Source organism: Lissotriton vulgaris, chromosome 6, assembly GCF_964263255.1.
Source record: "Lissotriton vulgaris chromosome 6, aLisVul1.2, whole genome shotgun sequence".
Classification (NCBI taxonomy): Eukaryota; Metazoa; Chordata; class Amphibia; order Caudata; family Salamandridae; genus Lissotriton; species Lissotriton vulgaris.
Genome location: NC_141694.1, coordinates 1,366,704,067 through 1,366,776,155, shown reverse-complemented (window position 1 = coordinate 1,366,776,155; position 72,089 = coordinate 1,366,704,067).

Below are 72,089 nucleotides of genomic sequence, written 5' to 3'. Positions count from 1 at the left end.
ACGTTTTTGGTGGTAGCGGGGAAGTCGGAGTTTCAGATAGTTTGGACATGTGCCTTTTAGCGCTCTGAAAGCCAGGGTTAGCACTTTGAACTTAATTCTGCTTGCCACTGGCAGCCAGTGCAGCTCGTGCAGATGCGGAGAGATATGCTGCCTAAAAGGGACCCGTTTTATTAATCTCGCAGCCGCATTCTGCACGATTTGTAAGCGTTGCACCGCATATTTAGGTAGACCAAGATAGAGGCCATTAGAGTAATCGAGTCGAGAAGTGATTGTTGCGTGAACAACCGTTTTCCGGCACTCGACTGGTAGCAAAGGCAGAAATTTCCGCAAATTTTTGAGTTTATGCAGGCAGCCCGTGGTGAGCTGTTGTATATGCGGCAAGAAAGACAACTTCTCATCCCATTTTACTCCTAGATTTTTTGCATGGGGGCTGGGAGATGGGGCAGGGCCCATTTCCGTTGGCCACCACAGATCCGGAGGGGGATGTTTGGGGTTACCAAAGAATAGCACCTCCGTTTTGCTCGCGTTCATTTTAAGTTTGTTTGTGTTCATCCACTTGGCCACGTCTTGCAGACAGCCCCTGATTTTGCTAAATGCTGCCTCGGACGTGTCTGTGTATGGGAAGACTAATTGCGTGTCGTCCGCGTAGGATATTGCCTTGACCCCCCATTTGGCAATCAAGGTAAAGAGTGGGGCCAAGTATACATTAAACAGCAGGGGGCTGAGTGCCGACCCTTGTGGGACCCCACACCAGAGATTTTTTGGTCCAGAAGAGAAGGGGCCCAAGGCCACTTTCTGGGAGCGATTAGTGAGGTAGGAGAGTAGCCAGTTGAGAGCTTTGTCTCCAATACCTATGTCCTTAAGTCGGGTCAGCAATCTGCTGTGATCTACAGTATCGAAAGCAGCTGATAGATCCAGGAGCACCAGCATAGCTGATGCCCCTGAATCTAAGGACCACCTGATAGACTTATCATATATATATATATATATATATATATATATATATATATATATATATATATATATATATATATATATTACCTACTGGCGGTCGCCAGTAGGTATATATAGTTAGGATTTTTTCTCTATGGGATTTTTGAAAATTCTATGTCTAATAACTTTGGCGTTTGTGGACGGAATTGGCTGAAATTTTCAGGAAAATGGAACATTTTGTTTCTGAGCAGCCCCTGACAATTTGGGGGGGTTTCATCAAGGGGGGGCCGAGAAAAAAGGGGGGTCCCAAAACGCGTTTTTCCCATGTTAATTTCCATAGGGCGGTTGGCCTCACTTTTAGCTCGAACGGCTGAATGGATTTGCACGAAACTTGGCAAAATTGTAGGGACTGTTAGCCCGATGTGCCTTTGCTAGGTCTCAATATATGTGCTCCAGTGGATTTTGAGTAATTTAGGTTCAAAAAAAGATATATATCTGGGCGGAGCCTAACCACACATCTGATCTGATTGGCTGTCAGCACTTCATCCAAGAAGTGTTGGCAGCCATCTTGGGACCAATATACATGATAGCACCTCATTAAAAAGCATTGTAGTTAATAGAGGGTTTTAGGACTTTAGTTACATTATAAATCATTTGTTGATGGTACCATACTCGTTTTAGGAATTGTGGTGGGTTCTAAGGTGATTTTACCATGTGAAAAAACCTTTTGCTGTGATATCATGAATATTGTTTGAAAGAAAACTAATATCTCATGATTTTCCCACAGTGGTTTGGAAGGGGATCTATAAGCTAAACTGAAAGCATATTTTCTGTAAATTCACATTATCTTTCTCAGTCATGTGAAAATGAAGTCTGACATTCTCAGTAAAACATGTACATCCAACAAGGACAGAGACTGTCAGTTGATTCCTTTGTGTTCTACTGCAGCCTCCTAGAGTGTTCTAAAGAAGAACTAGAGCGCTAACAGTCCTACTTATTACAAAGGTATGGCACACCTGAAGCCATCTTGATTGGAATAAAGTGGTAACTCTTAAAACATTTAATTTAAAAAGAAACAACATGAGGGGGTATATTTTGCCATAGAAATTATGATTAGTGCTGCAGAATGAAAAATTAGGGCACATTTTGAGTGACTTCTCAAATCCTTTTCTATTTCATTAAAACATTCTGACATGCAGTCTCCCAAAATGGCCACCAGAGACAAAAGAGCCCAAATGTAGCCCAAATATCACCCAGATGTAGCCCAAGTATAGCCCAATGACAGAATGTCCCAGAGTGTTCTAAAGAACAACTAGAGCGCTAACAGTCCTACTTATTACAAAGGTATAGCACACCTGGAGCCATCGTGATGGGAATAAAGTGGTAAATTTTAAAACATTTAATTTAAAAAGGAACAAAATTAGGGGGTATATTATGCAATAGAAGGTATTATTAGTGCTGCAGAAAGAAAAATTAGGGCACATTTTGAGTGACTTTTCAAATCCTCTTCTATTTCATTAAAAAATTCTGACATGCAGTCTCCCAAAATGGCCACCAGAGACAAAAGAGCCCAAATGTAGCCCAAATATCACCCAGATGTAGCCCAAGTATAGCCCAATGACAGAATGTCCCAGAGTTTTCTAAAGAACAACTAGAGCGCTAACAGTCCTACTTATTACAAAGGTATGGCACACCTGAAGCCATCTTGATTGAAATAAAGTGGTAACTCTTAAAACATTTAATTTAAAAAGGAACAAAATGAGGGGGTATATTTTGCCATATGAATTATGATTAGTGCTGCAGAAAGAAAAATGAGGGCACATTTTGAGTGACTTCTCAAACCCTCTTCAATTTCATTAAAAAATTCTGAATTCAGTCTCCCACGATGGCCACCGAGAACAAAAGAGCCTAAATGTAGCCCAAATATCACCCAGATGTACCCCAAGTATAGCCCAATGACAGAATGTCCCAGAGTGTTCTAAAGAACAACTAGAGCGCTAACAGTCTTACTTATGACAAAAGTATGGCACACCAGAAGCCATCTTGATTGGAATGAAGTGGTAAGTCTTAAAACACTCAATTTAAAAAGGAACAACATGAGGGGGTTCATTTTGCCATAGAAAGTATGATTAGTGCTTCAGAAAGAAAAAGTAGGGATCATTTTGAGTGACTTCTCAAATCCTCTTCTATTTCATTAAAAAAATTCTGACATGCAGACTGAAACATGCACTTTGAATACCAGCAGCAGACGTCTCTGGTAAGCAGTAGCTTTACTACAGTGATCTAATGTGCAACTAGAGTGCTAACATTCAGAATTTATGGCAAATGTGTGACACATCTGAATGCCTTCTTGATGGAACCAAAGTAAACAAGCATTGAAAATGCAATAGATCTCGCCCTCGTTTAAGTTAAAACCATTCTGTTTGTAATAAGGTGGCTTTTTAGCTTTGCTTTTATTAGTGTTTTTTCAACTTTCATGTAAATAACATGCATCTGTATGCATATAAGTATATGTATGCATGCATTTATGTTTGTATTTATATAGATATACAGATGATATATGTTTATATATGTATGTATATATATATATATTCACTGAAAAAACCATAGGCTATAGACCATATATAGTTAGGAATTAGCATTTACAAAACCTTGAAAATTCACTGAAAAAACCATAGGTTATAGACCATATATAGTTAGGAATTAGCATTTACAAAACCTAGAAAATTCACTGAAAAAACCATAGGTTATAGACCATATATAGTTAGGAATTCGCATTTACAAAACCTTATTTTACTCACACAAAACCATTGAAATTCCATATATAGTTAGTTGCACTAACTATATATCGCGCACCCGCAATCCACTGCTGATGATGTCACATATTACATCATTCATGACATGGTCAGTGACATCACTGATGACATCACTGATGACATCTCAAATGACATCACTGATGGCATCACTGATGACAACATCCAGTGACTGTATGTTTCTGTAAAGTTAAAATACGTCTTACATATTGAAGAATGAGTGGATGTATAAGTGTCTGGATGAGGGATTTAGTAGGTGCATGACTGACTGTATGAGTGAGTGATTAAATGTGTCTCACTGAGTGCATGGGTTAGTGACTAAACTGTCTTAATTTGTGCATCATTATGTCTGTTGTTCTGTAAACTGTTGCATGTGTTGATAAGTAGCTATATGAGTAACTATATGGGTTATTGATTGGTTGCCCAAGTATTTGTATGGGAGACTGAGTGTGTGTGTGTGTGGCTGGGAGGTGTATGACTCTGTGCATAGATGTGTGAGCAGTTGATTCACTAGATGTATGGTTTCAAAAGTGCATGTGGAAACAGCTGTATGGGCGGTTTACTGTGTGCATGAGTGTATTGGTGAGTGAATGGATATCTCAGTGCTACATGTCAAAGTAAGTACATATGTAAAACACAGTACATGTGAGAGTTGACATATATAAATAACTGTGCATAAGAGCCAGTGAATGTGTGAGTGGCTGTATGGATCATTGTGAACTTGTATCAGGGATTGTATAAGAGAGTAAATATGTTTTAGTATATGTTTGAATAAGTAAAGTTTGTATAACTGTACAGTTGAGGAAATGGAGGTGTGATTGATTCTTTGCATGACTGACTAGGTGTGTGAGTAACTCCATGGATGAGTGGCAGTCTGTGAGTGTCTGTTTACACTGATTGTATCCAAGGTTATATTAGAGTCTGAAGAGGTTCATCGTATTATCACATGAATGATATCATCAGTGATGTGATCAGTAATGTCAAATGAGATGTCATCAGTGATGTCATCAGTGATGTCATTTGAGATGTCATCAGTGATGTAATTTGAGATGTCATCAGTGATGTCATCAGTGATGTCACTGACCATGTCATGAATGATGTAATATGTGACATCATCAGCAGTGGATTGCGGGTGCGCGATATATAGTTAGTGCAACTAACTATATATGGAATTTCAATGGTTTTGTGTGAGTAAAATAAGGTTTTGTAAATGCGAATTCCTAACTATATATGGTCTATAACCTATGGTTTTTTCAGTGAATATATATATATATATATATATATATATATATATATATATATATATATATATATATATATATATATATATATATATATACATATACATATACATATACATATACATACATACATATATATATATATATATATATATATATATATATATATATATATATATATATATATATATATATATATATATATATATATATATATATATATAGATCTTGATCATCAGCTTCCTTAACCACTTCATTGTGTGTGGGAGGAATCGGAGAAATATCAGAGGTGGAGGTAGGAGAAATTATTGGGGTTACCGGGGAGGTCCCTGCTCTAGGCTCGCCAATCGCTTCTGTGTTAGCTGTGCTCATGTATCTAGACGTCTCTTGGTTTGTAGATAGTGCACTTGGACTAGAGTCTATTAAAGGATCCGTGGAGTTATTTGCGTTATTTAAGTTGTCCCCCTGAATGCTATGCACATGCACCTCGTCGGGGCTGGCTCCAGAGAGTCTTAACGCCATGTTCTTAACTCCTCCTTTTGCCTCTATCCATCTTCTCAGAGGGCTGTCGTCTATTAGGCAACTTTTTTTATTTCCTGACAATTCTTTACTAGTTGTCATTAGTAACAGGTTTTTTTGCTTAGTTTTGACCTTCTTCTTAATTTTCCTTGATACAGATTTTTTTACTTGTTAGAGCTTTAGATGTTTCATCAAACCCCTCTACTTCTGTTAATTCCTCATATTCTACATTAGAATCTTCATCTGATTTGGCTACAGATTCCTGAGACAGGCCGCCTCCGCATTTCTTCTCCTTTGCTTTATTCTTGTCAATCTGTGAGTGAGCATTCATATTAGTGTTCAGATCCTCAAGGTCTGCCCTTTGGTTTTGTACCGTATGGTGTTGCTCCTCTGTTGTTTCTGTTATCAAAGTGACCGTTTTGTTTCCGCTTTCACTCGGTTTAGCCAGATTTAGTTCATTTTTATCTGAACCTAAAATTACCCTAGCACTGGGTAACTTATCCGAGCCTTTCCTTCCGAGCCTCATCTCAACTCCCAGCACTGTATCTTGAGCCACTTTCCCGATACTATTTTCTACCAAAGTTTCCGCAGAGTTATTAACTGGTAGAGTAGTTATTGTGTTCACCTGGATCTCTTCATCTTTATCATTCATTCTCCTTTTTGTTTTAACCGCTAATGATAACTCTGTTCTTGGTTTAAGCTCAGCACTGCCACCTCCCTTCATAGCTGAAGCACATTTCGCATCATGGCACTGGTCAGCCTCGCTTGTAGTGAGAGTTTTTACAATGTTAAGTTTGGATATTCCACAGTTATTAGTTAAGCTCGTAGTCTGTGCCTGTGGGATCTCGTTATTATCACCTGGAGACCCTGCTGCCACTATCCCTGTAACCGCAGCTGCAGCCGCCATCGTACCTGTGTGAGCTTGTTTCCCCGTCTGAACGGTCTTCCGACTCCGTGCAGATCTTGTCTGCCGCGTGGACATCAGCTCTTGCGCTGCCTCCGTCTCCTCCGTCTCCTCCGGTCTCCGCAGCGTTCTCCGTGCTATTAGGCGTTTCGTCAGGTGAGCACTCAGCTGCAGCGGAGATGGAGACGCCCAGCTAACTGCAGCCGCCGGCGCACGAGTAAGGCTCACCACGTAGCTCCAGGAGTGAAGCAGACTCCTGCTACAGTGTCGAAGCAGAACCCGCAGCATTGGATCCGTTTGTGTCCGGTAGTCAAGCGCTCCTCACAAGAAAAAAGAACAGGGCAGCTGTGCAAACAGAGAAAGAAACAGCTCAGCAATCCAAGTCTGCCAGCTGTAAGTCTTTATTTTCCCCCTCTCGCGTGAATGCAACCCTTCGTAGCGCTTCTCCAAACTTTTACTTTGCTAACTTTCCCATTTTAGCAATTAGAAGCAACGAGTGGTATTTCCATTGGCTTGTAGCGTTCTTAGGCAGAGCAGAGCAACTCACGCAGCAACCTTCACTCGGCGGAGTCAGCCCGCCATCTTGACTCCTCCCGGTGTTTCCGAACCTGCTCTTCCTCTGACTCCTCCCGGTGTTTCCAAACCTGCTCTTCCTCCAACTGGTCCTATATCCTTACCCGTTCATAAAACCCCTCAAATGGTCTCACTAGACACTTCAAACTCCTCAGTCCCAATGAATATATCAATGGAGTCAATTATGCAGACTCTCTTAGAACAAAGAGTGGAGATCCAACAACAATATCTGCAGTTAAGAGAAGACAATACTAAGCTGCAAGCAACTATGAGAGATATTTGCCAAGGCTTGGGAGGAGTGACGAAAGATATAGAGGACATAAAACAACGAATTGTGGAGGTGGAAGAAGATGTGAACAAGACTACGTCAACTGTTAAACAGAATACATCAAGAGTTTCTCAACTGGAAGTTAAAGTGGAGGATTTGGAAAATCGGGCACGAAGACAAAACCTTAGACTTTTTGGTATACCAGAAGGTATGGAGGGGTCCGACCCGAGGGCATTCATGGTGAAACTGTTTCAAAGAGCCTTCATGGACCTTGCCGATTGGGATTGGGACTCCCAGTTGCAGAGAGTACATAGACTACCCTTGATTCAAAGAAACACAAATAGCAAATTTCCTAGACCATTTTTGATCTACTTTGGTAATTTTCTTTTGCGGCAAGCAGTAGCATTCAAGGCTAGGCCCAACAACCCTGTCACCGTTGATAATCTCACTTTCTTTGTGAAATCGGACTTAAGGAAGAGTACAATGGATAAACGGTGGGAGCTTCTGAAGATGATAGATGCTTTCAAAAATCTAGGTTGTATGGCCTATCTTCAAGAACCTGCTCGCCTTAAGGTCATTCGAAATGGCCAAGCGGTTTTTTTCACTGATCTTTCATCCGCTGAACAAACTCTGGAAAAATTCTCTCGGGAGAATGAAAAAAGAAGTCCAAAAGAAAAAGAAAACTAATGTGAAAAAAAAGAAAAAATAGGAGTGCATTTAATAATAACACTATCTAGTGTCTCGGGGTTTTTTTTTTGCAGAGTACACTTTATTGAACTTGTACTTAATGAGCAGCTGGCCTTTTTCTGTTTCCATGTACAACCATACATTTTTTTTCTCTTTTTGCTTTCTCTGTGGGTGGGCTTAACCTTTCTTTTTTTTTTTTTTTTCTTTTTCTCTCTTTGGATGTGAGCAAATATGGATAAAATATGGATCAATTTAAGATGAGGCATGAGCAGTCTCTCATGTATGCACTTTCACTACGCTGCCCCTTCAGCGGCAGCAAATGCTAGAGGGGTGCTCCCCCCTAAGGGACGGGTTGCTGCGAGGGAGGGGGTGGGGTTGTTGCAGGGGAGGGTGCGACAACTGGTGTCGAGGGTGGGGGACAGAAATATGGTGGAAAAATTTGATTGCAGGATTCGACTTTTTCTTAAGGAGTAGTAGGAAGAAAAACGTAACTATTGAGAAACGAGTAAAGGTAGAGGGGAACAATATGTATAAGAGAAATACCACAATAGATAAATGCTTAAACTAAGAATATTATGTTGGAATGTAGATGCCCTAAATAGTAAAAACAAAAGAATTTTGGTACAAGAAGAGATTAAATTGTACAACCCAAATATAGTTCTGGTTTCAGAAACCCACATAAAATATCAAGACAGAAAGCTACTATCACAGCTAGGTTACAAATTGGTTGTATGCTCTACTTTAAACGAGACTATAAGGGGGGTAGCTATTTTAAAGCAAAGAGGAGTCCCATTAGAAATAACCAAAACTGCCTCAGACACTCGGGGAAGGTGGGCAATAGCACAGATGCAAGGCGATAACGTGAAACTGGTATTATGTGTAGTATATGGAACAAATATTGATGATCCCAAAGTCTTCGAAGAGCTAAGTCTAGAACTACTTGAATGGGAAGGAGAAACTATCATTGCCGGGGATTTTAATTGTGTCATGGATTACAAAATAGATTCTACTGGGCCAAATAACTATAAAAGAATGTACAAAGTTAGAGCAGCAATTTTAGAATTAGCAAGATTGAATAATATCAGAGATATATGGTGGTCTAAGCATCCTATGTTGGCAGACTTCACTCACTATTCTGCGCCACATAGATCTTGCTCTAGAATTGATATGATATGAGCCTCTGATCAAACTTTAGACAACTGCGAGATTGAAATTTGCCCTAAAGTCACATCTGATCACAATCCCTTGTTAATTGAAGTTACAATTAAAGATCAAAATAAGAAAGAACCACGAAAGTTCACTTTTCCGAGACACTTACTCGTTGATTTAACATTCATTTCATTAGTCAAAAAGCACATACAGGAGTTTATCACATTAAATATTAACTCGGCTAGCATAAACACCGTATGGGATACATGTAAATGCAGCATTAGGGGGTTTGTCCAACAGTATATATTCAGGCTTAATGCTGAGAATCGCAAAAGTAATAAAAAATTGACATCAAATATACTGGACTTGGAAGTACAACTGGCTGAGGCAACATTGCACTCAAAAAACAATATAGAGGGGATTAGAGTAAAACTGGCGGAAATACAAGCAAGGCTAAAAAAAACTTTGAGAGAAAGATATATCTCAAAACTACAAAAATATAAACTTGATCAATACGAAGGCGGCGATCGTATTGGGAAAATATTAGCCTTTAAAACCACGGATAGAAAAGCTAAAACAAAAATCAAAGAAATAATAGGATCAAATTCAATTATTTATGAACGAGCGGATCAAATACTGAATCAATTTGTTACATTTTACCAACAACTTTATACACCAGAGGCTATACCACACAAAGCAGATATTTTACAATATCTTGACAAATATTTAACTCCACCGCGGGCTTTAAATTCTGAAGTACTCCAACAACTACATTCAAAAATAACACCTGATGAGATAAAACGAGCAATCGATCATTTACCCTTAGGGAAGGCGGTTGGAGAAGATAGTATACCCGTGGAACTTTACAAGCTCTGCGCACAAGAACTGCTGCCGCTATTAGAAAATGTGATAAACTCAATTATTGTTTCCAAGCAAGCACCTGCATCATGGAAAATTACCAAAATAATTTTTTTTTTAAAAAAAGGGAAAACCCGAAAAAGAGTGTGGATCGTATCGGCCCATATCTCTACTTAACTCTGACGTAAAAATCTTTGCTAAAATTCTAGCCAACCGTCTAGCTCCCTATATGCCGGACATTGTTAACCCTCAACAACATGGTTTTGTAATGGGCAGAGATACTACTATGCATGTAAACACTTCAATTACAGCCTTTGATGTAGCGGAAACTACCAACACCCCACTCGGTATGATTATGTTAGATGCGGAAAAAGCATTTGACCGAGTGGGGTGGGAATATCTGTGGGCAGTATTAAGTAAAATGGGCATTACAGGCTCCTACTTAGATTGGGTAAGGTCACTCTACGATGAACCACGGGCTATGATAAGTTATGGAGGCAAAGATTCAGTCAACTTCAAGATCGCAAGAGGTACAAGACAAGGTTGCCCCCTTTCCCCATTACTTTTTGCTTTGTCTTTAGAACCTTTTTTAAACGCTCTAAATGACCAAATCAATATTACCCCAGCTTATCATGGAGACATAGCTCTTAAACTAACCGCCTTTGCTGATGACATAGCAATTTATACAACCGACATTAATAAAGCTATGCCAGAAATTATTAAGGAAGCGCAAAATTATGGGAGAATATCTGGGTATAAATTGAATGTGAGTCAAACCCAAATCATACTTAACTATACCCCGGATACACATATCTTTGACACTTGCAAAGAAGCTGTTTATTTAGGTATACCCAGCACACTCGGGTTGAAAATTGCAAAAAACACAGTTGATGGACAGAATGTAGAACAATGTCATACATTCACCCCAGTACAAGGATCTGGGCCTAAATCCATCGTTTTTTTGCACTCCACACCACCCTGGATTAGACACTGGCTATATGTAAATCAGCTCTGACCCTGTGCCTCATGGGAACAGTCCAATCCGAACTACCAAGCCATGTCTTTCCCAGACCGGAATCAAGCATCCAAGGACCGGTTTCTGGCTATCAGCCTGGATAGCTTGACTCCAGTGGTGTGAAAATTGCAAAAAACACATCCACCACTGGAGTCAAGCTATCCCTTGGAAACGATCTGAAGTTTTAGCACTTAAACAGTCTCTACCGGACCCTCGTAAAAATCCTGCTGGATATTATAAGGAGCTGTCCCAGACTGTTGATGCATGTATCATGAATTTGGCCGATATTGACAAGCTGATGGGGAATGCAGTGCCACAGGCATTGTGGGCTCGGATTCATAGGGAAGACCACAACCAAGCTTTAGGTGGTAATTGGGCCGCTATAGCCGCTGCAGATGCAGCACAAGTGGGTGGTGCTAAGCCAGATGATTTTATTACACAATTGCCTGGTAGGATCATCGCTTTAATGAAGACGATGATGCCTGCCTTACGCGTTAACTGGGAAAAGTTAGCTGCGTGTAAACAGAATAAAGATGAGAGTGTCTCCGATTTCTTTACTCGTTTTGAGGAGACGTTTATCGATCACAGTGGTCAGGATATGAGTACTGAAGATGGACAGCGATTATTTGTGGATACATTCGTATTTAATTTACTTCCTGAATTGTCGCATAAGTTGAAAGACTCCGAAACTTCCTGGGCTGTTTCTTCGTCTGCACAGATATTAGCCACTGCCCAGTATTACAAGAATAGGGATAAAGAAGAGAAAGATAAGATGGAGAAGAAGACTAAGAAATTAAAAGCAAATGTTCTTCTTCAGCAGGCTTATCCCCTTCGTTCTGGTCAGCGTCAGTTTCAACAGCCGCCTCAGCCTCAGAGGTTGTTACAGAAACCTGAGCCTTTTGTTCCACGACCTTTGCTTGGTCCTAATCAATGTGCCTATTGTAAAGAGGAAGGCCATTTTAAGAATAGCTGTCCGGTTTTATTACAGCGTAATGGTGGATTTCAAGGGCCGCAAGGCCGTGGTGGTTTTCAATCAGCACCTAGAGGTAGAGGGCGAGGTGCTTTGCCTCAAGGACAGCGTTCCTTTCCCCCTCAGAATTCTTTAAATTATTTTGATCAGCAGAATACTCAGTACCCTCCTCGAGGATGATGGCGGCAGGTAGCTGGCGTTCTGCTTGCTCCTGCCTTCGCCGTGCAAACTGAGCATTTTTCGGCAGCTGGGCGTCAGAGAAAAGCGGCTATGCAGCTCGTCCTGGTCTGAGCAGCCAAAACAACTTTATCTCGGTCAGCCAGCAAGGGCAGGAGAAATGTCGCATTTTGTGCCCTTTTCATAACCCGGATACCTACAGACCGGCAGATTCTTGGAACCAGCAGATTTCTGGAACTGCAAACTAGCTTTCCGCCTTCCCCGCTCAAAAAGGGTGTTGTTCATGTTCTGATTCCAGCGGACCTTACGGAGCTTACGGACCCGTGGCCTGCAGATTCCAGAGTTCAGATTTATAGGATTTGTGGACCCGCTCTTCCCTTCAAAGGATTTTTCGTTCTACTTCAAGTAGTGCTTGGTGAGTCCTATGTGCCTTAAATATACTACCGCACAGAAACCCTGGGCATAGCAGTGGTACTAGTGACGCGGCTGGGCTTGTGCAAAGTGAGGGCGGTTGTTTTCTCCTGTCGATACTCACCCCCGTTGCTTTGAACATCTGTTTTGACTCGCGTTCATCTGTCCCGGTGTGTGTCAGTCAGCTCTTGCACATTCCTGGTCAGGGGAGACGCATTGACCCTGCCACCAGTTGCTGTTTGGGGAGAGCGGGGGACACAGCAGGACTACCTGTCCCAGGAGGCTGTGAGTAGCGGACCGGCAGCCCCACCCCCTAGATACCGCGGAGCATAAAATCAACGCTCCATTTCTGGCCCGCGGGACGCGCGCGGGCGGCGCCGGGCTCAGCCCGGGCAAAGGGCGGGCCCTCTGTGGCCCTCAGAGACCCGAGGAGGATGGGACGGGGCTATCCCCCTTCACTCTTTGTTAAGCGGAGGTAAAGAACACTTGCTTCCTTTTGGCTTGCCACCTATTGGCTTTGCCTTTTTCCAAGGACATTTTTTGTTCCGATCTTTCTGATTTGTCGATAACTATTTTGTTACACCCAAATCACACTATGACTCCCAAGGGGGATAATATAAACAGTACAACATTGTCCATTGCTACAGAAGTCGATAAAGGCATATCTCACCCGCCCACACATACTAGATGGACTAAGCGATTGCCCTCACAAACAGTAGACACAGACCAAGCTTTCTCGTGGTTAGATGAGTTAAACACCCTGTGCAAAACTACACATGTTTTAGTAGAATCACCGCTTCCCGCCGAAAGCTTCTGTGTATCACCTGATACCGACAGTCCCTGCCAACCCCTCCCATCATCCGAAAAAGCCAACACTGAAAACTCCCAAAGGATTGCATTTCCCCAGTTCTCATCTGCTAAAAGGAAACGTAATGGGGTTAATACCATTGGGAACCAATCAAAACTCCAAAAATTGTGCTTAAGCCCCACAGTTCCAGTCAGCAATTCTTCCACGACCCCTGAGGCAGTCGAGAAATTAGTCGCTCTAGCATCTCCTATACAGCTGGATTTATTATCCCTTATTGAACAACTGGTCAGCTCTATTATATCACCACTGATAGAAAAAATAAACACACTAGGGGACAGGCTGACGGGAATGGAGAAACCATCAAGTCTAACCTGATAGCCAATAAAAGTTTTGTAACACCTAATTGTTCCCATCCACCTTCTCTACTCCCAAAGACCCTAAGCCAATCACGCAAGACAAAAGGGTTTCAACCCAATCAATAGTCTCTAACGCACCAGCCCCAATAGCTCGCAAAACCTCTCTTACACCTGTTTTGCCGCAGCTTGCTGCTCCTAGAGCACAGTATAATAAAGTTACTCCTATCCAACTCCCACCGGAGGCAGCTTCTTTAATGTGTGTCCTCGCGGGAGTACCAGTACTGGGAAAACCGAGAGACAACGTGACCTGCTGAACAAGGTTAAATTTTGGCTGACAAAAAACAGACCCCTGCCACCTAACCTCGAGGGTACAATAATGAGTGTTAGAAGGGTGGGTTGGCTGGGCTCCCTCCAAAAAGATGTCGCTGGTGATCTAGTACTCGTTAAATTTAGGCAGAGACACATTGTCCCGTACCTGCGCACCCCAAGTGGGAGACGGCCCAATCTCCGTCTGGGATTTGCATGATTTTTACCCTAGAATGCCGTGCATCCCCTCACCCAGTTTAAAGGTAGGGTGCAACATGTTAATGGGCAGAGGACTCCATGTATTGAGCGGCCGTAGTTTTCCCACTTATACCTGACAGGAATCCTTGTTTTATAGTCCTAAGTATTGGAACCCCTATTAATTATTGTGAAAAGTATGTTATAATTAAGATATTTATCCCCACAGGTTGGGCAAAAGTTTTTAACTTGTAGATATTATGTGTTATTGTATGTATGTTTTTATGTATAACTGATTCAAACTGTACACTTTTAAGATTTTTTAACCAAAATCGAATAAAGCTATACTGACTGACTACTCAGTCTGCGCAATATTATACTGACGATTATTATGTTGAGGGTTAGGTTCAGGATTTTCATTCTAGTTAGGACAGCCATGGACAAAGTAAGAGAGTTGTATCAGTTCCAGTGGATCAGAATGGGCCGTATGTTGAAGTTGTTGCATTGGGTGTTGCAGAGACATTTCCTTTGGATACTGGTGCAATGAGAAGTTCTATCATTCATTCCAAACTCCCTGGGGCACCTTTGTCTGGCTTAACGAACGTTTCTGTAGGATTTTCTGGCGCCCCAGTTGCTAACCCGGTTTCTTGTCCTTTGCCTCTTTCGATTGGTTCTTACGATTTGGAAGCTCCGCTTATTCTAACGACTAGTTGCGGAGAGAACTTGTTGGTTTTGGATTTGTTCAAACGTCTTCATGCAACATTGTATTGTTCCCCCTCTGGTGTGCATCTTACCTTGGGTGAGAAATTGGTTTCTCCTACGTATCTATCTAAAGATCGATTCCCACCTGAATTGCAGTCTCTCCCTGCTACGCTTTGGGCTACAGGTCCAAATGATGTTGGTCTGCTCCAGATTCCACCTTACGTGGTTACTATTAAGCCTGATGTTAAATTGCCACGTATTCCTCAGTATAAGATTACTAATGATGGTGAACGAGCTTTCTTGGCTATTATCTATGATCTGGTTCAGAAGGGTGTGGTGGAAGAGACGAGAGGTAATGTTTGCAACAGCCCTGTTCTACCTGTTCTTAAACGCACTGATCCTTCTCAGCCTCCTGTATATCGTTTTGTGATCGATCTTCGGGAGGTCAACAAGATTGTTGTCCCCCAGTTTCCTGTTGTCCCAGATATCACTGCCTTGCTTACTATGATACCCGCTTCAGCTGCATGGTTCTCGGTTATTGACCCCAAAAATGCTTTCTTTAGCATTCCTATTGGTGAGGAAAGTAGGGATATTTTTGGCTTCTCTCTCGGAGACCGAAGTTTCCGGTTCAAGCGTGCACCTCAAGGCTATTGTGAAAGTCCCTCCATTTATAGTCAGGCTTTGAAATCTCAGCTTGATGCTTTCATTTTGCCTCCAGGTGCCACTCTGATTCAGTACGTGGACGATTTTTTAGTTGCTGCTGATTCAGAGGATGTTTGTAAGGATGTGACTTTTTCACTGTTGCGTCATTTGTCTGACCTGCATCACAAGGTGTCCCCCTCTAAGTTGCAATATTGCCGCCAAGATTTTACCTGCTTAGGTCATCTCTTGTCGAAGGAGGGAAGACGATTGACCCCAGAACGAATTCAAGCAATCGCACAAATGTCTGTGCCATCCACACAAAGGGAGGTGCGTGCCTTTCTGGGCATTCCCTCTTATTGTAGACAGTGGATTCCAGATTTTTCTTTGTTGGCTAAACCTCTGTTGGCACTCACATTGAAAGATACACCACAACCTCTTCCTTGGATTGATGAATGTCAAAAGAGTTTTTCTGATTTACGTACTGCCTTGTGTTCTGCCCCTGTGTTAGGTACTCCAGATTACAGTAAGCCGTTCACACTCTACGTTCATGAAAGAGAAGGTTGCGCGCTGTCAGTTTTAACGCAGCAATTTGGAGACAAACAACGGCCATGTGCCTATTTTTCGGCTACGTTGGATCCAGTAGCCAAGGCATTGCCTAGTTGTCTCAGAGCTACAGCAGCGGAAGCGATCTCTATTCATCAATCTGCTGGATTGGTTTTAGATAACACTCTTGTTGTCATGGTACCACATGCAGTAGATACTCTTTTGAATGGAACAAAAACACAACACCTCACGAGTGCTCGCTTGTCTGGATATGAGCTGACACTCTTGGCTAGCCATATACACATCAAGCGATGTAATACTTTGAATCCAGCAACATTGTTGCCCACCCCGGACAAGAAAGGCATTCAAAAACAGCATGATTGTTTTCTTCGAACAGAGGAGACGAAAGGCAGAATAGATTTAAAAGACACACCACTTGTGGACCCGGATGGGAACCGATGGGTGGATGGGTCTTGTTTCAAACTTCCAAATGGCGAGACAACTGCAGCTTATGCTGTTACCACCTTGTATACGGTAGTGGAGAAAGCACGCATTGCACAGAATTCAGCCCAAGCAGCTGAACTAATTGCCCTAACGAGAGCATGTGTGTTGGCTAAGGGAAAGAGAGTGAATGTTTACACTGATAGCCAATACGCTTTTGGTGTGGCTCATAGCTTTGGTCGCTTGTTAAAGGAAAGAGGATTCTTTACTTCCCATGCGACTAAGATACAGCATGGTCAGTTGGTGACTGACCTTCTCGAATCACTTGCGTTGCCTACCCAAATAGCAATAATCAAGTGTAGTGCTCATAAGAAGTTTACTGATGATGTGGGTCGTGGAAATGCCTTTGCAGATATGGTGGCGATAGAAACGGCGAGAGATGCTACAAGTCTTATGTGTGTTGCAGGCCCTGAAAGATGCGTCAGAGACGGAGGAATGTGTGAGGACACAATAGAAAGTGTGAGAAGGATTCAAGAAGAGGCTACTGAGAAGGAATTGAGTAAGTGGAGAGAAAGTACGGGAATGTTGGACGCGACAGGGTGTTGGACGGCATTGTCAGAACATCAACGTTGGCTGTTACCAGACGCCTATGTACTACCTGTAGTTACTATGGCGCATGGTCCAACCCACATTAGTGCGAAAGGCATATGCAAACTTATGGCTCCAGTATGGCAGAATGAAGGAATTCCTAAATGTGCAAAACATGTGGTGAAGCATTGCATTGTTTGTTTAATGCATAATCCAGGAAAGGAAACTCCAACTCCAGCAGGCCATGTTGCTCCCCCTACGTACCCTTTCGAGGTATTGCAAATAGATTATATTCATATGGATCGTTGTAATAACCTCAAGTATGTTCTGGTGGTGGTGTGTGCCTTTTCCAGATGGATAGAGGCCTACCCCCTAAAGGACAATACTGCTTTGTCTACTGCCAAAGTTCTTTTGAAGGCGTTTTTTCCGAGGTTTGGTTTGCCGCCCATTGTCTGGAGTGACAATGGGAGTGAATTCGTAGGCCAAATCATGCAGAAAGTGTGTACGGATCTTGGTATTAGGCAGAAATTCCATGCGGCAAACTACCCTCAGTCAGCAGGTTTGGTAGAGTGCTATAATGGCACTCTCAAGCTTAAATTGGCAAAGATTCAGGCCAGCACAGGTCTTGCGTGGCCTGATGCTTTGCCATTGGCACTTTTATCCACGAGAACTACTGTTCATCCTCGTTTAGGACTTAGTCCATATGAGATCGTTTTTGGGCGCCCAGCCAATGTCTGGGGAGTCCCTCGACCTAAAAAGTATTCTGACATCCCATACCCAATGTTGATTGACTACTTGCATGATCTCACCACTAAATTACATGTTCTTCACCAACAGGTTCAAAACGCTCTGCCGGAGGCCTCTGCGGATCCAGGTCACTCCATCCAACTCGGTGACTGGGTCTGCCTGAAGAATTTCCAGCGGAAAAAGAGTCTGGAACCTCGTTGGGGCCCGCCTCAGCAAGTCTTATTGACAACACGTAAGCAGTAAAGGTCGTCGGGAAAAAGAACTGGGTTCATGGCGTGCACTGTAAGAGGGTACCTTTGCCTCTACCTTTTGATCAGTAGGTTCGTAAGGGCATGAGTGATAGTGAAGGCGAAAAGGTCCCTCGATTTGTACCTTTTAGTAGTGCACGCCTGGATCAAACGTACTCTGAGAAAGAAGATGACGACGTGTTGCAAGAAGCTGTACCATCACATCTGCGATTGAACACAGCAAATCCAGAAACTTTGTTTAAGGAGCAAACGATCCCTAATAAGACTCGGTACAATTTAAGACCCAGACAAATAAAAGACAATTGAATTTTTCCTTTTCCTTTTTCTGATTACGTTTTTGAGAGACATTTCTTTTTTTCCACTATCCATCAAGTTGCAGGGTCACGGTAGGAGTCTTAAGCTGTGACCTGAGTAGTGACAGTGGGTCTGCAGGCCTTGCAGTGTCATAGGACGGCTAATAATCACAGCTAAGTGATCTAGGAAGATTGCTGTGAGCAACGCTTTAGAGTATGGATGTTAAAGTGGAAATGAATGATCAGAATGTAAAGATGAAAAGTAAATTTAAGACATTATTGGTTAGTCCATGTGGCATAACCTTATGTATTTTAATATGTTCATGTATTTTATTAGCGTGTGTAAGTTGGGTTGTTTATACTATGCAGGGAGCACCTGTTCCAACTTCTGTTTCCTTATCTTTTCTTACTACTGCCTCCCCACATCGGTTTCATACACTCCCAGAGCATGAACAGATTAGGAGAACAGAATACTTTAATAATTCATTTATTCAGTTATTGCATCAGTATCAACTGGTAATGAACACCACTGATTGTTGAGTCTGTGGGCTCATGCCCCATAATACAGAGAGAGGGATGCCATATTTAGTCCTTCCATTCTCCTACGAAGGCTCCGCTTGGGCCTATTTGGCTATGTTCTCTAATGTTTATCAGAACCAACTACGGTATCCTCCCGGTAGTCCATATGGTGGTGGAGCAGATTTTAGTCACAGCTCTTTGATAAAGGGAATATTGGCTATGGCTAGAATTGCTAAGGTTAGTAAGATTCCCGTGGATGAGAAAAGAGCATATGATGGCTGGAATGTAACCCGTTATGTTACTAGCCTTACAGAAAAGGCTAGGTGTAGGAGATCCCCACCAATTTGGGCTGTACCTCATCGAGGTAATTTCTGCCTACAGATCAATGGCCAGAATGTTAAAAATCAACAGGAGAAGAGTGTCTGTTCCCATACTTATGTCTATTCACCTCAGATTTCCTCACTGTTAGTGCCATCACAAGGCACATATTTTATCTGCCAAGACAGAGCCTATACATGGCTTCCTACCTACTTTTCATGAACTTGCTATGTGGCTTTTCTTCTTCCTCCAACATATACTGCTCCTTCAGGTCATCATAGGAAAAGATATGGCAGGGGAGTTATTGATTCGAAAGACACAGCAGGACAAGAAGGAGGTGACTTTATTAAAGGGTTGCTTCCTTTTTGGGGCCCAATGGCCAATAGCAGAGACATCAGACAACTAGTTTGTGTTGTTGAGGCTACCATAAATGTAACTTCTGGAGCCTTGAGTAATCTGACAGCCGAACTTCAGGCGGATCGCCTTATGACTTTGCAGAACCGAATGGTTCTAGACATTGTCCTAGCAGATCGTGGAGGAGCCTGTAAATTGATCGGGTCTAGTTGCTGTATTTACATTCCTGACAATGCCCCTACGGTATACCAAGCTATCTCCAAGTTGCATATCATTTCCGTGTCTATACATCAGGACACGGGAGATTGGTCTGTGATGGGATGGTTTTGGGGACTACTGTCCACATGGGGATGGAAGATACTAACTTTCCTTGGAATGGTCTTGGCCATCATTTTCTCTTGTCTCAGTGTACAGTGTGGACCTGCATTCTGTGGTCTTTGTGCCACTATGTGTGTCCCAAAGCCTGTGTCACAGAAAATAGAGAATATTAGAATGATGCTACAGCAACAGCTCGATGACCTCATGGCCATTGACATCGACACTGAATAACTTGAGTCCTTGGTGTTTTACCTGAGTAATGGCAAAAGGAGGGTCTGAAGAACTTCGATTTCTGACTTCGTCCCGTATTCAGCCGCCATTTTATGTTTTGTCGCCATTTTGTGTTGCCCTCACTCAGGCAGCATGGTGGACAAAGTGTTTTTCCTTTTCTAAGCTGCTGCGTGTCCTTTCTGTTAAAGAGTAACTCCATTGCCCTTGTTTACGAAACCGATGTCAGGGTCTGGCCGAGTTCGTTAATCCATGTCTGGGTTGATTGATCCCCGTCTCGACTGACTATTTGCCTTCTCCTATTCTCTCCTTACATTATCTTATGCGACTGGCCTTCACTATTCTCTCCTTGTATTCTCCTGTTGCACAACTATCCTTTGAGACACACAAATATGTCCTGCCACCTGCAAATTGGATTTTTAGTACTAGTACTGATTAATTTGTTAAGAGGGGTAACACACGGGGTCTGAGAAAGGGGCGTATTTGAGACACCTGATAGCTTGTTTTCCAACTTTTCTTATTGGTTCGTTTTGTATGTGTAAGGAGTGAACTCTGTAAAAGTGTTTCCTATAAAAGATTGTGCGCCACGGATTGAAGTGGCAGTCTCCTCAGAACCTACCTTGCGTGTAACTTCTGGGATAACTGTGCTTGGCTGCAGCTAATAAACCTGGCTTTCCACGCCCAACAGAGTGTCTCGTGTCTATGTTCGACTAGGCAGGTGAACTCTGGTATTTAAGGCGTGCCCTGCGCTGCCAGGCCCATAAGGCCCGGTTCTCCACCACGTCACTCTTGATTTGGCTAGCAAATAATTGTTCAGGCTATCATCATTTGCCTCTTTGACTATGGTAAAATCCTGTTTATGGGCAATTCTCAGACTACTCAGATGCTTAAAAATTATTTGAAGTGCAGTTGCCCACCTTCTTGACCATTTTGCAATTTCTCTGCCTGTCTCTTTCATGCATCTCATGGTGCTGATGGGCAGGCAAAATCAGCAATTGTCTCCTCAACCTCCATAAGGTAGGTCTACTGTCACTGTGAATTGGAAGCAATTTGGTGGAGGGATTTCCAGGGCAGAGGTTCCAAATGGGGAAACCAGCTGAGGATGTGCCATCCAAAACATCGCACTTTCTCGAATTCTGAGTAGGGCAGTAGGACTGTAAGTTACGCCAGTCTTCCTGCTCCACCAAATGCTAAATCACCCAGTATGTCATCAGTTTGCAGTAACTCAGAGTCAAAGTAAGTTTTCTCTGCACCAATTAGAGTCATCATTTCCTGTAATGTTCAATAAATCAAAAAGGGGGTTCTAAGTACACCTGTCTGCTAGGAAACACGTGCATTCTTCTATTAAAGTTATAGTTGATGGTTATTTTTTTGCATTTTGATTTTTTTATTCTAAACACAAGATTACAATGTTTAGGAGGAGGCAAGTTTTCTTTTATGTTTATTTTTTATTTTTATGGTATATACGTACGATAAAAAATAAAAAAGCTTAATCATCACAACAGCTTGCCAAGGGCAGAACTATTGTCTTTGGTAATGCTTGTTTGTTTTTGTTGGTATATTAGATGTGAAAAACCTTGGATTGGATTATTTATTGATAAAGAAGCATCAGTGCTTATAATGGTAACGTGTATTGCCAACATCAGAACATTACCAATACTACGGCAAGCTCATTTCAAGACCCTGCAAATACAGTGTTATATTAAAACTATAAAAGATCTGCTTTCTAAAGGGTAAAGTTGACTTGTGGTTTACCAGTGCAATATTAGTACGACAGGTGACAAGTGCGGTGTCATATTTTCGGCTGGAGGTACGAGCTGCACTGATTTGTTGTGTTTGGAAAATTAAAAAGTAAAACCACCATTTAGACTTAACATCTCTCACTTGACTAAAGCATTAACCTAATGCGACAAGCTGACAGGCCTATACTTTAGAATTTCTTCGGCATTAATCAGCAACAAACATCAAAGCTACATAGTATTGTATTAGAGCTAGAGCAGTCTTCCTTGCTTCTTATGTTGGCAGAAATGTTAACACAGTAGGAAAACAATTGTGGGGCTTATTTATAAGCCCCTTTCTCCACTGGTGCGTCAATTTTTGTTGCCCAACTGTGGCGCAGAAGCCTGCTCCATATTTCAGGATCACTAAGACCCTTTGTTTGGCTTAATGCTGCCTTCTAAATACCATTCCCTTTAACGCAGTTTTCTGTGTTAATGGGGCGTGCAATCGATGTTGCTGGAGGCGTTCTCAGCAAAACCCATGGCTTTTTTGACATTGCCCCAGATTTACGGGAAACCATGAGTCTAAGGTAGCGTCAAAAACGTATGCCTCCCCAGGAGAGGCGTGAGGGAGGGACAACAAGGAGAAATATTTAAATTTCTCCTTGTTTTTCCTTTTTCTATGTGTGCTGCATTCTGCAGCACACGTGGAAAGAGGAAAAATCATCTTGTGATTTTTTTGTGCAGGAATGTTTCCCTTCCTGCACAAAGATAATCATCCTCGCAATGCAGGCACCCTTGCACAATGGTGCAAAGGTGCCTGTGTTGGCGCACAGCAGCCCATTGTGCGCCAGCGCAGGTGAAAAGGACAGGAATGCTCCTTATCTGATAGATACGGTGCAGTCCATGCCTTTTCTTTTGCCGCAGGGCGTGCAGGAGGGAGGCCTGCAGCACTCCCCTACGGCAACAACTCATAAATGAGGCCCCTTGTGTCAATCATGAAGAACGTAACCAAATTTGCATTGGTTTGTAGGTAGCAACGCCCCAGTGGCCAGAGACATCGTGAACACACATATAGCAGCTTGCTCGTTGTCTAAATATATGCTGGCCGTGTTTATTTTTTTTATGACCAGGAACCTCAGATATTAAAAGACTCAAGAATAACTTTTTAATTGTCATATAAATGAAAGTTAGGATTGGGTGTGAACCAGATGATAGTACTGAACAGAGGCTTACGGGTTAAAAACCAATGTGCAATCTTTTCGTTTATTGTGATTTAAGACATGATGTGACACTTAAGCCTATTGACGTCCTGGACTGTGATAGATTAAGTGAAAGTAGAAACACAACTTTGAATTGAAGCAACAGTGATACCTGCATACGCAACCATACCACTGATTATAAAAGTGGAATTTTAACGTAAAAGAACGAAAGAATGGATAAAGGGAAAGGGTTAAAGTGAACACAATGAATGATTACCTGTAACATACTATGGGCCCAATTTATGAGAAACTAATGCAGTGGCGGTATCACAAGTCATTTTTTTGTGCTGTGCTGTGTTAGTTTGGAAGCACAGGGATGCAACATATTTACAACAATATGTCACATCTCTGTTTTTCCCTGCTCTGGCACACAAGCTACTGCCATGGTGCAAGGATGCCTGCATCATGGGGAGATTGTTTTTATGAAGCAAGGGGCATCAATTGAGGTGATTTCCTCTTCCCATGTGTTCTGTAGAATGCAGTACGCATTGAAAGAGGAAATAAATGTGGAGAAATGAAAACATTTCTCCTTGTTGTGCCTCTCTACGATGAGTGTTTCCGGTTCAGGTAAGACATGGTTGGCAGTTTGGGCTGGTCTGTTCCCATGAGGCACAGGGTCAAGACTGATTTGCATATAGCTGTGTCTGAACTGGGGTGGAGAATTGAGCTAAAAAACGATGATGGATTCAACCCAGATTTGTGACTGGGGGTGAGTGTTTGAAAAGTTTCAATGCTCCGTCCATCATCTCCTTGTGTTTGCTTTGTTCGCCCTAAGGAGGGAGGGTATGCCCAGACGTGGATCCCTTGCTCACTTTGCCACTGGATTCAAGCTAGCCTGGCTGATGAGGGCTGTTAGACCAAAACTGGTCCCAGGATGCTTGTTTCCGGTCTATGGAAGAAGTGGCTTGGCAATTCGGGCTGGACTGTTCCCATGAGGTACAGGTTCAACACTGATTTGTATATAGCTGCGTCTGTACTGGGATGATGAAGTGAGCTAAAGAGCAATGATGGATTCAACCCAGATCTGTGACTGGGGGTGAGTGTCTGAAAATGTTCAGCGCTCCGTCCGTCATCTCCATGTGTTTGCTCTCTACGCAACGTAGCATTTTGATGCATTTCCAGGTTTATGATTGCTTGTAAATCTGGAAATGCATCAGTGGACATGGGTGTTGTGTGGGAACACCCAGATCAACACCCATATCACGCCCCTAACATGCAGTGTTGTGTGAAAACGGGCGATATTTCTAAACATACGTAAAGCCACACAGTGTGGCTTTACGTTTGCTTGTAAATATCACACAGCAGTTTGCGCCGCAGGTGCATCATGGAACACGACGCACTGGTTGCGCAAGGGGCTTGTAAACAAGTCCCTATAAGTGGATGTGCAGTCAAGTACATTAATGATTATTGGTATCGATCGTGCGATACGCAAGGGTCACACAGCGCTTCCTTTGATCAGGTGTTTTGATTTGCCCTTGATTTCCTGTTCACTTTCTTTCAAAAAGTTTTGGAAATTATTGTTTTATGACTACTATTCATTCAGCACTAAAGACCTTTTCATTTCCAACGCACACAAAATTGTACTATGCAATCCACTAAACAGTGTTGAATCCCATGGATGTTCAATACATAGGGAAATCAAGCATTCACGATTTGAGCGAGTTCACTAGTGTTAAGGCCGATTTACCAAAGCTGTAAGAAGATGGGCTGAACTATGCTAATTTACAGTTACTCCTATGTGAGAGCAAATTTTACACTTAGAGCCTCATCACGATTTCGGGCAGAACGCATCCGACCGACAGTAGGAATTTCCTGGACAGTGTCGGAACCCTTCCGACCGACTCGGTTGCATTACAATCAGCCTGACCAATTACGATGTTCGCAGTCAGAAAGTAAACCACATGGTTATTCCAAATCAGTTTCAACTGGCTCTCTGAGTATTCTTGTCAGTCAGAACCGCATCATGGACCACTACGTACATTGTTTCCGAACGACAGATTACAATGTCGATTTCCAATAGCCTTTCCGAGTCGGCCTGTCCGACATGAAAAGGCTGTTGGAAAGTGACTTTGGGGACCTCTAGCAGGGCCCCCTCCATCCTGCTGCCTCCAGTTGGGGGCCTGAGGGTGTGCCTAAGGGAACCCCCTGTAAAATCCTGCACTATGTGGCAAGCACTGTGGGGTGCCTGCGACAGGGTGCATGGTTTTACACACACACACCCCATTTCCCAATAAGAGCCTGTGTTGTAGGGCAGAACACGGGCTTCCCTAGAGAACAATGGGACTCTGACTGAACAGTGTTCAGTCTCATCGTAATCGGTCGGGCAGAACTGCCAACCGCGAGTCAGTCGGTTTCCGAATCCGAGACAGACTTTCTGCCAGACATCGTAATGAGACCGATAGTTAAAATTCTCAATGAAATCCAGGGATAGTCCTAGAAGTCTGTGACTGTCACATATTTTCAGGAGTACTCAATAATTAAATAATTGCAGAATTGTACATAGGAGTGCAATTCCATACATTGACCTGTAGGCAACAATGCATTTAATTTTTGTTCTTTTGATAGGAAAACGTTTGCCTGAGCTATAGTAATAAACAGCTAAAGACAATCTATTAGTTAACGCATAAAAACCTGTGAGTGTGTGGCTGTCCATCATCTTTTCCAAGTAGATCAATTCAAAACACAAATCTTTCTGTAACACTTTCAGGAGGTAAGCAGCCCAGGCATGAGGTGGTGAGTAACCCACAGGGGTTCTGCTTCCTGATGGGCCTAGGATTTTTCTCGGCGAAGAGACAAAGACAATCTGGGCCCCTGCACCAGTCCTGGAGAGGATAGGGGGCTGACCCCCATCAGTCTGGACTTCTTGTGCAACTTAGCCCAGCTGCAGATCCACAACGATCTGGGCCTCGTGGAATGACATCTGTGGTCTGGATTGCCAGGGAGTCTGGGAACTTTGATGACCTATGCCCTGCAGGATTGTTTGTATTGGTCCACTGAGGTGCCCCTGCACTACAGTGAGGCCTCAGTGTTGGACTGTGAACTGCTCACCCTGGAGTAGGTACTGGGTTGCCTCCCTGTTCTGCTGAGTTGACAATGTGCCCGTCCTCCTGGGGCTTTGCTGGGTGAAATTGGAAGCACCTGGGCATTGGCACCTCGCAGATCCTGTGCTGTGTGCTCTGTCATATCCCCTTGATTGCCTACTCCCCCTGGCACTTTTAGTGACAGCCATGCCGAGTGGCAAGTCAGCAAGGGATATCCCTTGAGGGCATTTCACAGAAACAATGGGAGACACTTTGGCGTCTAGAACTCCCGATGTTGTGGCTCAACTAAAGCCCAGAAACGACAGTTCCCAGCATACTATTGTGGTGAAGGGACCCGCGTGTGCGCCAGATGTTGGGGTGACATCATGACGCTTGCCGCGCTGGGTACACGCCCTCTATCACTACTTACGTGCTGGTTTGACCGGGATTCGGTATCGCTGCGGCGCGTCAGAGAGGGGCACGACTGGTGAAGGAACGTCCCTCCGGAACAGTAAGAGGCTTGAATGGGCAGTTGATAAATGGCGGATTGGGCTCAGAGAGTTGTGATCCCATTCTGCAGTACGAATGAAATCGTTGTAAGATGGGTGATTTCAATGCCGATCACTATTACGTGGAATACTATGGAGGTGTGTGTGCTGAATGGTGGCTCCTCCGGGTTATATGATACAAAATACAAAATAGGAAATACCACGTATAGCATGAATGTGCCTTTTGTCGACATTACGACATGGAACATTGGATATGTGGATGCGTGCCCTTTGAGAATATGAGAGTTTGGCCTTGTCAACAAAAGGAACGTGAAGAAACGTTTTTCCTTAATGGTAACAGCCATATTGATGGCGCTATTGGCTATTGATTTATCCATCCAGGGAAGGTGGGTGTTTAGGGGGTCATGTTGAGCTCATTCCGCCAGTTGCTTGGGGATATTCAAAAGAATAACATTCCGTCTCCTCACCCACGCACACAAGGCCCTCTACGACCTAGGACCCGAATGCCTCAACACACGACTGTCCTTCTACACTCCCACCCGCCAACTACGATCGTCCAATCAAGCCCTCGCCACAATTCCGCGCATCCATAGATCCACCATGGGGGGAAGATCCTTCTCCTACTTAGCGGCGAAAACCTGGAATTCTCTCCCCACCCACCTCCGCCTTACACAGAACCACCTCTCCTTCAGAAAGCAGCTAAAAACCTGGCTATTCGATATGTAAAGCACCCACCCTCCCTCAAGCGCCTTGAGACCCACTGGGTGAGTAGTGCGCTATACAAATTTCTGAACTTGAACTTGAACTTGAACTATATTCTCCATGTAAACACTGGTGTTGATAGATATATGCTGCTCCCCCTAAACTTAGGGCCTAATTACAAATATATATATTTCTTTTCTTTACTACATCGGAACATAGGTTGTGTTCTTCGGGACTCCACCCTCCATGCGCGAGGTAAAGTGATTTGTTCAATAAACTCGATGAGTTGTACCTTGTATTATATCATTGGCAAGGAACTATAATCACGGCAATATTATACTATACTCCGGTTCTATGATAAAACTTCTGCAGGTGGAGGCTTGACGGGATTTACCCTAGGGACGTATATACTGGATAATCTTATTGATAATTTGGGACTGATGTCTTAACATTGAATGTTTTTAACATATGGAATTATTGGTTCTAATAATATGGTTAAATGAATTGCCCGACTGGGGCTTTGATCACTGTATGACTTTGAGGGACCTATTGCAAGGCATTGAATTTTCTTTCAATTGACCGCATGTGGATAGTGGGCAACTATGTGTGGTGTCCATAATTTTGAATGTCACTAATTTTGTTCACAGTTGTGTCACCATGTTGGCGAAATTCCCTCCACATAGCCTTTTACTGATTGGCATGAGTGACCTATACCCCTGTTAACACCTAATTAAGGTAAGGGTAATATTAAATTAGACTGGGACAGGAAGACATCCTGAAGAAGAACTAGGTGACCCAGTATTTAGGGCGATAAGAGGTCAAAACATGTTAACTACAGCAGTAAAAGAGGGGCGCTAGGGGGTCCTAATACCCTACCATAGCACTACCATCCATTTTTTTTATCCTGACCTTGGAACGTTCTAATAAAGTTTAAATGTGGTATCCAGGAGCCAGTTTTAACCATTCCCTACTGCAAGTTTTTGTCTATCACTGTACTCAGTCTTGAGTTGTTGGTCTCTGTTTGTGAACACTGTTGTCACTTACAGTTTTGTGTTACACGTTTTCCTTGTATATTTTTTGTTCCCCCTCCCTATGCTCCGCCCGGACGTTGTAGCAGACACGATGATGAAGCATGTCACACACATTGTGTGTGAGTGAAGGCAGTTTTTCATCACTCATGAGTGTGCCATTGTTTGTACACTCTTGATTAATGTATGTGTTTTGTTTTCTCCACCCCTCTTATGTGTATATCATATTGACTTAGGGGGTTCGGGGTGGTTGAACTATATATAGACCCTCTCCCCTTCTCTGTGTGTAAGAAGAGACACTTTGGAGACACATCCCTAAAATTCCCCGTGGCACACAACAATGGGAGACACTGAATAAAATAACAACACAACGGTGGTATTATACACCATCCTGTCTCCGCAATATGAATTGTACCACCTCTGACCTCTGCTGGCATTTTTGAGTTGCGCCAGGCGACTTCCAGCATATATTGTGGTTATGCTCTGTCATCACTATATATTGGAAGGACATTTTGGGTCACATCAAGGGTGTCCTAGGATTCCCCCTTCACCCCATGTTATGCATCTTCTATCCTGGGGATCCGCCCTATGGAGGTGGAGGCCATGACTCTCACAGAGTGGCGACTTGCATGCCACATGTTAGGTGTAGCTAACCAGCTCATAACACTTCACTAGAAGCAGGCTCCCCCTCAGCCCTCCTCAGGTAGCCCTGTGGTTCATGTGGCCATGGCATGTCATGGCCATGGAACTACTAACACACAGACTCACTCACACCGACTCCAAGTTGCCTATATTTGGCAACTCTTAATTAACTTCTTCACACACCTGGAATATACATGCTTTAACCCCCTCCCCCCCAACTCAAAGCTGTACAACTTTTTGATTGAAATATTTGATGGAGCCGTGCCACAGGGTTGCCTGACGGGACCCTCTCCCTCCTATCCCCTGGTATACTCCCTCTAACCTACACCAAGCACCTACTCTGCAAGCTCTCCCCATTTAGGAGGGCTCAAGTCTCCCCAGTCATGCATAACCACAACTCGACCAGCTCAATGGTTGTTATGTTATTGTTTTAATTTCACGATTTTGCTTCAATGGCACTTCAAAGATGGATGGCTGATCTACTCTGCTATCAGAAACTCTCCTTCTGCACTACCCATTGGGCACATTGTTACGCACTGGGAAACGACCTTAGCAACGCGGTCAAAACACTGCAGTACATTTAGATCGCAAGTCGTTACCACGACTTGAACTGGATGGGGCTTTAGACTAAGGAATAGTGTGATTTACTATTCCGACACCTTCCCTACTGTACGTAGGCTGGATTTGGAATAGTAAATCAGGCTATTCCTTAGTCCAGCGCCCTACAGTGCACGTCGTTGTAATGACTTGCGTTGTAAAAACAGCGATGTAATGTACAGCAATCTAAATGATCGTGATGTTACATCATACATCCTTAGGCACCTCTTGGCACGTTACAAGACTTATCCTGCTTTGTAAGTAGATATATAATGTCATTGCAGCCACTTGACCTGTACAGAGCTAAGGTTTTGACTGCTTTATTGTCATATGAAAAATTATTTTTCAATAAAGAAAATTTTTGTAAGAAATCACAAGTACATACAAAAACAGCTAATATACTCAAGACATTCATAATCATCATAAGCCTGTTTCTTTAATTAAAATCATTGGATGCCTTGTACAAATGTAAACGTTTTCATATCACAGGTTTGATCAAGCTCTCTGTTGCATGTTACTGTGAGGATATTTATTTCCCCACTACGCTCCTCAGTCCCACGGCTGCAGAGATACATTTATAAATCATCAAATATATTCTGCCTGTAAAAGCTGTAGATAAAGCAGGGCTGCCCTGATTATTTTCTCGAGATTAAGGTATATCTGTTATGTTTGGTGTCCTGTAAATCCAGATGAACGTATAACTAGGAACAAAAGCATAGATAGAGTGGAAAGGAACTTTTAATTTCCCATTGTCTTTTGGCTTATAGTGAATAAAATTTCTCCACATAGTAAAACGTTTTCCTTGATTTTTAGAAAAAATGGTGCCATGCACATTTAGATGGATAACCTGATTTTGTGTTGTTTGATAGTAATTTGTAAATGCTATATCCGTATTCACTGATAAATCTCACAAAATGAATTTGCAAATATGGAAAAACCAGTTCCATGGACATTTCAGTTTCTTAAATACAGTAGCAGGGTGTGGTCTTTTAAAATCAGTGAACATTCACAAACTTGTAGATTTGTGGGAACTTTCCCACATGGACCGACACACAAAACCATTTCAGAGGAAGTTAGAAGTAAGTGCATGTCCCTGATAAGAAAAGGACGGGAGCAACTTAGGGGCTCATTACGATGGCGGAACGATCGCCACCGCTGGCGCAGCAGCGGCAGCCGCTTCGCCATTGGAACGTGAAAAACTCCGCCACATTAGGATGGCGGTGGGTACTGCATCGGAGGGAAAGTCCGACCACTGCTTTTTCACTGGTAGCAATCGTTACAATTGCCTGCCGGGCGGAGCAGGACCCCTAAAATGGTGGTGGTGCATAGCAGGCACCGTCCACATTATTAGGATGCCGGCAGAAGCTAGCCGTTGCGTGGCAGTTGAACCCCCAATTGAAAGGCTGGCAGGGATTGGTTCTGGGGCCTGTTGCGGGCCCCCCTTGTGTTGGGAGGGTGTGGGTGCACTAGGGTGGTACCCATGGTACCTCCCTACATTTCACTGCACCAAGTGGCAGGCACAGTGTAGTGCCTGCCACATAGAGCAGTGAAATGCACAACATGCTCTTTTTCGCAGTGCAGCGGTGCTGCTGCCAGCACTGCCCGCCGTAATGTTAACGGTGCGGAATCCGACTGCAGTGGTGGCAGGCCCATCATAATTGGAGGAGCGGGACTGCTGCACGCATGGCGGATGCACCCAATCTCCGCTACTGTGGCGGTCGGAGTAAATCCGACCGCCATCGTAATGGTCCCCTTAGTATTTAACATGGTACAATGGGAGAGGATTTCCCATTAAAAAAAGATCTTCACTGGGTAACATTTTAATGTTTAATTCACATTTCAGCATAATTAATTTATGCAACATTCTCAACATCACACTGTCCTAGTTTCTAAATTCACACTAGAGTTCTTTGCAAATTCTATTAAAGTCAGAAATCTGCAAATTTTGAAATCATGCTTCAGGAGATGTCTGTATTTTATAACCTGGGTTAAGAGACTTGGCTATCTGATATTCATGCACCTACATGGAGTTTGTTTTCTCATGGGTGTTACAAAATTAGTCCTTATTAAAGTAAACTATTGGAATGGAACACTTATTTTACAGGCCCCACTTTCAGAAACAAAGTCACATACTTGCCTATGATCAATGCAGTAACAAATTGGGAATACCTAAACACCTATTAGACGTCCTAATACTGCTCCACTCAAACACCTGGATCAAAATCAAACTTGGGGCTGGAACACACCTTTCAAAACCCATAACGACAACAAAAGGATTGAAACAGGGATGTTTACTTGCACCGATCCTATTCAATCTTTTTTTAGCCGATCTACCTGGGCAACTAGACAAATGCTCCAACCATGCACCGAAACTAGGGAAAATCATCATCTCAAACCTGTTATATGCGGATGACCTGTTGTTGATAAGTCGGACTCCAATGGGCCTCCAACATCTTTTGAACATAACCAATGCCTTTTCAGTAAAAAATACACTACAAATAAACTTCAATAAATCAAAGGTGATGGCTGTGAATTATAAGAAAAAAAAGAACCCTTGCTGGTACTTGAATGGCGAAAAGCTCGACCAGGTCATCACATATAAGTACCTGGGAGTAATCCTGGACTCAAATAACACCTCGAGGCGCAGTTTAAATCTTTGCGAGGGAAGGCTACAATGACTTATCTGGCTCTAAAATCATTGAAGGTCAAACTACCTGACCTGACACTTAAACCTCTTCTCGAACTATTGAGTGCCAAATTAAAACCGACTCTCACTTATGGGAGTGAATCACACCACGGTAAAGATGCGGCATTACTGGACTTAAGAGACTTAAGAGACTTAACCATGCTAGATTAACTTTTTTAAATCCTTTGATGGTAACCATAAAACTGTTAATAACACTGTAATTTTTTGCATCTTTTTTTTTTTTTGTTATGTTTAAGTAACAACAATTATGGACGTTTTCAATTTTGTAAAGATTTTAATTAATCATATACAAATAAACATTTACTTACTTACTTACTTACAATGCAGTAAAGGGGCCCAGGGGAAAGAGGCACTGAGTAATGTAATAGTTCAACACCATCAGGTTTGCTGTTTGCAACTGTTAAAATGCTTTTTTGCTATGTGTTAAGCTCATTTTAGTAGCTGGAAATGTTTTTCCGACTGCCAAACTGGGTTTCCAAATGGATACTGATTCGATATCTGAAAGACCCATTTTGTAGGTGTCCATTCCAAATACCGAATCACTATTTTATGTATCATAGTTTTCCTACGGACATCCTGTCACAAAACATTTAAAATTTACAGACACCTCAAATGAAGTGATAATCCATTTTCAAAAGGAAATTGTCCAGGGGACCACTTCCAACTCTTAAACAATCTTTAAAAAATGCTTTTTTTTTTTAAACACAGACCATTTCCTCAAAAGTATTATTCTCATTTGGAAATTAATGGCCAGATTACGATGTAGGTGGTTAGACCGCCAACAGCTCGTCGTTGGCCGTCCAACTGCCAACAGCTCTTCGATCCGACCGCTGTAGTACGATACTGGTGGTTGGACCCACAGCTGTCGAACGCAACACTGATGCCTCCACCAGGATCATAGATCTCGAAGGTGCGGCGGTCAGAGGAGCGTACCAGAATGGCGGCACCCCCGTTGGGATTGCAATATACTTTCCCGACAGCCATTCTCTTTTTTTTTAACCCTGCTATGAAAAGGTTGTTGGAAAGGGAACGGGGCACCAAACAGTGCCCCCAGGTATCGTAGGCCAAGGAAACGTGTCCCTGGGGCACATGTAGTGCCCCCCTTCCTTTGTACTTTCCTCCGTACACCATGTGCAATGCACGACATGGTGCACAGTACACAGACGTGCAGGAGCAGCTACATGGTGACAACCTTTTCTGCAGCCCTTTTCTATGGCCAAGGCATGCCCCCACCATGATAGCGCTGACTTTAACTGCCATCATGGCAGTCCGATCGCAATATGTCAGTTGGACTACCGTATGCTCATCGATAGGTCTCGATAGGTCTCCCGAACGCCACATTGCCTGTCAGCGGTCATACCGCCTGACATTGTAATCAGGTCCTTTTTTTTTTGGTATATTCATTTTTATTAGCATTTCGTTATTGTGCAGAGTACATACATCATGTACGATCCTCGGAAATACACAGTACATTTTCAGCATGTCCTCTAGTATACGATTGTATCAGCATTTATTATTTGATACTTGTATAGCGCACTACACACCCGCAAGGGTCTCAAGGCGCTTGTGCGAATACCGCTGTGGAACCCATCCTGGCTTTCCCTGTGAGGCGTCCACTCCTGGGCCCCCCCCAAGGTGGAGGCCAGGCATTCTTAGCGTTGTGAGGGCCGTTGTGCAATAAGTATTGACATAGGTTATAGTATACCAAAAATCTCTGTTACTGGGGAGAACATGCAAAAACGATTTGAGAGAACACAAACCATTGCCTGTGTGATGTACCATTGTCCCTGTGTTGATCTGGGGTGCTGGTGTTGGGGTACACAGCTCATTGTGATATTAGTGAGGAACATAACTCTTCAACTAGGGTATCTATAATTGGGATTCACGGTATAGGAAATACTGCATTATAGTGAGGGCCGGTGGTCGATTTCAAGCGCTGGACTGCATAGATCTTAGTGTGGGGTGGGAGTGTCTAAGTGGAGTGTGCTGGTTATTGGCATGTTCGGCTTGGTGCAGCGCCTTTCTAACTATCAATTTTCAGGGGGGATGCTGGGTGCCCTACCAATGCATCTCCTCCGCGAGGGGCGGGGTGATCTGTGCACATGGCTCGTCTGCTGCCTCTTGTTTGAAAGTGTGGAGTAATGTCACGCATTGCATCGATATGTGGTGTTTGCGAATGCCTTGAATTTCTTCAAATCTAAGCACCTTTTCTTCCGAGGCTTCCCATTTGTTAACTGCTCCTCTCCAGGCTGCCAGCGGTGGTCCCCCTGATTTCCTCCAGTGCATTGCTATGCTTCTCTTAGCTGAAAAGATCACTAGAGATGCGAATCACGTGTTTATGTGTGCAAGCCCTGTTACTGCTAGTAAGGTGGCATGCACCATGGTCCACTATGTTCAGAGTATTGGGCAAGCCCAAAACATGTGGAGGAAGGACGTGTTGGGTTCTGGGCATCTGGGGCAGGTGAAGCTGTAGTTATGAAACACTTTCTTAGGGACCTCGAGTGCCCGTTCCCATTCTTTGTCATGGAGTGTCCTTTGTAACTCTGCTTCCCATTTTTGTTGGAGTGGGTAGAGGGTGGTCGTGCCCAGTGCTTGCTCTGCCATATACTGCCATGTTACTAACTGTCACCTGAGGCCCATCTGCAGGATTGTGTGTTTGACTGGGTGCATGGGCAGTTCTGTGTCTAATGTGTGTCACATTTGGCGGTAATCTTCCACTAGCTGCCTATGTATGTTGAAAGTCCCCTTGGGAGGACTGTATCAGCTGCAAGTTCTGCAAACATCTGCAGTTGGCCATTCACATACAGGGAACCCGCTTCTGTGATTGAGTGCTCAGTCCATGTGTGTAGTGCGTGCTCTGTGTAGTGAGTACAGCCTTTGGGGAAGCCCACCAGTGGTTGGATGGGCGAATACATGGGGGCCGTACGTTTCATCTTATGTGTACGTTTCAAGCATGTCCGCTTCACTATCACCTAGAGTGGGCAATCCTGTATAGGCCCAGCACCCAGTAGCAGCATGCGGTGTAAAGTTGGGGCTGAAATTGGTCATGCGGTTGTATGGGTTTCCCCCAAGTGTCATCAACCTGCTGTCCATGGTGACACCCATTGTAGCTGAGCTGCAGGGATGTATGCCTAGAAGGAGGGAGCACCCAGACCCCCTTGATCCATAGTTAGTTGCAGTTTGGCGAGGGCTATTCTCCTATGTCCTGCTCCCCAGATAAGGGTACAAAGGAGGGCATCCAGTTCTTGAAAAAAGGGGCAGGGAAACCACTGGGAGGTTAGTGAAATAATATAGCAGTCGCTTGATCAATATCATCTTGGCCACTGCTATTTTCCCAATAGGAGCCAGCAGGAGATCCTTCCAGAAATTCAGGGAATTTCAGATCCTGGCTAGTGACCTATGCTGGTTCCCCTCATACATGTCTTGCAGCATGTGGTACAACCGTATTCCTAGGTACCGTACTGCTTGGGCGCTCCATGGTATGTCTATGCCGTCCATTTGTAGTTGTTGGGGGGAGATAGCCTGAGAGCGGATATATAGTGGACCTCTCCCAGTTGACCTTGGGGCGCGCTACAGATTCAAAGTCTAGTAAAGTGTTAAGTATTGGGGTGAGGTCCGATGTGATGTTGCGGTTGCAAATGAGTACGTCATCTGCATATAATGATACCATGTGTACCTTGTCTGGGATTGGGATGCCCCACCTCTCTCCCTTCTTGCAAAGGCAGATCGCAAGTGGTTATATCACCATTGCGAAGAGCAAATGGGAGAGCGGACAGCCTTGCCTTGTGGCCTTGAGTATTGGAAACAATGGTGACATGTGGTGCCCAAGTTTCACTCTGGAGTTCGGGTTGGTGTATATGAGCTTAGTGTATGTGAGCAGGCAGGGTCGCACTCACATCTGCTGTATGACCTGAAGGAGGTAGGGCCAAAATAAGGCATTGAAGACCTTTTCCAAGTCCATAACGAGGCATGCCACATGGGGGAAATGATTCCGGACCCAGTCCTGGACATGGAACTGGCGCCTAATGTTGTAGGAGATGTTTCTCCCCAGCACAAACCCGGACTGGTCTGGATGAATCAGTGTTGGAAGAATTTTGGAGTATCTATCCGCTAATATTTTCCCATATATTTGATAGTCTGCCGGTAACAGGGCTATTGGTCAGTATGATTCAACGTGGTGGGGGTCCCTGTCCGGTTTGAGAAAGGAGACTGTTACCGATTCACACATGGATTGCCGTAGCTCTCCCTCATCCAAAGCCTACTGTTATAGGTTTACCAGCTGGGGAACCAGTTGCGTGGAAAAGGTACAAAAAAAACTCAAGTGCGAGTTGATCTAGGCCAGGTGCTTTGCATGCAGCCAGGACCTGTAATGCCTGTGTGACATCTGCTGTGGTAATACGCTCATCTAGAGTGTGCTGGTCATTCTGCGTTATTTGAGGTAAGGGGTGTGTGCCTTGGAATCGGTTGAGCAGTTCGGGGCTGGGCCAGGGGCGGCATATAGTAGTGTGTAGTGCTGCTGAAAGACTTCTAAAATGGCGGCTTGTGAAGGGTCTAGGGTGCCAGCTATAATACGTATTGTGGTGATCGGTGGGAGGGTTGTGTGCTGTTTCACGAGCCATGCTAGCAGCCTGCTTGCCCTGTTAACTTCTTTGTGTACATTAGCTGCGTGCACTCTAAAATTTTACCTGCAGAGGTCTTCTAGCGCCTCTGCGTATGAGGCTTTAGCTTCTGCTACTTGGGTCAGGGTGGCCTCATCCCTATCTGCTGCGTGTGTTAATGAGGCCAATGCGCGTTCCTTTTTGCTTATGCTTCATTCTAGGGTTTTGCATACCCCTGAGATGTGTTGCTTGCATGTGCCTCTGATTACAACTTTGAATGCGGTCCATTCCATTGTGCGGTTGGTCGCTGTGCATGCGTTCTCACAGAAGTAATTTTGTATGTGTGTTGCTTGAGTTTGCCTAAACACTGGGTCGCCCAGGCATTCTTTGGGTAGGTACCAAGTGGGGAACCGGTGGCCTGGGTGGCTGCCACACCAAAGTGATTGTGTGGGAATCATGATTTGACAGGACCCTGCCCAAATATTCAGACTCTTGTATCTTGGGCACTATGGGGATGAGCAAAGGAAACAATACAGGTGGACCCTAACATTGTGTGGTATTGAGTGGAATTAGTAGAGTGCATATCTGGGCATTTGGAGCGCCATGCATCTATCAAAGCCCAGTGTGCTGTCCCTGCTGCAAATAGTTTGGCCTGTGCTATTCTTGGGAGGCCGGGTGTGGTGGGTAAGATCTGTCTAAGAGGGTATTTTGTGCACAATTATAATCCCTGCCCAGTATCCATGGTGCTTGGGTGTGTAGACTTAATGGGTGAGAGAGTGAGTCCCAGAATTTGCTATGGTCTGTGTTTGGCTCATAGATACTTCCCAGGACTACGGGCTAACCATCCAAGAGCCCCTATAGTAGAGCGTAGCAGCCCTCTGCGTCTATTGTTTTTGACAACTCCTGAAATGGAACCCGGGTCATATCCAAATTATGGTCCCCTGTTAATAGGCCGAGTATATTGTGGCACAGAATATCCTGCACCACAGCTTGCGCAGTTTGTCTAATTCTCCCGCTACTAAGTGGGTTTCTTGTAGCAGTGTGATCTGTGCGTTCTGCTGCTTTATGTATGCATATACTGTGTATCGCTTACGTGCAGTGTTCATACCTCGCACGTTCAATGTGAGGATGAAGATGTTTCCCTTATGTGCCATGTGATATTGGGGAGGGTCTGGGGGGGTAATATGGATGGGCGCGGTGCCAAATCGTGGTCCACATCCCTTTCTTAGTCTGATCTGGCAGCCCTGATTTGGGTGTAGCACCACCTCTGTGAGTGTGTGTGTGCGTGTACAGTGTAGTGGTGTATGACATCATGGGGGAAACAATGGGCTGGGGAACAATCCCAATACTGAGAACCTACCGCAACTGGCGAAACATCCAAACTTGCTCTTATGTAAGAAGAGAACTTTAAAGTATTGTGGGGGTGGCCGCGTAAGGCAACAAGGTGGCTCTCCCTAGCACATTTGTAGATAGTCTTGTGAAAAGACATGTTAACACTGGTTGAGCTGCAGTGTCTGTCACATACGTCAAATTACATTTCAGTACTGGGTTGCTCTGCTTACATGATCTACAATTATCTGTTCATGTCAATGTATCAGCAGTCTGTGGTGTGACCAGTGATGGGGTCATAAAGTCCATTTGTGATACCGTCCCATCACTGCCTTCCACCTCCCCTGATGAAAAGATGTATGGGCCTCTATCTGTGTCTGTTGTGGGTGAGGAAGGTCTGAGCTCCGCTGCACTTGCAGGGCCTTTCCATGTTCCTTTACGATTTGTTCCAGGTCTGGTGATCCCATGGATTGGGCATGCATGGGGCAGTTCTGCTTTGCCGCTTCGGGCGGCGTCCGTTGGTGCACTGTGTCTTTGGGCACCTGATAAACTTAATGTTCGCACTGGGGTGTTTCTGGCAGTGTTGGTCCGCTCAATCATTGGCTTCCTCTAAGTCTGTGAAGAATATGGTGGACCCTTCGTGCATAGTTTTGTGATGGGCTGGAAACAATAAAGAATATTGTATTCCCTCTAGTCACAGTCGACATTTTACTTCGAGGAACGAGGATCGTTGGTGTTGTCCCGCTGGGGGTGGTCTGGGAAGAGCATAATCTGTTTGTTCTCGACCTGGATTAGGCAGTGCTGTCTGGCTGGTCTGTGAAGTGTAGGAATTTTGCCAGCATCAGGTGAGGTGGTGCTCCTGGTGGAGGTCTTTGAGCCTGTACTTTGTGAGCCCTTTCAATGGAGAAGAAGGCTGTGTGATCTGTGGTCGGTGTAAATGACTTTGTCCATGCCTCCATGTATGCAACGAGGTTGGTGCCTTCAACATGCTCCGGGAGACCCATGACACGGATGTTACAGCACCTCGAGCATCCCTTGAGGTTGTCTGGGTTCTTCCATGGTTGTCATTCGGCCCAGCAGGATGTGCAGGGTCTCTTGGTGAGTTTTAATTGAGGGTTAGATGGTGGCAATTACTTTGTCTCCGTCTGACACTTTTTCCGCTAGCTTGCCAGGGTTGTCCCTGAGCACGCTAATTATCTATGGTTAAGGTGCCTAGCCTCTCCTCCATTGATTCCCAAAGTGCACAATGGCTGCCAGTACGTTGTCCATCTTTTCAGAGAGGTCAGCTCTAGTGGGAGAGTTGCTTTTGTTTGTGGCGGCCTAGCACCTGTGGAAGTGTCTTGCATTGCCAAAGACACCACCGAGCTTATATTGGCGCGTTGCTTGCCCATGTTGTTGGTCTGGATTTCGTTTGGTCTTTAAAAAGGTTTGCGCCCCGTCTCAGGGTGGAGGGTCGCTGGGTGGCAAGACTCTGGGACAGATGGTGTTCCAATGACTGTGTGGGTGAGTGCATGGGATGGGGATCATGGGCGCCCCCTCTTGTAATTTGCACTGGAGGGCAAAGCAGTGGAGAGCCCCTTATGAATTTTTATTCACCCCTCTTGGGGGGGAGCAGGTCTCTGTGTGCTTTTTGCTGATCCGCCTTCCATATGTTTGTGCCTTCTTATCATTGACTGATCTGTGGCGGGGGCCCCTCTCGCCCGGGGTGTAGCTTCCATGACGCCTCTCATCCCTCGAGGGGGTGAGCGTCGGTCTCGGGGATCATCGGTGCTGCATAGTGGTCGCTATCTTAGCTCTTGGCATGCTTAAGCTTGTCACGCATGGAGGCTCCCCACCTGCAATGCCCCGACGGGGGGCTCCTGCTGCTCACCAGGCAGTAGCGTGGGTTTCTCTTACTTAGCAGCGCTTCTCCATATTGCGCGGACGTCCACACCTCCTTGTCCTCTGACGCATGGTGTGGGGGGATGGGGGCAGTACAACGGGCGAGTGCCCGCAGGTCTCTGTGTGTTTCCTGCTGGCCCTCCCTTTGTGCACTGTCGCTCACCATTGTCCGGTCTGCAGCTGGGTCCTCTCTTGGCCAGGGTATAGCTGCTGAGGCGCCTCTCACCGCCCATGGGGGTGCACACCAGTCTCGGAGTTATGGATTCCGTGTAGTGGCCACCATCTTGGCTCCATGCATGCCTGGTCTCGGTGCACATGGGGCGCCCTCGAGAGCAACGTCCAGCCGGTAGGCTCCTGTTTTTCGCCGGGGCAGCAGAACTGGCTTTTTCGTGACCTGGAGCTCTTCCTCGGGCCACGTGGCTGTCCTTCCTCCTGCACCCTCTGTTTCCTGATGTGGGGGGAGAGGGCGAAGGAAAGGGCGAGAACTAAGCAACCAGGCCAGCGCTCTTCCAAGTCTCTTATGCAGCACTACAGGCACTTCCCCCAATCAAATGTGCTCCACAAGTATTTTCAAATCAACATGTAACATATTGATGAATCATTCAACAAAATGCATCTCCAAGTGCCTTCAGTGATTAAGTATAACATGCACATGCAAGTTTAGTTCAAGATAAGATAAAAAATAACAATTTAATTCACTCTTTATTTAATATTTTGAAGTATTCCTATAAGTCATTAACATTAATGAACAATCGGTTAGAATGTGGGGTTTCTTTTGCCACTGACAATATTTAGTAATTGCAAGGCTTACTCCGTCACCCTAATAAGAATCCATGTTATGTAATCTAGGAACAACAGTTGGCAAATTTACTCATTTGCAGTGTTAACAGTCGGTGCGTGTAATAGTCAGCAGTCGGTCCCAGACCTGCGTAAAGCTTTTTGCTTTCAAACATCGTTTGTAACTCAAGCTGTTCATTAGGTTGTTTCTTCAATGATCAACAACAAGAGGGTAAGAGCTAATCTATTCCCAATCAATTTTTATGGGAGATATGTATTTTTGTGTCTTTATGAGTAATTGTAGAATAAAAGGTTTACTACACTAACTGACACATGGACCAGATCGTCAGCACCGACAATTCACTCTTTTATCTATGAATATGATATTTATGCATTGAGAGGAATGATGGGCTGTAATTATTTACAAGCATTTAATATTGATTTGATAATAATGTATGAAGAGATTATGAATCATGTACATTAGTGAAATATAATGTTATTTGCCCATGGCCATAAGTGGCCACTTCATTATTTTAACATCCTAAATTCTCGTTTATTGGAGAGGTAACAGGCTCTGTGGAAACCACTTTCTTTCTTTTCTTTATATTTCATTTATCGAGATGTGCATTCATGGTGGATATGTGCACATACTACTCTACTAAAAAAGGGTGTAATCGTTTCGTATACTATGTTGTTCAAATTAATTTCAAATCCATGATAATTCAAAGAGAAAATGAAAAGTGTACTCTTCCTTTACTGAAAAGTGTGATTACAGGTTTGTAATGGGGCCATTGAGTGCAGAGAAAACAATCCCTTTGCCTAGCCCTGCATTGCTAACAAACACCAACAATAGGCCTTCTAGACATTTTGTTTGTTTATAGATGTCAGCTGAGGTTTGAGGTTCGCACTTGCTTAGTTGTCTGTTTTCCCCCTGTATGTGTGTTATGTTTGGTACTTGTTCAAAGCGCCAGGACGCCCCTTTGCTGGGGCAGCTGCTCGCTGTATAAATAAAATTAACATAACATAACATAACATAACATTGTGACATTATTAAATGAATGGCCCCTTTAAGCTTCATTGAGGAATATATTTTGAAATATAATTCTGTGAATTCATTAAGAATGATATTGAGGGAAAGAATCGATTTTAAAAGCATGTGTATTGCCCACTGTGCCTACTGGAGGAAAGGAGCAATCCTGAGTCACACCTTGATCACCCCCTACCATCCCAACAGACAGCTTAGGTCGGCCCATACCTTTCAAGTCATAAATCCCAGGACCAAAAGAGAAAGGAATGGAGACAGAATGTTTTCAGTAAACCCGACAAAGCTCTGGAACTCCCTCCCAATCTCTATCCGATCAGAACCCAACATTCTGCTTTTCCGGAAAAAACAAAAAACCCTTCTCTTCAGCAGATAACTCAACCCGGCCTCAGGCACCTGTTTTTTCGTTAAGCGCTAGGATGCCTGCTGGTAGCTATCGCACTATACAAAAAAAATAAAAAAATTAACCATTCAGTAGATTTGTAAAGCACTTCTTGTCACCCATGAGGGTATTCAGGTACTGGCAGGGTCCAGTGAGGGTTAGAGAAAGGGATGTGGATCACAGGTGTCTGGTGGGCTGATTAAAGTGCAGACAGAGTTTCAAGTAGCTGGGTCTGCAGTTGTGTAGGGCCTTGTATGCATGGGTCAGAGGCGTGAACTGGCATATTTTCTGCACAGGGAGCCAGTGGAGTTCCTTGAGGTAGGGGGCAATGTGGGTTCGTCTACAGAGGGCCAGGGCAAGTCTGGCTGTGGTTTTCTGTATTGTATGTAGTGTCAGAGAAGGTGAGCTGCAATCTCTGCTTAAAGAGCATTGCCGTAGTCCAGTTAGTTGGAGAGGAGGGCCTGGGTGATGGTACATCTTGAACTTTGGGGTAGCCTTTTGAATATCTTACGAAGCATGCAGAGGATGAAGAAGCAGGAGACGGAATGGACTTGAGTCATCATGACAAGCTTGGTGTCCAGCAAGATGGCTAGGTTTCTAGCGTGGTCAGTGGGGGAGGGAGTAAGTCTGAGATCTGAGGGCCACGAGAAGGCATCCCATTGGGAGTATTAGTTTCAGAAAATCTGTACCTCTCTCTTGTCTGTATTGAAATTCAGGCGGTTATCCTTCATCCAGTTGGCACCATTATCTGTTATGCAGTTGTGGAAGTTGGTCTTGGTAGTGTCTTCAGAGAGGGAGCAGATGAGTTGCGTGTTGTCAGCCTAGGACATGATTTTGAGTCTGTGGGTTTTGGTGATGTTGGTCAAGCGTGTTATATAATTTGTGAAGAGGGTGGGGTTGAGGGAGCATCCTTGGGGTACTCCACAGATGATTATCTGTAGTTCGGAGGTGAGGAGGGGAAGGTCGCTTTTTGTGTTCTTCTGGTGAGGAAAGAGGCAATCCATCTAAGAGTGGCTCTAGCACTTTGCTCAGTTTAAAAAAAGTATATTGAAGACTTATTGTGAAATAACATAAATGAGGATATATTGAATAGAATACAAATTATGACAACTGCACAAAGAATTTGAAGTGTTAGCTTTGATAACCTAAACTCTTTAGATGTACTACTATCACTTTGATTTGTTTGAGTTACTAGCAAGTTACACTTGTGCTAATTTTTTTTTACCTGCGGATGTTGATTGATCTCTTGTGTGTTAGGTTGACAGCCCTGATGAAGAGATTCTCATGGAATCACTGTTTGGCTGTATAAAGAAAAAGTCTACTTTAAATAATGAGTAAATGAGAACAACATATATTTGAATAAAAGGCCAAAATGTTTATGTTTTTAGACAAAGGTAGCTATTATTAAATCCTTTGGAAATGAGAAGAAAAACAATGGAATAGTAAGTTGAGGTCAATAAAATTCATAATTATTTATTTTACGTTGATTGTAACTCTATACTGAGAAATTGGTTAATGTAGGGATACACATTTTATGATCTGGGCAACCAAAGTGCCAGGTTGAAGGTCCTTAAAGAAACTCTCCAATTCAAAGTATTATTTAAAAAAAAAAACAGCACAACTAATACATCTGCCATGCACTTTTATTTATAAGGCACGGATAGGAGTAGGACAGGTATGGTCTTTAAGAGGTGCCAACAAGGAGAGGCGCATCTTGGGAGAGATGCAGACAGGTAGAGATATGGGCAAAGAAAAGTACAAACAGGGAAAGGTGTGGTGAGGAAGAAGTTCAGGTAAAAAGTGTTGTGTGTAGGGAGAGGTGCAAGAAATGAAAAATGTGGTTGAGAGACTACTGTAAGAGATATGGGCAAGAAAAAAGGCAGACTAGAAAAGGTGCGAGCAGACAAGGAGTTTTGGCTGGAAATGCCTGGGCTTTGAGAGGTCTGGACTAAATGCAGGCTGTAAGTGTTGTGGTTATACAGAGGAAGGCACAGAGGAAGGTATATGCCATAAGAGTAGTGATCAACAACAAGAGCAAGCAGGGAGAGCTGTGAACTGAGAAAGGAGAGGGCTGAGTCAGGTGCATGCTGAGTGCTGGCCAGAGATGTATGCACATGGAGAACTACGGAGTGTAAGCAGTGCAGGTAATATATGGTATGTGAGCGGTATAGGCAGAGAAATGTACTAGTCAGGCGAGGTAGCCTGGGTGCAAACTTGGATAGTGGAAGGCAGGCTGAGGTGCTGGCTGGGAGAGTTCTGGGCAGTAGCAGGTATGGGCAGGCTGGGCTATGTACTGTTTGGGAGTGGTACAGAGCAGAACATTTAGAGGCATGGGTGAGATACAGCTATTGAGAAGAGGTAGGGAGTGGTAAGTAAGGTAAAGCTATGGGAAGAGATAGATACAAGCAGGGACAGGTGGATGCTGAAAGAAGGGAAGGCACAAAGGAGTGACTGGGTCAGATAGGAATAGTTAGAGCTACAAACATGGAGAAGCACTGAAAATAACACGATAAATAAGAGAGATGTGCAGACAAAGAGACGTGTGAGCAAGGAGAGGTATGGTGAAATGTTTAGCCTGGAAAATCTAGACAGATAAGAGGTGAGGGATATTAGAGGCAAAGGCAGGAAGAGGTTCAGACAGAAAGAAGCATGGGCAGAAAAAGGTGCAATCCAGGAAAGGTAAAATTAGCAACAGTTACAAGCAGAGAAAGGTATGTATAGGAAGAGGTATACTGAAATAAAGTATGGGAAGTGTGAGGTGCAGTCTTCAAGAATTATGCACAAACAAGGAGGAGTACAGGTAGGCTTAAGTGGTTGTTGAGAGAGGTTTAAGCACAGTATAAACCCTCAAATATTGATAGCTATTGAAACATGCAGAGGATGAAGAAGCAGGAGACGGAATTGACTTGAGTCACCATGACAAGCTTGGTGTCCAGCAAGATGGCTAGGTTTCTAGCGTGGTCAGTGGGGGAAGGAGTAAGTCTGAGATCTGAGGGCCACGAGAATGCATCCCATTGGGAGCATTAGTTTCCAAAAATCTGTACCTCTGTCTTGTCTGTTTTGAGCTTCAGGCGGTTATCCTTCATCCAGTTGGTGCCGTTGTATGTTATGCAGTTGTGGAAGTTGGTCTTGGTAGTGTCTTCAGAGAGGGAGAGGATGAGTTGCGTGTTGTCAGCCTAGGACATGATTTTGAGTCTGTGGGTTTTGGTGATGTTGGTCAAGCGTATTATATAATTAGTGAAGAGGGTGGGGTTGAGGGAGCATCCTTGGGGTACTCCACAGATGATTATTTGTAGTTTGGAGGTGAGGAGAAGAAGGTCGCTTTTTGTGTTCTTCTGGTTAGGAAAGAGGCAATCCATCTAAGAGTGGCTCCAGCACTTTGCTCAGTTTTAAAAAAGTATATTGAAGACTTATTGTGAAATAACATAAATGAGGATATATTGAATAGAATAAAAATTATGATAACTGCACCAAAAATTTGAAGTGTTAGTTTTGATGACCTAAAATCTTTAGATGTACTACTATCACTTTGATTTGTTTGAGTTACTAGCAAGTTACACTTGTGCTAAATATTATTTACCCGCGGATGTTGATTGATCTCTTGAGTGTTAGGCCACTTACTGCACCTCTGAGGCGGAAGCCGGAGGCATTTATTTCACTCGTCTTTTTTAATATCTTTATTCTGTGTCACACTGCTTTTAAATCACTTGCCTTAATCGCCCCTGAGCTTGTGAGCACTTGTGCCAGCAGACACCCCACGAGCAGCGGAGCTAGCGCTGCTTCGCGGGACAGCTGGTGGAACGGCCGCCATCGCGGCATTCGTGAGGCCACGCCCACCTCGTTGGCCACGCCCACTCCCCCGCCTATAACTGGCGCTGAGTAAAAGCGCAGGTAGCCACTTACTGCACCTCTGAGGCGGAAGCCGGAGGCATTTATTTCACTCGTCTTTTTTAATATCTTTATTCTGTGTCACACTGCTTTTAAATCACTTGCCTTAATCGCCCCTGAGCTTGTGAGCACTTGTGCCAGCAGACACCCCACGAGCAGCGGAGCTAGCGCTGCTTCGCGGGACAGCTGGTGGAACGGCCGCCATCGCGGCATTCGTGAGGCCACGCCCACCTCGTTGGCCACGCCCACTCCCCCGCCTATAACTGGCGCTGAGTAAAAGCGCAGGTAGCCACTTACTGCACCTCTGAGGCGGAAGCCGGAGGCATTTATTTCACTCGTCTTTTTTAATATCTTTATTCTGTGTCACACTGCTTTTAAATCACTTGCCTTAATCGCCCCTGAGCTTGTGAGCACTTGTGCCAGCAGACACCCCACGAGCAGCGGAGCTAGCGCTGCTTCGCGGGACAGCTGGTGGAACGGCCGCCATCGCGGCATTCGTGAGGCCACGCCCACCTCGTTGGCCACGCCCACTCCCCCGCCTATAACTGGCGCTGAGTAAAAGCGCAGGTAGCCACTTACTGCACCTCTGAGGCGGAAGCCGGAGGCATTTATTTCACTCGTCTTTTTTAATATCTTTATTCTGTGTCACACTGCTTTTAAATCACTTGCCTTAATCGCCCCTGAGCTTGTGAGCACTTGTGCCAGCAGACACCCCACGAGCAGCGGAGCTAGCGCTGCTTCGCGGGACAGCTGGTGGAACGGCCGCCATCGCGGCATTCGTGAGGCCACGCCCACCTCGTTGGCCACGCCCACTCCCCCGCCTAAATGTGCCAACCACGCAAGCGCAGCGGACGAGCGCAGCGGGAGCGCCGTTTGCGCGCCGAAGGCGCGCCTAAGGCAAGCCCGTCTGCGCCCGTCCGCGACCTGCAGCGGCCCAGGCCCCGTCCCCCTGTCCAAACCTTCTCAGAACAACGTGGAACTCTAAACTACACAAGGCAGGCGCTACTACAGTTGAATAAGAGGCTGCCGCCAGAATGTGAACACATGCTGCAGGTGGAAAAATGGCCCCTGAAGTGTGTGGGATGTGGACATACATTCCTCATAGACCAAGCGACGAATAAGGAAGGTAACGAACTATCTGCCTTACTACTTAACTGCCGATCAATGAAACGCCATAGCTTGAACATTTATGACCTACTGTTAGATGACAAACCCGACCTAGTCTTCTTGACAGAGACATGGCTGGATGATCAATCCATCCCTGATATTCTAGAGGCCCTTCCTCCCGGCTTCAATATTCTCCACATTAACAGAGGAGATCAAAGAGGGGGAGGGATAGCCATTATTCACAATAGTGACTTACCAGTCTCTCTTGAACCGACTTCCATCAATAAATGCGAAGCGGGACTTTTCTCTATCACGGTGAGCCCCAACTGCACCATTAAGGGCTACCTTATCTATCGTCCTCCGGGTGTAGCTACTGCGTTCATTGAAAGCCTCCTGGAAGCTTTAACGCAATCTGCTTTACGCCATAATAAATTTATGATTGTAGGAGACCTCAACGTGCACTTGGACGATGTCAATTGCAGAGAGGCCGCTTCCTTAATTAATGAGCTTAGAACCCTTATGCTTGTTTTAGCTGACAATAGAGCCACTCATCAAGCAGGACATTTGCTGGACCCAATTTTCACTAACTGGGAAGACATAAGTGTCTCTGCTCCGATTGAGATCCTGTGGTCAGATCACTATGTGATCCCATTTAAATTGAGGAAACTACCTAACAGGGGGCCCATACAGAAACCTCCCGTCATCAGACGCAGGGACTGGAGAAAATTTAGCCACAACGCTTTCAGTCAAGCCCTTGAAGAGAACCCTCCAAAGCTCAGCGACAATTTGGTAGAGGCGTACAAGATATATGAAGATTGGGTGCAAGGTGCGCTGGATAATGTAGCCCCTTGGACTCATAAAGCCATGGCTCGGAGCACGAAATCTGCTCCTTGGTTCACCGCTGAGCTGCGCGCCGCTAAAACCAAGTGCAAAACCGTGGAGCGTAGATGGAGAGTGGAATATGCCCCCTCACTACGCGAAGCCTATAAGAGTGAACTAAGGCTATACCACAACCAGATCAGGAAAGCTAAAAGAGAATACTATAATAAACGGATAGATTGTGCGGAAAACACATCTAAAGAACTTTTTATGATTCTAAAGGAACTCTCAGCCCCTCCAGCGAGTGTAGGGGAAGCTCCCCCTACGACTGAGTCATGCAATGACATCGCAGACGTCTTTATAGGGAAGGTAGAAAAAATCTATGCATCGTTTCAGACTAACTCTGAAGCTATAAATCCCTACCCTAATTGCGGAAAGAAGGTCAGGGAAGAACTTAGGAAATTTGTGGTTCCCCAAACTGAGGAGCTTATCAATATCCTATTGAACATTCACTCAGGCTCTCCCCTTGATGCAGTACCAGCGAGAATTCTTCGCAATCATATCCCGCTGGTAGCGAAGCATATAGGTAACTTGGCTTCACTGTCTTTCCATGAATGTTTAGTTCCGGATAGCTGGAAACTGGCCCAAGTCGTCCCAATTAAAAAGAAAGCCCACATAAGCATCACGCAATTAGACAACCTGAGACCAATTTCCCTCCTTCCCTACTGTGCGAAGGTAGTAGAAAAATTGGTCAACAGACAGCTGGTGAGCTTTGTGGAGGAAAACATGCTCCTTCACACGTCTCAATCGGGATTCAGAGCCAAACACTCGACAGAGACTGCCCTACTCCTTTCGACAGAACTGCTGCGAAGTAAGGCGGACGAGGGTCATACGGCTGCACTGGTCCTATTGGACTTAAGTGCGGCGTTTGATACCGTATCACACCCCGTATTACTGGATCGCCTAAATGAAAAGGGAATAACCGGTCCTGCACATGAGTGGCTGGTCTCCTTCCTCAACAACAGGAGATTTCAAGTGCACTGCCCACCATATAAATCCAGTGTAAGATGTCTCAGGCAAGGGGTTCCTCAGGGCTCGATCCTGAGCCCCACTCTATTTAATCTGTACATGGAACCCCTTGCCAAGTTGGTGGAGTCATATGGTGTTGCAATAGTCTCTTATGCAGACGACACACAACTGGTGATCAATCTATCCCGTGATCCAGTTGTGGACGCTGAGAATTTCTCGGCCTGCTTGGTAACACTGGACGGCTGGATGAAACAGAACTGTCTCCGCCTCAATGGCAACAAGACGGAAGTTCTTATCGTAGGCCCCTGCCCTTCCATTTGGACCTCTGCCTGGTGGCCCACGGAACTAGGCTTGGTCCCGGCCCCAGTAGACACAGTCAAAAACCTTGGCTTCCTTCTCGACTCTAAGCTAGCATACACCAACCATGTTGGGAAGGTTGCCGGAAAATGCTATGGACTCCTGAAGGTCCTGAGGAAAGTCCTGGACCTTTTGCCCCCCAGCTCCAGAAAAACTATGGTACATGCCTTGGTCACCTCCCACTTAGACTATGGGAATTCCCTTCTATGCGGACTTAGCAAAAAAGGCCTAGCACAGTTACAACGCGTCCAGAACGCAGCTGCTAGGCTGGTCCTTAACCTCCCTAGGAGAGCCTCTGGGAAACATGCATTACGCTCCCTCCACTGGCTCCCAATAAAGGAACGGATCAAATTTGAAACTATGTGTATAACCCACCGTATAGCTCACAAAAAAGCACCTCCATATCTCCAGGACCTGCTTCCTGTCTATCGTCCCTCACGTCCCCTGAGGTCGATGGGCAGCATGCTTTTAGTGGCGCCTCGGATACATAGAGCTAGGATGGGAGGTCGTTCCTTTAGACACCATGCCAGCAATGACTGGAATAACCTACCCATCGATTTGAGGATGGAACTGTCTGAATCCAGGTTCAGACAGAAGCTGAAAACCCACCTTTTCCCCAAGCTAACTTCAGCATAGGAGGCTAGGCTTTCCTTCTGTGATCCAGCTGATGAGATGTAGATAGGGCTGTCAGCGCGGGGACGCACTGTTCTTTGTGCAACCATGCGCTTAACAAATGTCATTAACCTAACCTAACCTAGGTTGACAGCCCTGATGAAGAGATTCTTATGGAATCACTTTTTGGCTGTATAAAGAAAAAGGCTACTTTAAATAATGAGTTAATAAGAACAACATACATTTGAATAAAAGGCCAAAATGTTTATGTTTTTAGACAAAGGTAGCTATTATTAAATCCTTTGGAAATGAGAAGAAAAAACAATGGAATAGTAAGTTGAGGTCAATAAAATTCATAATTATTTATTTTACGTTGATTGTAACTCCATACTGAGAAATTGGTTAATGTAGGGATACACATTTTATGATCTGGGCAACCAAAGTGCCAGGTTGAAGGTCCTTAAAGAAACTCTCCCATTCAAAGTATTATTTTTTTTTAAAAACAGCACAACTAATACATCGGCCAAGCACTTTTATTTATAATGCAAAGATAGGAGTAGGACTGGTATAGTCTTTGAGAGGTGCTAACAAGGAGAGGCGCATCTTGGGAGAGATGCAGACAGGTAGAGATATGGGCAAAGAAAAGTACAAACAGGGAAAGGTGTGGTGAGGAAGAAGTTCAGGTAAAAAGTGTTGTGTGTAGGGAGAGGTGCAGGAAATGAAAAAAGTTGTTGAGAGACTACTGTAAGAGATGTGGGCAAGAAAAAAAGGCAGACTAGAAAAGGTGCGAGCAGACAAAGAGAGTTTTGACTGGAAATGCCTAGGCTTTGAGAGGTGTGGACTAAATGCAGGCTGTAAGTGTTATGGTTATACAGAGGAAGGCACAGAGGAAGGTACATGCCATAAGAGTAGTGATCAACAAGAACAGCTAGCAGGGAGAGCTGTGAACTGAGAAAGGAGAGGGCTGAGTCAGGTGCATGCTGAGTGCTGGCCATAGATATATGCACAAGGAGAGCTACGGAGTGTAAGCAGTGCAGGTAATATATGGTATGTCAGAGGTATAGGCAGAGAAATGTACTAGTCAGGCGGGGTAGCCTGGGGGCAAACTTGGATAGTGGAAGGCAGGCTGAGGTGTTGGCTGGGAGAGTTCTGGGCAGTAGCAGGTATGGGCAGGCTGGGCTAGGTACGGTTTGGGAGTGGTACAGAGCAGAACATTTAGAGGCATGGGTGAGATACAGCTATTGAGAAGAGGTAGGGAGTGGTAAGTAAGGTAAAGCTATGGGAAGAGATAGATACAAGCAGGGACAGGTGGATGCTGAAAGAAGGGAAGGCACAAATGAGTGACAGGGTCTGATAGGAATAGTGAGAGCTACAAACATGGAGAAACACTTAAAATAACAGGATAAATCAGAGAGATGTGCAGACAAAGAGACGTGTGAGCAAGGAGAGGTATGGTGAAATGTTCAGCCTGGAAAATCTAGATGCATAAGAGGTGAGGGGTATTAGAGGCAAAGACAGGGAGAGGTTCAGACAGAAAGAAGCATGGGCAGAAAAAGGTGCAATCCAGGAAAGGTAGAATTAGCAACAGTTACAAGCAGAGAAAGGTATGTATAGGAAGAGGTATACTGGAATAAAGTATGGGAAGTGTGAGGTGCAGTCTTCAAGAATTATGCTCAAACAAGGAGGAGTACAGGTAAGGGTTAAGTGGTTGTTGAGAGAGGTAAAAGCACAGTATATACCCTCAAATATTGATAGCTATTGAAGCATGCAGAGGATGAAGAAGCAGGAGACGGAATTGACTTGAGTCATCATGACAAGCTTGCTGTCCAGCAAGATGGCTAGGTTTCTAGCGTGGTCAGTGGGGGAGGGAGTAAGTCTGAGATCTGAGGGCCACAAGAATGCATTCCATTGGGAGCATTAGTTTCCAAAAATCTGTACCTCTGTCTTGTCTGTATTGAGCTTTAGGCTGTTATCCTTCATCCAGTTGGAAACGTTGTCTGTTATGCAGTTGTGGAAGATGGTCTTGGTAGTGTCTTCAGAGAGGGAGAGGATGAGTTGCGTGTTGTCAGCCTAGGACATGATTTTGAGTCTGTGGGTTTTGGTGATGTTGGTCAAGCGTGTTATATAATTAGTGAAGAGGGTGGGATTGAGGGAGCATCCTTGAGGTACTCCACAGATGATTATCTGTAGTTTGGAGGTGAGGAGGGGAAGGTCGCTTTTTGTGTTCTTCTGGTGAGGAAAGAGGCAATCCATCTAAGAGTGGCTCTAGCACTTTACTCAGTTTTAAAAAAGTATATTGAAGACTTATTGTGAATTAACATAAATGAGGATATATTGAGTAGAATAAAAATTATGATAACTGCACAAAAAATTTGAAGTGTTAGCTTTGATGACCTAAAATCTTTAGATGTACTACTATCACTTTGATTTGTTTGAGTTACTAGCAAGTTACACTTCTGCTAAATATTATTTACCTGCGGATGTTGATTGATCTCTTGAGTGTTAGGTTGACAGCCCTGATGAAGAGATTCTCATGGAATCACTTTTTGGCTTTTTAAAGAAAAAGGCTACTTTAAATAATGAGTTAATAAGAACAACATATATTTGAATAAAATGCCAACATGTTTATGTTTTTAGACAAAGGTAGCTATCATTAAATCCTTTGGAAATGAGAAGAATAAACAATGGAATAGTAAGGTGAGGTATATAAAATTCATCATTATTTATTTTTACGTTGATTGTAACTCCATACTGAGAAATTGGTTAATGTAGGGATACACATTTTATGATCTGGGCAACCAAAGTGCCAGGTTGAAGGTCCTTAAAGAAACTCTCCAATTCAAAGTATTATTTTAAAAAAAAACAGCACAACTAATACATCTGCCAAGCACTTTTATTTATAAGGCAAGGATAGGAGTAGGACTGGTATAGTCTTTGAACGGTGCTAACAAGGAGAGGCGCATCTTGGGAGAGATGCAGACAGGGAGAGATATGGGCAAACAAAAGTACAAACAGGGAAAGGTGTGGTGAGGAAGAAGTTCAGGTAAAAAGTGTGGTGTGTCAGGAGAGGTTCAAGAAATGAAAAATGTGGTTGAGAGACTACTGTAAGAAATGTGGGCAAGAAAAAAGGCAGACTAGAAAAGGTGCGAGCAGACAAAGAGTTTTGGCTGGAAATGCCTGGGCTTTGAGAGGTGTGGACTAAATGCAGGCTGTTAGTGTTGTGGTTATACAGAGGAAGGCACAGAGGAAGGTACATGCCATAAGAGAAGTGATTAACCGGCAGAGCAAGCAGGGAGAGCTGTGAACTGAGAAGGCAGAGGGCTGAGTCGGGTGCACGCTGAGTGCTGGCCAGAGATGTATGCACATGGAGAACTACGGAGTGTAAGCAGTGCAGGTAATATATGGTATGTGAGAGGTATAGGCAGAGAAATGTACTAGTCAGGCGAGGTAGCCTGGGTGCAAACTTGGATAGTGGAAGGCAGGCTGCGGTGTTGGCTGGGAGATTTCTGGGCAGTAGCAGGTATGGGCAGGCTGGGCTAGGTACAGTTTGGGAGTGGTACAGAGCAGAACATTTAGAGGCATGGGTGAGATACAGCTATTGAGAAGAGGTAGGGAGTGGTAAGTAAGGTAAAGCTATGGGAAGAGATAGATACAAGCAGGGACAGGTGGATGCTGAAAGAAGGGAAGGCACAAAGGAGTGACAGGGTCAGATAGGAATAGTGACAGCTACAAACATGGAGAAGCACTTAAAATAACAGGATAAATCAGAGAGATGTGCAGACAAAGAGAGGTGTGAGCAAGGAGAGGTATTGTAAAAAGTTCAGCCTGGAAAATCCAGAGGGTTAAGAGGTGAGGGGTATTAGAGGCAAAGGCAGGGGGAGGTTCAGACAGAAAGAAGCTTGGGCTGAGAAATGTGCAATCCAGGAAAGGTAAAATTAGCAACAGTTACAAGCAGAGAAAGGTATGTATAGGAAGAGGTATACTGGAATAACGTATGGGAAGTGTGAGGTGCAGTCTTCAAGAATTATGCTCAAACAATGAGGAGTACAGGTAGGGTTAAGTGGTTGCTGAGAGAGGTAAAAGCACAGTTTAAACTCTCAAATATTGACAGCTAACCTTGAAAGGCAATAATGATTCAATGATTTCCAAAGCATCTGTGCCCAACTTTGCAAGTCACAATGGATGAACAATCCAAGGCTACCCCCTTAAAATCGAGACTCATACAGTGGATGTCAATTTATTCTTTGTAATGCATGAGGTGGAAAAATGGCAAAGAACTTTTGTGCAATGCAAATTTTGCTTTTTTATTTGACTAGTTAGTTGTATTGCTTTTGCCAATGTAAAGTCTTTTGTGCATGAGGCCCAGCGAAACCACAATTCATAGTGCTCCAACAAAATACTCTGGTAAGAAAGGCGCAAATATTGTGCCTCAAGTATTGTGATCAAAGCACAAGAGTGGGACGGGTATGCTCAGACATGAGTCCCGTGCTCTCCATGCCACTGGAATCAAGCTATCCTGGCTGATGAGGGCTGAAAGCCCGAAACCGGTCCTAGGATGATTGTTTCCAGTCCGGGGAGGACCTGGCTTGGCAGTTCCTGGCTGGACTGTTCCCATGGGGCACAGGGTCAAGACTGATTTGCATATATGGCTGGGTTCAAACTGGAATGGCATGGTGAGCAAAAAAACGATGGATTTAGGCCTAGATCTCTGTACTGGGGCGAATGTATGACATTGTTCAGCATTATGTCCATCGAGTGTTGTTTTTGCATCAAGTATTGTGATGCCATAACTATTGTGGGTCACAATATCATAGGTAGGACTGGGCCTGGCTATGATGGTGGTCAGTCAGACAACCAACCACCATCGCATCTGGCAGGAGACTATCCGACAATGAATCGGCGGTCCCACCCGACCAATTTAAATAAAACTGTCAGCATGGCGGTCAAAGGTTCTTTTTACTACTGGTTCATGTGCTGCAGCACATGAAAAGAGCCACAGCACAACAATCATGCACTGTGATTTATACCATCCCAGAAGGCACTGATGTGTGGACATAAACATATGGTGTGTAGTAGAGTACCAGCCCTGTTGCACCCACTGAGAATCTATCAGTTCCAGTCCTACCCATTTTCAGTAAACTTGTTCTGATGAAGCAGGCCCCTTGGAAAATCTTAAGCTCTATCAGGTGGAACCCAACAATGAATGGCAACTTCTCTCTGGTACCCACATGCCTCCTCCCAGTCTACATCCTCCAGAATCGCAAACAACTGCCCCCACTGGTCTCAAAGGTGTGTCAGTGTTGTCTTTTATTGCTTAGGAGTGTTTTGTATTTACATAAACTTATAAGTAGCGTGGCAATGTAGGGGTGCCATCAGGACCCTGAATTTGAAAGGAAATTCATCTCCTATGTCCCAGAGCACCCTGCCACTCCTCTGCAGTGCGTATTTTAGTTGATATGTATTTAAAGTGCTTTGTGCTCGCCAATTCATATTGGTCTTGTAATTCTGATAAGGACGATGAATCCCCTGGATATCACACATTGCCCTGCGTTAAGATACCAATAAAGTCCCATTAATGGAATCCCCTCAGTGCCTCAAGAGCAATGGAGATGCCCAGTACTAAAGGTTTACGCTGGGTAAGGCTATTCCTCCTCCATATTGCCTTCAAATAAGTGTGCTGAGTGCAATCCTGGGGAGTGCCCATTCAACAGACGTGTCTTGGTCACACCCTTGACCTTAGCGAAGAAACTATCAGGGAGATCAGAGGGAGAATTTTGCAGCATATATAAAAATGTAGGGAGAACAATCTTTATATAGAGCGCACCCTTCCCGGTATGAAGATCAGGATTTTTTTTGAATGGTCAGCGTCTGTCTTGTACTCATCTAATATCCTGCCCAGATTAATTCTCATGAAGTCACTTGAGGTTGTCGTGAAATAATACCCATGGTATCTAAATCTCATTTGTGTCCTTTTTTATTGGAGCAGCCAATCATAACAATTCATATAATAACACACCAAAGCAACAAAAAGAAACAGACGCTGATTACACCAAAATAACAAAATAAAAAGAATCAATTGCACCTTCCAAATATACTCTCCCTTAGCCTTTCATCATTCATTCATTTATCCAAATGCTCATAATAAACCTTGAAAACATAGGTAAGTTAAGCCAACACATCCCTGGTGGTGACAGGAAGACAGGAAAAAGTGGGAAAAAGGATTGATTATCTAGCTCATTCTTCCTGACTACCTGCCTTGTTCACCCCTTTCCTCTCCAACCAATTCTCCAGCGATGCACATGTCAAGACCCCAGCCTTCCTTGCTCTTCTGACTTGACAGCCATGGGGATTACCTTCTAAATTATAATATTAACAGAAGCCTCAAGAGTCATTGGCGCATACAAACCACTGCCATGGCTAAGAATATAAAATATAGCAGCCCCTTTGTGCACCAATTGAGGTGTGATCTCTACCTGTGCTTCCAGAGCAGCACTTATAAAAGTGTCAGTTCCTTTAAAGAAAGCTTTTAGAACTGGGCATTTATAAAACATTTCTACGGTATCTGCTTGAGCTACCCCAAATCAATGTCAGCTGGAATCAGGCCTTTTTTACCAACTAAACAGTTTGGCAGGTTTAAAATATTTGTTAAACATGGTCTTGAAATGCTGGCTCCTGAGCCCTGCTCCTAATACCTCTGCCCTCACAGCAAGTGGCATCTGAAAATTCAGGCTTCCGACCCCAAACCATGTCTCTCATTTCATTGCTTGCATCTCCAAGTCATCCGGTATAGTATCAATCAATAATTTATAGATTTGTCCTATTCTCACACCCCCGTTTATGACCTCAATAATTGCGAGTTTACAATAAGAATATTGTTTGAAGACTATCTTATTTATAAAGTCCCAGATCTGTAGATAATTTAAAAACATTTCCTTGGCCAAACCATATTTTTGTTGCACTTCATTAAAGGAATACATCTGGCCCTGATTAAATAAATCTCCCAGTCTAAATACCCCTGCCCTATCCCATCCTTTGCAAATTTTATCATAACATATAGGAGATTAAAACAGTGACCTCTACAGTGCGGTATACTTATAATATTTTGTTAATCCTATTCTTGCCTTCAACTGTTTCCAAATCTTAAATGCCCCCAACAAAATGTCTTAAATTTAATCTTCTGGTTGTAGCTATTTTCAACATCCTTTAGGAAGCAACCCTTGACCTCAAGTGCCCAATATTAACTCCTATATCAATGGCAGTCCAGATGGAGTTGAAGCCTAATATTGTCTTCCTGTAGTTAATATCCCAATATGCTGCAGCAAGCAAGGCCAATAATAATATGTAAAGTTAAGGACAGCCCAACCGCCCCTGCTTCTGCGGAGCACCATATACCTTAGATCGCGTCTTGCCCTTTCATACTGCCACAAAAAGCTAGAGCACATGGCCTCCAGCTTCAAAACCCGTTGTTTCTCAATTTTATGTGGATTGGCTCTGAACAGATATAAGACTCTGTGGAGTATTAACATTTTGATTACATTTCATTTTCAAATGATCGTTAGAGTCAGCGTGTTAATTCTCCTCAAATCTTGCCTAGCCTTGGCCATCACTGGTGTAAGATTTATATTAAGGATATGCTTCACCCCAGTCATAATCCTTACCCCTAAATGGGTTGCACTATCTACTGTTTGTTGGACCATCAGATTTGTATCGCTAGTGCAAACTATTGAATTTTTCCCTTGTTTAGATGGTAGCCCTATCTCCCCTAATATTTCTTATTTCTGCCTCTTGTTCTAATTCGGCCAGGGCACCCACCATATGTGAAATACAGAGGGCTATGTCATAAGCATAGGAGGTTCCTCTCCAACCTAATAGAAAAGGGATATATGTATTTGGCAAACAGAAGTGGAGAGCATGGACAAACCTGTCTAGTACCCCTGGTAATGACAGTTTTTTCCGACTCCATCCCCACTATTTGCAGTTCACCCTAAAGCTTTAATTAAGCCAAATCCAAGGCCATTCTGCCTTAAAATCTCCCAGAGATACTCCCATGAGACCTGGTCGAAAGCTTTTTCTGAGTCAAGCAGGATGATATGCATTGGGATGCTTGTTACTTCTGTCGGGTTAAACAAAGTGATTGTACTCCTGATATGGTCTATAGCTCCATGACCAGTGATGAAGCTGTGTTGTCTGGGCCAAAACCACTCTAGCTATGAACCTGTCAATAAACAATCCAAAAAGTTTAGAGTAGATTTTTGCATTACTATTTATCAAGGAAGATGGTCTGTAAGACCCTGGGTTCATTCTAGGTTTCCCCTTCTTCCCAAAAAATACTATATTGGTCTCAACCCAGGAAGCTGAGGCCAACCCGCCCTCTAGACTCCAAGAAAGGTTGAAACCATATCCCTAGCAAGTTCAGAATAAAATACTTGGAACATTTCTACAGATATCTTGTCGGGCCCAGTTGCTTTACCAGGGGCCAGGGAATTTAATACCATCTTTACTTCTTCCAGGATTAACAATAGATTCAGAGAGGCTTGATCTTCTTTCCCCAGTCCTCCTCCATTAGTTGTGTCTAGAATTGCCTTCTAACAATTTGGAAGGGAAAATATATCTTCTCTATGGAGTTCCTCATAATATTCCTTAAATACTCCAATGATCATCTCTGGAGTACTAACCTGAATTCCTTCCTTATTAAAAATAAGTACTATACCCCCACTTGTCTCTTTCTACCTTGTACACAGAGCCAGCAGTCTGCCAACATTTTTGCCATACTCATAGCTTTTACTCTATGACTTTGATATTTCTCAGCAATTTCTCTACTATAATAGGTATTATCCTGCCGTTGACTACTGTGATCATTTGGTGCATCTCCTGGTCACCCTGCCCTGCCACAATGAGCCACACATGCTGAACTTCTAATTCTGAAACTGCTTCACAGAACTCCTGGATCTCCCTGGACTTCTGTCTCTGATTTTGTAGGCAAAACCCAAGCCCTCGCCCCTGATTCATGCCTTTTGCAAGTCCCAGACTACAATATCCACAGCAGTACCTTTGTTTATTGTCAAAAAGTGTCCTAACCATCTTCTCATTTGCTTGATATGCTGTGTGGAGGAGCAATATCTTGTTGAGTGTCCAATTCTTCACTGGGCTAGTTATACCCTCTACCAGAATTTACAAGACCAAGGGGTTGTGATCTAAAAAAGCCTAGTCCAATTGTACAAATGTTTTATGGGGGTAAATAAATATACCCAGGGTCTGGCATTTTAAGCTTATACCACACATTGACGAGGCAATTATCTCTCATCAGGTGACGTGACGAATCTATCCATAAACTAATAGTTTCATGCCACTATATTGCCCCAGATGCAGCATGTTCTCCCTGAACTCCATATTGAAGTTGTCACACACCTTGAAAGGCATTGGCAATGAAGACAGTTCAAGATCCAGACCATTCATAACAACAAATATATCCAGATTAGATCCACATATAGATCATAGAGTAAACTTTAGACCCCTAACCTTGCAAAGCATTGTTACCCATCTTCCTAATTAATCCCAGAGCTCCGTTTCACCACACACCTATTATTTCTAGCTAGTATTGCCACGGAGGTTGCCCCTTGACATGTACATGCCAAGAGGGTGTAGCCCCTGTTTTCAGCAGTTCTCTCCTTTCCCATGCAATGTGTGTATCTTTCATACAAATGGTATCCATCCTCATATCTCCGAACCTTAAAACAACCTTTCCCTTCTTAGCTTTATCATTTAGCCCACAGGTATTCATCAAAACAGATCTGCAGACTCCTATTTTGCATCATAGACTCTGATTATTTTGGATGACACATTCACAGTCTAAATATTTCTGACCTACCCTCCTATATCTTGGGAGGATATCTACTGTATCGTCAAATCAGCAGTCTTTTCTCAACCAGGGAACATCCTGAATAGTTGACCAACATTTTTTTTTTCTACAATTGATTTTGGTGTTCCTTTTTCTAACCCCACCCTCCCTTTTCTCCTCCTTAATGCAAACTCATCCCCCCCTCCATCCACCCGAGTGAGACAACCAGACCCATAGCAGGTCTGTTGATTGTTGCATGAGTACAGCCAATCATTTGTTAGAACACTACAGATAATAATCTGTCTGTGCTGGAAACACAACTATAGGACCCTTCTAGATCAAAGAATGCAGCAAAGTAATCACCTCTTAGATAAAGAAAATAATGAAAGCAAAAGAAGAAAAAAATGTATACCCAAAATAAAAAAGGAGAGAAAATTATACAAAGTTAGAACACTTAAAAAAATAGACACTCCCATAGTTGCTCCACTTTACATTCTTCCAGGTACAATCATATCCTCTTCCTTCACATATACATTTTCTTAATTCATAGTTTTTAAGAACTCTTTAGCTTTGACTTTAGATGTTAAAATATATGCCTATCATGCCTGAAAATCTTAAATTTAGCTTGATTCATTAGAAAGGCCTGTACCCCTATGTCCTGGAATGGCTTAATCAATTGTATTAATCTCCACCATCTTTCGATCATGACGTAACAGAAATCCAGTCTAATCGAAAGAAGAACACCTTCGACAGAGTGCTCCGAATCAGCCTGTTTTCAAAGTCTTCCAGCTTCCATTGGGTGTTGACTAGTTGCTCTTCGTGGGCTTTTGCAACATTCTTGTTAGCCACAACATCTGCTTCCAGAGTTACCACTCTCCCTTTCAGTGCTTCCATCCTGTCAGAAAACTCTGAGCTCGTCTTTACTACTTTGAAAATCGCACCTTGTAGTTTCCTGGTAGTGGCCCAGGTTCTATGGTTGGCAATCCAAGTCTCGTCTCTATAAGACATAGCTCCTTGATAGACGTCCTCAAGTGTTAGTGAGTCAGCTGACACCCTCTGAATTGGGAAATCTTGGGTCCCCTCTGGCCCCCCCACACAGGTCATAGTTGAATAATTCGATTTTAGGCCCTCTCTCCCGAAGCCAGTTTTCATGCCTCTCCTCCACTGAGATTTTCCTAATTGTTGACCTGATGTTATTATCATCAGTGTCCTCAGTGGGGAAATAACTTGCTTTGCTTCCCCCAATGGGCACACTTTCTTTGGAGCCCCGTTTCGAGTCAGCTTCAGGAAAATCTGAGTCCCCTTTGACCAGTCTGATAACGAATGAATGAATGAATGAATGAATGAATGAATGAATGAATGAATGAAAATCATCTTATAATGCGCGACTTAGCCCGACGGGCATCAAGGCGCCTATCAAAGAAATATAATGCCGAAAAATATAAAACCGGAGCCAGGTGCTGGATTATCAATATGCCTCAGCAAAGAGCCACGTTTTTAGTGCTTTTCTAAAAAGCAAAATCGAAGATTGAGTCTTCAATTCAGCGGGGAAGTTGTTCCAGAGTTTGGGGGCTAGGAAGGAGAAGGCCCTCCCCCCCCACCTGACTCTGCGAAACCGGGGGACGGATAGGAGATTCTTGTAAGAGGAGCGTAGATTTCTTCTGGGAACATAAGGAATCAGCAGGGATCTTAAACCTTCCGGACCTTCGCCGGACAAGGCCCCATAAACAAGGCACAGGTTCTTAAAAGTGATCCTTGCCTGGATCGGGAGCCAGTGCAGGTTTTTCCTAGCGGAAGTGGCAGAGGAGAGGCTGGGGGCGGCAAGGAAAAACCTAGCTGCCACGTTTTGAACGATCTGCAGGCGCTGAACCAGACCTTTATTGATGCCCGCGTAGAGCGCGTTGCAATAGTCTAGCCGTGATGCGACCAAAGCAACAACGACCTGTTTGCGGGCTTGGAGGGAGAGATAATGTGCGATTTTCCGCAAGATCCTGATAATACCCCAACATGTGGAGACCGTCCTGTTTACCTGCTGGACCATGTCGAGTGAGGTGTCAATCAAAACACCCAGATTCCGCGCTGATATCGTGGGTGAGGGACAGGCTCCAAGAGATGGAGGCCACCAGTCACTAGACCAGACATCCTGGTCACCACCGAAGACCAGGACCTCGGTTTTCTCTCTGTTCAGCTTCAGCGAGTTCAAGATCATCCACTGAGCAACTGCCTCCATGCAGTTCCTGAAGCTAACAACGGAGGTACTCACCGAGTGGGAGAGAGACACCATAATTTGGGTGTCATCGGCGTATGAGACCACATCCATCCCAAAAGATCTTACCAGCCTGGCAAGTGGGGGCCACATAAATGTTAAAAAGAGTGGGGCTGAGAGCAGACCCCTGCGGGACCCCACATTGCACAGGTGTGGCTTGGGACAGGAACTCTCCCAACTTGACCTTCTGCTCCCTCTGATTGATGAAGGAGGCCAAGAGACTCAGCGCAGGGCCCTCCACCCCTATCTCCCTAAGACGAGCTGTTAGAATAGAGGGAGATAGGGTGTCAAGCAGGACCAGCAGGGTGGTCTGGCCCTGGTCGACCTTCGCACGAATGTTATTTACGACCACTGTGAGGGCTGATTCGGTGCTGTGAAACTTCCGAAAACCATGTTGTGACTGGTCTAAGTGGCCAGAGATGTCTAAAAAGACCTTGAGGTGTTGATTGAGGTGTGTCTCAAGCATCTTTGCTGGGGCCGGGAGCAGAGATATTGGGCGAAAGTTTTTTAATATCTCCGGGTCTAAGGTTGGCTTTTTCAGCAAAGGCTTGACCACTGCCTTTTTCCAAGAGGAAGGAAAAATGCCTCCCATCATAGCAAGGTTCATCACCTCAAGGTAGAGGAGCAGCAAGACTTCCCTACAGTCCTTCAAGATCTTAAGAGGGCATGGGTCCAGGGGGGATCCAGATTTAGTTTTATTCAAAAGCAGATCTAGCTGCCTGTAGGTGAGAGGGGGGAAGTTAGACAGGCTCCTATGAGGGTCCATTAAGCAGCCTTCAGTAAGGGCCGGGACCAATGGGAGAGGAGACCCCAGCATATCCCTTTGTTCTTCAAGAGTGGTGTGAATATCCACTATTTTAGAATGAAAAAATTGGGAGATCTTATCACATACCTCTTGTGAACCTATAATAGGATCGGGGGTATGCAGGGTGCACAAAGAGTCAACAATTTTAAATAACTCCCTAGGAGAGGTGAGGGAGAAAAGAAAAGAACGAAAAGAAAGACTCAGTTGCTTCAGAGTCTAGGCCTGGCTTCCTGTGGGAATGTCACACTTTCTGATGGCCCTTCACTCCTTTCCCATGGTGGGGAAACATATGACCAAGGGAGGCAACTTCCCTCAAAGGTTGCACCTCACTTTATCACACCCCTCTTAAAAAAGGTTCTGTACCTACATAATCCTTGGTGCCCTCTTGGTCCTTGTGACTTGACATAACTCCACCAGACTCCCCTTCTATGCGCTTACTGACCTGTTGGTGTATGTTGTCAGTTGCCGGGTATTTGATAGTTGCAGGGCCAGATTGAGCTACTCTGCTTTTGGGGATATCTTGTGCCCCTGCTCCAGCTGGGTTGGTTCATTGATGTCTGTTAAAAAACTCCATGGTGGGGGAGACCCTCCCACTCTCTCCCTATGGCATCATGTTCTGATACCTGGGGTCTTTTAAACAGGTCCAAAAATTTATCTCCAGGGGTTGCCATGCACACTGTGCCATGTTTTCCATCCCTCTCCTCCTTGTCTGCTGTCCCATTGACCGGAGTGCCACATTGAATGTCCTGTAGGGCTTCCCTCATCCTGCGCCAGTACCAGTCATATTGGCCCCATGGCCCTTCAGAGGACCCACACTCTTTGGCCTTTGCTCCAAGACTGACTTCTTCTGCCACCAACCATCAGAACCCTGCTTCTCCACAGCAGCCAAAGCAACAACCTTCCTTCTCCTCAAGCCCCACACGGGCCTGTCAGGCCATTCTCAGCCCAGAGCATCCTTGCAGCTACTCCCCATTTCATGGTGCATTGTAGTAGTAAAGGGAAATGCTGTTGATCTCTGCCAGTTGATCCACATGCCCAAATAGGTTCAGAATACAGTAATAATCTTCAGAACCCTTGCTATAGACCATTTAGGATCAGCTAGATTACAGAGTATGTTATCTGCAAAGAGAGATATAGCATCCTGCCATTCGGGATCCCACCTAAGCCCCCTTATCTGTGCTACAAACCCATTTGGCCACCAACTCAATCACCAGAGCAAATAGCAACGGGGAAAGGAGGCCCAACTCTCTCGTCCCTCTAGCCAGGGAGAATTAACTCAATATTGTCCAATTACCCTAACACGTGCAATACGGTCAGTATACAGAAAACTGGTCCATGCCACAAAGACTATACTAATACCCATTTTCTACAGAATGACGATCGGGTAGGACCACTCCAAGTAGTCAAATGCCTTTCTCTGCATCTAAGAAGACTACCATGGAATTCTCTGCAAAGATAGGTATTTTGGGAAGGACCATAAAGGCATCTCAGGTTTAGTCATGTTAATCTATGCAACATAAATCTGGACTGGTCTGGACCTATCAGTGTATCCCATGATCTGCAGAGGTAATTACCCAACCGTTTGGCCAATATTTTGGGCTAAATCATAATTACAGAACTGGGACTATAGGATGCTTACCCTCTTTGTGTACTAAGATAATCGTTGCTTTTCTGAGGTCTCTTAGGAGACATCCCTCCCCCCTTTAAATCGCATGAAACATCTGAGTGAGGGTACTGCATAATTCCCATTAAGACATTTGAAGAATTTTGGTGGCAGTCCATTAGGCCTGGGGGTTTTCCTGCTTTAAATTGTTTAGTGGCCACCACCATCTAAGAAGGCTCTACCTTCCCATCCTACATTGTCCTATTGTCGGCTAAAAGGATTGGTATCAGAATATCACCTACAAACCATTTCAGGGCACTCAGTTTCTCAGCTTCCCGACATATACAGGTTTTTAGGTATGTGACAAAACCCCCACAGCCTTACTTACCATGATTGCCTTAGGGCGCTCTGCCATCTACACTCCTGGGAACCATCTCCAGCCTTCCTCCTGCCTAATTAACCATGCCAGTAATTTGCTAGCCTTGTTGTGCCCCTCATATAGTTTATATTAACGTGTGCACTGACCGGCCTTGACATCATTCTCACCTATGTGACAGAGTCATTTTGTTTGCAAGCTCTCTATTGGGGTCCATAGTTTATATTTACATGCCCGCTGGATCGCCTTGATTTCATTCTTAGTTATGGGCCAGAGTAACTTTATTGGCAAGCTCTACATTGGGGTCTTCTATGAGATCTGCAAGCCCAGGAGAGAACATCAAGTCAGACTCTCCCTCCGATCCCTGCCCAGCTAAAGTGTTGGCATCTGTAGCAGGGATCATCAATCCAGTCGCCAATTTTGTCCTCAGTGACTTGCTGGAAAATGGGCAGGTGCGGGCAGATGGAAAAATGCGAAAATCTACCCTCTACCAAAAAAGCCTTCGGCCGACCCCTTGGCGGCTTAAACATATTTATTTATTTTGAAAGTTTTATATAGCACGAACATGACCACCATGGGTATCAGATCGCTTTACAGATTATACATCATGAAGGTTATAAGCAAAGAAAACAGAATAAACAAGGCAACAAAATGAACGTCTAATTGACACACAGTATCCTAAGGGAGAAACAGACACAACAGATTCGACAGTGTGACAAGGTCACAATCTAGAATTGTCCAAGAAGCTCGTGAACCAGGCGTCTGGGCCAGAGTTAACTTGTATGGATCCAGAACCAAATGAAGGATCCATGCTAAGGAAGAAATGTCTTCATCAAGAGTCCTTTGACTCCTTTGACTTTTATGATCGGGATGCCCTAATCAATAGAACTGAGAAAAAGAAGGAGCCTCTTAACAAGGTCGTTTTTGTTCGCAAATTTTCAACCTTAAGTAATCAAATCAAGAATGTTGTCAAAAAAAATTGGCATATTCTAAACCATGAGGAAAATGTGAAACTGGAGAAACCCCTGTTTGCTTCCAAAAAGAATAAAAACTTGCGTGATCTTTTAGTACATACTTACAGAGAAGAAAATCAACCCAACCAGAGAACGTTGGACAATACTGTAGCAACAGGGAATTTTAAATGTGGCACTTGTAACATCTGTCCACAATGCCTACAAACTACTGAAATTTCACATAATGGTCTAATACTGAAATCAAAAATCATGAGCAATTGTAAAAGTAAAAATGCTGTGTATTTCTTACTGTGCCCCTGTGGTCTTGGCTACGTTGGGGAGACAGACAGGGAAGCACGTGTTAGGTTTCAGTAACACAGGTCTGCCATTAAAACAAAAAAGATAACAGCACCATTGGTGATGCACTTCCTTGAGGTAGGCCATAATGAAAATGACTTCATATAGTTTATCTTTGAGAAAGTTAAAATCTGTAAAAGAGGAAGAAACATGCAATCAAAAAGAAAAATGCGGGAACAATGGTATATTTCCTACCTCAACACTGTTAGGAACGGTTTAAACTCTAAAGAGGAATGGGAACGTCTGATGAGGCCTATATGACGTCTTTCAGAATGTCGTAATGTGTCCTTGACTACAAGGCGGGTTGAGATATACATGGAGATACGTCTCTGCTGGTTGTCAGCAGGACTAAATAGATGGCAATATGTTGAATAACAGAAGTAAAAGGCCTGTTACTAATAATCGGTAGCATTTAGATAATGCCAATATTAGATGTTACTAAGAAAGTCAGGAAGAACAATGACATCATCAATGACCTCAGTATGACTATTATATAATGTATGTAGTTTCTTAGACAAAGTGCAATGTTTGGCGACAGAATAATGTGACGTATTGTGCTGGGGTGTCGATGGGTGGACCTGGAGGTGTGGGGAGTTCAGGTATTTGGGGATTACCATAACACAAGATATAGAGGATATCCCCGTGATTAATCTGAGGAAAGTGTTCAAAGAAATTGACCATCTTTTCTTGAAATGGCAGAACCTCCCCCTTACTATTTTTGGCAGGGTAAACCTAGTTTAAACGGTTATCCTGCCGAAGTTGACGTACTGTTTTGGTGCTGTTCCTCTAGGTTTCCCTGGGAAACTCTTGGGTAAAATCCAAAGCAAAATAGGGAGTTTCATTCGGGCTAATAAAAAATCCAGGTTATCCTGGAAGAAGCTAAAATGGAGGCTACTGAAGGGAGGCCTCGCCTTCCAGATGTGTTTCTGTAATCCCTCACCTTTCAGTCTAAAAACATCAGTTGCTTACTCTCTAGCCCTGTTAGATCCAACTGGGGGAAGGTTTTGAATGCCATGGTCCATCTCAAGGGAGGTGGAACTGAGAGGCATATTATCAAGGGGGTTTATCTCTGCTTTTTTGGCTTTAAAAGCAAAGAAAGCGGAGATAAAATTATCTCCCTATTACCTAGCTGTCGCTAACACCAGTTAGCGACAGCTAGTAGGAGATAGCGACCATCTTGGGCCCCACTTTGCATGTCAGTGATATTTATCACTAATGACTAATGACATGCAAAGTGGGCGTGCCAAGATGTTAGCGACTGGAAACAGTCGCTAACATCGCTATCTCCTATTACCAACTTTTGGAGATATTCGCGCTAAGCGCGAATATCTCCAAAAGCTAACACCTGCCCTGAGCAGTTCTTAGCCATGTTATCCAATTGGAGGTGAATAACATGGCTAAGAGCATTAGCTCGGTAATGCATGAATATCTCTGACTTTTCCGCGATATTCATGCATTGCGGACGATTTTTATTGCATTTGCGATAAACCTTGGTAATACCAAGGTTTACCTGCGATAAAAATCGCCGCAGCTCAGCGGTAAATTTTTGTCTCTAACCAAGCAATAGCAATAATTATCGCTATTGCTTGGTAATATGCCCCTAGGTTTTTATACAAATTTGGGGCTCCCTTATTTTTTAAAAAGGTACGATTAAAAGTAATAAGGGCAGCTCTCAGTGTATGGCAAAACATTAAAGCGAGATGGGGAATAAGATATTATTCTGATTTTGCCCCAATTTGGGACTCTCCGGGGCTTCCCGTCTGCCTACATGATAACTTGGCTATTCCTAATAAGAGGGCGGGAATTTCTATCTGGTCCGATTTATTATCTTCGGATGGAGTCCATCCATGGGATGTGTTAAGGGCAAAAATAGGTGATTCCTTCACTCGCTTTAAATATTTACAAATATGTTCTTGGTATGCGGCTGAGAAGGACCTTATAGGTGGAAACTGGGAGATTGAAAAGTGAAAACACACTTCAAAATGTAAATCCCAGAAAGAAGGAGTTAGGGCTATGGTATAGGTGTCTTCTTGATGCGGAGGACGCAGATCTCCCTCCCCCCTATACTGTATGGAATTCATCAGTCCTGGAAGATGCATCAGTTGATTGTTACCTTCTTTCCCTCCAAAACCTATACAAGTATGTCAAGTCAGCCTCTCGAAAGAAGAATCACTTCTTTGTTTTAAATAGGTTACATTATACGCCCCAAAAAATTGCAAGGTTTGCCACAAACTCCTCCCCTAAGTGGCCAAGATGTGGTGTAGTGGAGGCTGACGGCCTACATATGTTTTTTGATTGTGTTCACTTAAGGGTTTTTTGGGAGAATGTGGAGAGGGCATTGGAGGGAATTTTTGAAGTTAAATTAAATCTTAATTATCCATTGGTTGTTTTTGGTACCGACAACAACCTCACAAACCTACTACCTAATAAATTAATGGGTTTATTCCTTTGTTTGATAATAATGGCCCGTAGAGACATCTGTAGGTTGTGGAAAGGCGATTTACGCTCGTGCTGTGCCGGAGTGAAATCCCTCAGGTGTTGGTGTGTAGCTAATGCTGCTGCCTCTCCTTTTATGTTACTTAACATAATGGCTGATACTGCAGCAAAATTGCCCAACAATTTTATTTTCAGGTCCAGAGCAGGTGCTTCCCCTTACTCATTCTGTACATGTTTCAGTTCTTCAGTCAAGACAACCAGTGGAGGGGTACCATGGGCCTCATTTATGAAGACTGGTATGCCACTTTTTCCCATTTTAAAAGTGACGCCCCGGCGGCGCAACACCTTCATAAATAAGGCCCCATGTGTTTCGTTATAAACTGCAGAGAAGACTGCACCCAAGTTGTGCAGTCTTCCACTGGAGAAGATATCTAAATTGACAAGCATATAGTCATTATTATGTGTTTTTTCTTGTGGGCTCATATGAGGGCATACTGCTTCAAGCTGGCTTGTGTTTTGTGCTGTCCAGAACAGAATTTTCTCCCAACGGGTGGGAATTTCCCCCATAACGGCATTCAGCGTTTGAGGGCTGATACCCATGGTAGCCAATTGTGGTTGTCTGGCCTGAGCAATCTGTGCAGGATTAATTGTTAATGATGACATTATGAACTGTGTAAGATTTCTGTAAATGTTTACTAAATCCTTGTATAGTGGATGCATTTTGGCTGTGGTTAAATTAGCAGTGTTAGGATGTTGTGTATGCAGATAAGACCGGATATGTCGCTCCTTCTTTGCTGAGCGGACAGAGTCTCATGTTTTCTGTAGTGTGTGGCAGAACACCTTTAAACCAATGTATATGTTCTTGGTAACATAGAGGAATTTCTATTTTTACATAAGGAATATATTCCTTTTGTGTCTCATCATCAATGTAGGTTTGAAATATTTATGTGCCAGCATCTGCAGCTGGGAATTTAATCCAGGAATAGAGTACCTCTGTTCTGAATGCTTTGTGTACCTCAACCACAATGGTAATGTCTCCACCAATTGCCGGGAGACCATACTGTCTGTAGTTTTCTGCTATGTTTAATGCTCCTTCTTATTCAATCTTTTCTTCATTTTCAGTCATTGTTTCAAAATAAATGAATTAATTAGACAAATTCATGGAGATAGGGTATGCACAATCTGGGAAGTTTTGTCCAACAAGCTTAAATAACCTACAGCCAATACATACTGTATACCTACTCAGCTGAGGTGGATTCCCCAAGCATCATGGACATATTCGGTTTGAAGGTGAGTAAGAATCTCTGAGAAAGAGAAGGGTAAATAAGAACCCTACCAACATTGGCGGCACCATGGCGTGTAGTTCCCACTAATTAATAGGATCTGCAAACATGCAACTCTGACCCCTCAGGACCGTGGTAACAGACCAGAACCTTTTCGCTCATCCACTCATGCTTACTTGTTCTCAGAGAAATATATACAAAATGCACAGTGGGACGTTTTCAATATATTTATTGAACCAACGTTATTCTTGTATAAAATACATGTGCTGCAAAAATAAGTAGACAGAAGCAGAAGAAGGTGATTACACGCACCAAAAGAGTAAATAGTAGATATAGTTTCACCATTGTGCTAAAACAGTGTATATATGCAGGCATATAAAAGACTGTAGTAATCAGGCATACTCCTACTATTTAAACCTGACTCTATGTGTGCCTAGAGCGTGTGCAGGTGTAAGACCAAGAAGCCCCCAAGGAATGACCCAACCCCATTACCTTGCGGGAGAAAATGTAGGACCCTGTCTTGCTCACAAACGGGACATGCCTCACGGTGATGTCAGACTGCTGCTTGGTGAAGTCTCAGCATGCAGTGACCCTCAGTGTCAACTGAAGTTCCTCCTCTTCTAATCCCCTGAGATGCTTCTTATTTGTAAAAAAAAGCATCCTTACGATGTACGTATAGATTAGCAATATTATGGATATGTAGATAGCCCTGTCCCCCTGTGGGTGAAGATTGAAAGACATTTGTACCTCGTGTGTAGTGGCCTTGCACTTGGTGTTCGAGGCATCATGATAATGTTATGCAAAGCCAGATGTGTAAACAGAAGTAGCTTCAGAGATACTAATCCAACACCGTCATGCACGCAAATATGTGCAAAAGGTCACAGCAGTAATGCTAAAGTGCAAAAAGAAGACAATGTGATAAAAGTTGCAGCTTCGCTACATGGCCCTAACCTGGGCACATACCACTGGTGCATTACTGGTTGAGGGATGAAGTCCCCTTGGCTGCTGAAGGTGATTGGTGGCCAAGAACCCCTATTGTTGCCGTAAGAAAGAACGCCACACCGGCAATACTGAGACCTTGTCGGAGGCCCCACCCCCTTTCTCGCACAGTCTACAAAGGGTCCTACCGGTGGGTAATGAAATTCCCTTGGCTTGTGAGGGTCAGTCCACCCCCTTTATCAACCACTCTGCAAAGGGGCCTATTGGCGCACTACCGGTTTGGGGATGACATCCTCTTGTGTGCTGAGGTTCCTTGGAGGATTAGAACCCATATTGTTTCCACAAGTAAGTCCTCTACTTTGGGATTTCTGAGATGTCATCAGAGGTCCCATCCTCTTCCTCATTCGTTCTGCCTAAGCACCTCCTGGTGTACTACTGGTTGGAGGATGAAGTGCCCTTGGCTGCTGCTGGTCGTTGGTGACCAAGAACCCTATTATTGCCAGAAATAAGTACCCCACATTAGGATTGCTGAGACCTTGTCAGAAGGCCCACCCCATTTATCAACCACTCTGCAAAGGGGCCTCCTGGCGCAGGACATATTAGGGGATGAAGTCCCATTGGCTGCTGATGGTCGTTGGGGGCCAATAATCCCTATTTTTGCCACAAGTTATGTTATGATATGTTAGAGACATTTGTAAAATGCAACTGTTACCCTAAGGTATCCTGGCGCTATCTTCATCCTCCAACAAAACATAATTTAAGACCGGGAATATCTCTCAATCAAAAAGCCACGTTTTTAAGCCCTTCCTGAATTCAAGTAAATCAGTGATACTCCTCAAATGGAGAGGGAGGTCATTCCAAACTTTTGCCCCACAAGCAATAAAGCTTTTGCCTCCCCACCTTGCTTTTTTATGGGTGGTACTATCACCAAATCTGCTCCTAAAAAGCACAGTAATCTATTTGGCACATACCACTGGAATTGCCATTTCAAATGGTCAGGTTCTTTACCTTGCAGAGCTTTATAAACCATGCAAAGCGAGTTCAACTGCACTCGTTTCTAGACGGGTAACCAATGAAGTCTACGGATTTCCCTGGAGACAGAT